Source organism: Heterodontus francisci, chromosome 1 (assembly GCF_036365525.1).
Source record: "Heterodontus francisci isolate sHetFra1 chromosome 1, sHetFra1.hap1, whole genome shotgun sequence".
In the NCBI taxonomy this organism is placed as follows: domain Eukaryota; kingdom Metazoa; phylum Chordata; class Chondrichthyes; order Heterodontiformes; family Heterodontidae; genus Heterodontus; species Heterodontus francisci.
In genome coordinates, this window is record NC_090371.1 from 205,153,702 (window position 1) to 205,225,790 (window position 72,089).

The 72,089-nt window shown below is 45.0% G+C and overlaps 1 protein-coding gene across 2 annotated transcripts; it reads right to left on the reverse strand.

Annotated features, from left to right (window-relative positions):
• Window positions 1-25,402: 25,402 nt before the first annotated feature.
• On the reverse strand, window positions 25,403-47,201 carry LOC137374491 (toll-like receptor 2). Of its 2 annotated transcripts, XM_068040684.1 has the most exons (4): window positions 47,113-47,201; window positions 46,788-46,890; window positions 43,271-43,386; window positions 25,403-28,685 (listed from the first exon to the last, which is right to left on the reverse strand). In XM_068040684.1, exon 4 carries the CDS (start codon window positions 28,673-28,675, stop codon window positions 26,312-26,314), a length of 2,364 nt encoding a protein of 787 aa, XP_067896785.1. In that variant the 5' UTR covers window positions 28,676-28,685; window positions 43,271-43,386; window positions 46,788-46,890; window positions 47,113-47,201; the 3' UTR covers window positions 25,403-26,311. The 2 variants fall into 2 exon arrangements, with proteins under 2 accessions (XP_067896785.1, XP_067896776.1); XM_068040675.1 differs by lacking the exon at window positions 43,271-43,386.
• Window positions 47,202-72,089: the final 24,888 nt, after the last annotated feature.

The window sequence follows — 72,089 nt, forward strand, 5'->3', positions numbered from 1 at the left end:
CTAAACCAGATCACACAAACCACACTGAACTGTGGTAATGTTTGACATCCCCACTAATCTTTCACTTCTTGGTCTGAACTTTTCAGTTGTCTAAAGATGAAATTCCAGTTACTTTGGATTTCACTTCCATTTTGTACATTGTGTTTATTTCAAGCATTCAGTGGTCTCCGGGTTTTCTTTCCAGGCAAACATGGGACTAATTTGGGGGAAAATAAACTTGACTATAGAATTGTTTCCAAATTAGAAGAAAAAAGCAAAGGCCAGGAATCTCCTCGCAATTGCTCCCACTCTGTCACCAAAATTGAGCTGCAAGTGTGGTGGAAACTCCATTTACACTGACTTTCTGTGAAGTTACAGTGACAGAGCAGAAGAAAATCGAGGGCGATTTTGCTTTATTGTTTTCCTGGGCAGGTGTGCTCATCCTCACCTCTCATGACAATATTCGGGCCTCCCTTCTGCTGACTGCAGTTTCTCACTAGCCCCTGCCATGATTGCTGACCTCCCCTCCCAACCCCTGATGGATTCCCACTCTCTTCCTCCCTCCTGCAATCACGACTGACCTCCCACAAGCTCAAATCTGCAACCTGCCCCCCCCAACCCCATCCCACCTCCTGATTGTGTCCCCAAGGGTCCCTGGCAGTGACCTCCTGAAGCTGGTCTTGCTACAGTCTGTCATCCTTTAAATTGGAAAATGAATCGGGGTACTGTCTTCATCAGTGGAAAACAGAAAAAGAATGACTTTAAGAAACACCATGCATTGATATGCCACATTTTACAACCTTACAACATTAGGGCGACACAGTGGTGCAGCGGTTAGCACCGCAGCCTCACAGCTCCAGCGACCCGGGTTCAATTCTGGGTACTGCCTGTGTGGAGTCTGCAAGTTCTCCCTGTGTCTGCGTGGGTTTTCTCCGGGTGCTCCGGTTTCCTCCCACATGCCGAAAGACTTGCAGGTTGATAGGTAAATTGGCCATTATAAATTGCCCCTAGTATAGGTAGGTGATAGGGACAGGTGGGGATGTGGTAGGAATATGGAATTAGTGTAGGATTAGTATAAATAGGTGGTTGATGGTCGGCACAGACTCGATGGGCCAAAGGGCCTGTTTCAGTGCTGTATCTCTAACTAACTAATCTTAAAGTGCTTCACAGGCAAGAAATGCTTTAAATCTGTTGCAATGTGGGAAATATGGCAATCAATTTGCATACAGCAAGGTCAGACTAACTACAATGAGGTGAATGATCACATGATGTTTTTGAGTGGTGATGGCTGAGTAAAGAACATTGGCCAGGACACCAGGAGCATCATCGAATCTTATACCAGAGATTAAGACTATTCAGCCCATAGTGCCTGTGTTGGCTCTTTGAAAGAGTTAGGTACTCCTCTGTTCTTCCCCAAAGCCCTGCAGTCTATTCTTTGTTAAGTAGATATACAATCCTCTTTCAAAAATTACTTTTGAATCTGTTTCCACCTCCCTTCAGGCTGTACATTCCAGAATTTCCCTGTTCATGTACAAACTGTGGCAAAAAACCTTTTACATCCACTTGAAAAGGCAGGTGCAAGTATGATTTACGATGTCATAGAAATAATGAATATGCTTTAAATAGTGGCTTTCATGACCTTGGGATGGCTTAAAATGCTTTACAGCCAATGAAGTGACTAGTTTGAGAAAGTGTAGTCACTGTTGTAAAGTAGGAAACACAGCTGCCAAGTTGTTCATAGCAACATCCCACATTAGCACTCCCTCAATACTGCACTGAAATGTCAGCCTAGATTTTGTACTCAGGTCTCTGAAATGTAGCTTGAATGTGTGAGTGCTACCTCTGAGTCAGTCTTGACACTAATTCCACAACAATAGGAGGTATCAACCCTGGCTTAGTTGGCAGCACTCACTCCTCTGAGTCAGAAGGTTGTGGTTTAAAGTCCCACTCCAGTCTTGAATACAAAATCAAGGCCAACACTCCAGTGCAGTACTGAATGAGTGCTCCACTGTCGGAGCCATCTTCCAGTTGAGACATAAAACCGAGGCCCTGTCTACCCTCTCAGGGGGATGTAAAGATTCCATTACATTATTTTGAAGGAGAGCAGGCGTGATCTCCTCAGTGTTCTGCCCATTATCAATTCCTCAACATCATCTCGCAAACAGATTATCTGATCACTTACCTCATTGTTGTCTAGGAGACCTTGCTCTGTGCAAATTGGCTGTCCTGTTTCCTTTATGACCAGATTGACGACACTTCAAAAGTATTTCATTGATTGTAAAATGCTTTGGAGCATCCTGCAATGGAACTTAATTAATGTCAGCACAGAAAAAGTATTGGAGAAACTCAAGGGACTAGAATCCAACAAATCCAGAGAACAGCAGAATTTCAAAGAGCAGCCGGGGAGAGAGCAGAGACAGAGGGTGGAGTTTAAGAGAATGGCAGGGGAGAGAGCAGAGACAGAGTGGTGGAGTTTAAGAGAATGGCAGGGGAGAGAGCAGAGACAGAGTGGTGGAGTTTAAGAGAATGGCAGGGGAGGGAGCAGAGACAGAGTGGTGGAGTTTAAGAGAGTGGCAGGGGAGGGAGCAGAGACAGAGTGGGGCTGGTGAAGGTTAGTCTGTGGGTTCTGAACTAACCAACTGCATTGTAAAGAAAATCATGTGGGAAGCAGGAAATTGATTGGTTAGTGAGTAACTTTTTCTCCTTATTTTAACTTTTTTACCTTTTTCTCTCTCGAAACTTGGGTTTTCATTAGTAGTAGCAAGATTTATTCATTGTAGCAAGATTTATTATCTAATATATAGAGGAATGGCAGTTCTACTCTGACCTCGGGACTGCACATCCTGTGCTATGACGGAATTCCAGGATTCTTCCCGTATCCTGGATAACCATATGTGCAGGGAGTGTCATCAGTTGCAGCAGCTCGAGCTCCAGGTTTCAGAACTTGAGCAGCAGCTGGCGTCACTGTGGCGCATCCAAGAGGTTGAGAGCTTTGTGGATACCATGTTTGTAGATGTGATCACCCCACAGCTTAAGAGTATGCAGGAAGAGAGGGAATGGGTGGCCACCAGGCAGCCAAGAACAGTTAGTGCAGGAGACTCCTGAGTGCGTCTCACTCTCCAACCGGTATTCAGTTCTGATTACTGAGGAAAGTGATGGTTAATCTGGGGAGTGCAGCCAGAGCCAAGGCCATGGCACCTTGGGTGGGTCAGCTGTACAGGGGGGAACAAGGAAGATTTGAAGAGCGATAGTAATAGGAGATTTAATGGACAGGAGAACAGACAGACATTTCTGTGCCCGCAGACATAAATTCAGGATGGTGCGTTACCTCTCTGGTTCCAGGGTCAAGGATGTCACTGAATGGCTGCAAAGCACCCTGATAGGGCAGGGTGAACAGCAGCAGTCGTGATATCAATGACATAGATAGGAAGAGGGATATGGTCCTGCAGAAAGAGTTTAGTGAGCTAGGTAAGAAATTAGCAAGCAGAATCTCAAAAATAATAATCTCTGGATTATGCCCAGTACCACGTGCAAGTGAGTATAGAAATAGGAGGATAGTGTAATTGAATGCAAGGCTGGAAGGATGGTGCAGGAGGGAGGGCCTTAGATTCCTGGGGCACTAGGACCAGTTCTGGAGAAGGTGAGACCTGTACAGGCTAGATGGGTTGCACCTGAACAGAGCCGGGACAAATTTCCTTGCGGGGCGATTTGCTAGTGCTACTGGGGAGGGTTTAAACGAACATGGCAGGGGTGTGGGAAGCAGAAGATAATACAAGAGAGGAACACCAAGGTACACAAAGAGCTGGAAGTGACAGATAGCACGAGAGTAGGAAATAGTAAAGTATGAGTTGGGGTCCAAGTGAGATTTTAGACAGTCCTAGAGAAGGGAGTAGTTCTGTATTAGATGGGAGTGGACTGAGAAGGACTATGAGGAATGCAAAGACGGGATTACAATGCATTTGTGTAAATGCACAAAGTGTGGTGAATAAGATTGGTGAATAAATAGCAGTATGGGAATATGATGTAGTGACAATAATGGAAACATGGCTAAAATATGGCGAGGACCGGGCGCTTAACATACAAAGATCTAAAGGGTTCAGAAAAGATAGAGAAGAAAAAAGGGAGTGGCAGACGTTATTAGGGAAGACATTACATTGCTGGAAAGGGAGGATGTCCTTGAAGGGGCAAGGACAGAATCCATTTGGTTTAAGTTGAGGAACATAAAAGGAATGACCACCTTACTAGGGATATTTGATCAGCCTCCAAATAGTGATAGAGAGATAGAGGAGCAAATCTGCGGGGAAATCACAGAGATGTGCAAGAACTACAGAGTGATGATATTGGGGGATTTTAATTACCCAAATATCGATTGGGATAATTTTAGAGTAAAGGGAAAGGAGGGGAGGAATTTCTGAAATGTGTTCAGGAGAACTTTCTCTATCAGTATGTCCTCAGCCCAACTAGAAAAGAGGCATTTCTGGATCTGGTGCTGGGAAATGAGGTGGGCCAATGGAACAAGTACCTGTGGGGGAACACTTGGGTAAGAGTGATCATCGTATCATAAGGTTTAGACTAGCAATGCAGAAAAGCAAGGAACAAAATAAGGTAAAATGTCTAGTTTGGAACAGGGCTGATGAGAAGGGAACCAAAAACTGGCGGAATGGCAGTCAACATAAAAGGAAACTCAAAGGTCTTCTAACGGCATGTGAATAGTAAGAAGTGAAATAGGGCCTACTAGGGACAACGAGGATAATATATGCTGAGAGGGGCAGTGCAAGGCTAATATAATGAATGAGTATTTTGTATCAGTGTTCACTAAAGAGATGCAATATGACAAAATATCAGTAGAAGCAGAGCACATATAGGCAATGGATAGGAAAAAAATTGAGAAGGGGGTGGTATTAAAAATGCTGGCTATGCTTAGGGTAGAGAAGTCACCTGGTCAGGATGGCTTGCAACCCAGGTTGCGAAAGGAAGTGGGGATGGAGATAATGCAAGGGCTTGCCATAATCTTCCAATCTTCCCTGGATACAGGGGAGGTGCCAGGGGATTGGAGAGTGGCAAATGCGACACCTTTATTCAAGAAAGGGTGTAAGGACAGTCCTAGCAGCCACAGGCCAGTTAGTTCAACATCAGTGATGGATAAGGTTTTAGAAACACTGGGCAGAATTTTACACCATCCAATGAGCGGGGGTGGGTGGGGTGGGGGGGGGGTGGTGGTAGGTGGCGTAAAATGGAGCAGGAGGCACTGGGAGACCTTCCCAACCCACTCTTGTCTCCACTGCCACTTTACGCAGGGCAGCGGCAGAGAAAAACGGCCCAGCCGCCCCAGGCCAATCAAGGCCCTTGAGTGGCCACTTAAGGGCCTTCGCCTGCCTCCACGTGAATTTTACGAATTGGCTACTCCAACCACCCCCAAGACCCAACACGCCCCCCCTTCCCCCCAAATGACCACCCTTGCCTTGCCAGGGCCTGACCGATTACCCCCGGCAAGGCAACCAAAACCTACCTTCCTTCCCGGCTCCCGGGCATCTTGTCCTCACACTGGGCTGCAGTCCCAGCAGTGGCTACCGCTCCCAGTTGCGCTGCTGGGACTAAGAGCTGCTGGCCCGCTGATAGGCCGGCAGCTCTATGAGGCGGGAGTGCCTACCTCAAGCAGGTGGAAGTCCCGCCTCACACCAATTGAAGCCCGGGGACTTGCAAAATGCGGGTCGGATTCCCAGGCGAGGCAGAAGCGGGTCAGTGGCCAGCTCCCATCTGCCTAGGGTAAAATTCCAGCCAATAGTCAGGGAATAATCAACAAACACTTGGAGAGGTTCGAGTTAATTGAGGATAACCAGCACAGATTTGTAAAAGGCAGATTGTGTTTGACTAATCTAATTGAATTTTTTATGAATTAACAGGGAAGGGTGATAAAGGGAATATGGTAGATATTGTTTATATGGATTTTAAGAAAGCATTTGATAAGGTACCACAATTTTTGTTAACAAAATTGAGGCTCATGGAATAGGAGAGTAAGTAGCCAATTGGATAAAAAATTGGCTTAAGGACAGAAAAAAGCGTCATTGCAAATAGTTGTTTTTCAGACTGGAGAATGGGAGACAGTGGTGTTCCCCAAGGGACAGTGCTGGGACCACTGCTTTTTTTGATTATATACAGACGACTTGGATCTTGAAATTCAGAGTAAAATCTCAAAATTTTCCAATGACACCAAATTGGAGGTGCAGCAAACAGTGAGGATGATATGAACCGCCTGCAACAGGACATAGATAGGCTAGAAGAATGGGCAGACAGGTGGCAGATGGAATTTAATACTGACAAGTGTGAGCTGATGCATTTTGGCAGAAGGAATAGGGAGAGGCAATATATACTTAATAGCATAGTTCTAAAGAATGTGCAGGAACAGAGGGACCTCGGGGTGCATGTGCATAGATCTTTGAAGGTGGCAGGACATATTGAGAGTAGTTAGTAAAACATATGGGATCTTGGGATTCATAAATAGAGGCATTGAGTATAAAAGCAGGGAAGATATGCTGAACCTTTATAAAGCTCTAGTGAGGCCCCAACTGGAGTATTACATCCAGTTCTGGTCGCCACACTTCAGGAAGGATGTGAAGGCCCTTGAGAAGGTGCAGAGAAGATTTACCAGAATGGTTCCAGGGATGGAGGATTTTAGTTACAAGGTTAGATTGGAAAAGCTGTGTTTGTTCTCCTTAGAACAAAGTAAATTGAGGAGAGACTTAATTGAAGTGTACAAGATTATGATAGGCTTAGATAAGTTAGACAAGGAAAAACAGTTCCCATTAACAAATGGTACAAGAACTAAGGGACACAGTTTGAAAGTTTTGGGCAAAAGGTGCAGGGGAATATGAAGAAGCACATTTTTACACAGCGGGTGATAATGACCTGGAACTCGCTGCCCACAAGGGTGATGGAAGGAAGACAATCAATGATTTCAAAAGGAAGTTGGATGGCCACCTGAGGGAAATAGGCTTTCAGGGCTATGGGGATCGAGTGGGGAGTGGGCCTGACTGGATGGCTCCGTGGAGAGCTGGCATGGACTTAATGAGCTGAATGGCTTCCTTTCTGTGCTGCAAATGACTCTATGACTCCTCAGTACTTTCAGACACTTTCCAATAGAATAAGTTTCAAAAATGTAACTTATCTGCAATCGGGGTGCCTAGCCCTTTAAAGAATGCCACTGCAGGGCCCATCTCGTTAATTCACAAATTTTTTTTCAAGCGTGTAGGTGTTGCCAGGACCTGCATTATCCAAATTTGGAATCCTGGCTTCACATTAGCTGGTTGGGCTGTGTGATGTCAGGATAACGCCAATTCAGTGTGCTTGGGCGCACTCAAAGAACACTGCTGCATGCATCCATATTCCTGGAGAATGCCATACGTGCCATGTAGCAGCAGTCAGCAGCACAGCCTGCTCCCAGGGAAAGCCAGGTCAGCTTTTGTAGCACCACTAGAAGCAGCACTACTTGATTGATTGTCTTGGCCTGTATGCTCCGAAATAGCAATGGTCAATTGAATTTCTTCCCTTCTGATACTTCTCAGAACCCTGAGTACCATTCTGTATACAATGTTCCATGTTGATGTGGGTGCAAAGTTGTAATCTGAAGTTCAGAAGAAAATGGGGGCACTGCTGATTACAGGTAGTGCAATATGGCTGATGTAAATGAGGCTGCCTTGTTTAATATGAATGATTCATACTGGAACTGTTGCCCTCTGCTGATAACTTTTATTTCATTCAAGTCACTGTAATATTACTTGATCCTTTGGTGTGTGATCTATTGTAAAACTCACAGGATTACAAGTAATATCCAAAATAATAGTGTGTTTTATTATACTTTAACTGGAACTATTATATATGTATATATATTTTAAAAAGTTACTGCATGAGCTATATCTAAACACATCTAGCACTGTTGGGCTCCACCCATAACTGACTGGTCATATGTGACACAACCTTACTTCCTCCAGTGATCTTCACTTACAGGGCTTTAAGGTGGCCGCTCTTAAGGTCGTCCCACCACAGTCACTAGATGGAGTTTTTTGCAGTAACAAATGATCTACATCATGGATGCATAACCTACTCTGCAAAGCATGGCTCCTGTCAGCAATAAAAATCTGCATTGATGGCAGTCAGAGTCCAGAATATCCTGCATCCTTAGCTAAAAGGTAGAAAGACAACGTATAGGGATAGAATTATAGTAGGAAGATTTCAAATAAAGGAATAAGGGGATCTTGTCAGATTTTCATAAAGTAGAAGTATAACAGGAAACATGATGATCTTTGTATAAGGAACATATTTTAAAAATTCGTACAATGGAGAGTGGAAGTAAAACAAACTTTAACCTCTTTGTTCCTCTCAGTCTGCTGAACTTCCCTCTTTGTTTTATTATTAACACTGTAGATTCCTGCTTGAAGGTACAAATGTGACCACAGCGGGACTCTACTGGATGAACTAATTGTTCTCAAAATAGCATTTTGCTACCAGATGGGTATATGCTGCATCCGCTGCAGCTGCATCAGATCCATCCTCTCACTGTACTGCCCTACCAACAGCACTGTAGTCAGCAAGTTTACCTTCCACTCCAACCAACCAGATTAAGGGTGTAGTTGTGTAACAGTTAATGAGGGACTGAAATGAAAGTACTCTACAGAACTCTGGAGATCTTCCATGTAATATTTGCCACCCTCCTTCTGATGTGCTTGACAATGACGATGAAAAGTGTATTTAATATTAAGGACAGGGGCCAATGTGCAATTCGTTCTGAACTTCATTATTTTTGAAAAACATATTAAGGTCTATGATGAATTAACATCCTAAATCTGGATCACAACATAGAATCATAGAATGGTTACAGCACAGACAAGGTCATTCAGCCCGTTATGTCTGTGCTGACTCTTTGCAAGAGCAATACACCGAGTCCCACTCCCCCACCATTTCCCATAGCCCTGCAATTTTTTCTCTTCTGTTAATTATCCAATTCCCTTTTGAAAACCATGATTGTATCTGCCTCCACCACACTCTCAGACAGTGCATTTCAGATCCTGACCACTTGCAAAGTAAAGAAGATTTTCCTCAGGTCGCCATTGCTTCTTTTGTCAATTACCTTATATCAGCGTGCTCTGGTTCTTGACCCTTTTGTCAATGGAGAACAGTTTCTCTCTATCCACTCTGTTCAGACCCCACATAATTTTGAACACTTTCTATCAAATCTCCTCTTAATCTTCTCTTCTCAGAGAGAATTGCCCCAGCTTCTCCAATCTATCTACATGACAGAAGTTCCTCATCCCTGGAACCATTCTTGTAAAACTTTTCTACACCCTCTCTAATAGGTTCACAACCATCCTAATGTTTGGTGCCCAGAACTGGACACAATACTCCAGTTGAGGCCGAACCAGTGTTTTATACAGGTTCCTTTCTTGCTTTTGTACTCTATGCCTCTATTTATAAAGCCCAGGATCCCGTATGCATTATTAACTGCTTTCACAACCTGGCCTGCTATGTTCATGGGGCGATGGTGGTATAGTGGTAATGTTACTGGACTAGTAATCCAGTAGCTTAGGCAAATGTCCTGGGGACATGGGTTCAAATCCCACCATAGCAGCAGGTGGGATTTAAATTTATCTAATATACAAGTCTGGAATTGAAAGCTAGTGCCATAAAACTATCATCAATTGTTGTAAAAACCCATCTGGTTCACTAATGTCCTTTAGGGAAGGAAATCTGCTGTCCTTACCTGGTTTGGACTACATGTGATTCCTGACCCACAACAAAGTGGTTGACTCTAAATTGGCCTCTGAAATAGCCGAGCAAGCCACTCAGTTCAAGGGCAGTTAGGGATGGGTGACAAATGCTGGCCTTGCCAGTGATGCCCACATCCTATGAAAGAATAAAAAAGATTTGTCCCAGGTCCCTCTGCTCCTGCACTCCCTTTAAAATTGTACCCTTTATTGCCTCTCTTCATTTCTCCTACCAAAATGAATCATTTTACACTTCTCTGCATTAAATTTCATCTGCCACGTGTCTGCTCATTCCACCAGCCTCTCTATGTCCTCTTGAAGTTTATGCTTCTCATAGTTCATGATACTTCCAAGTTTTGTGTCATCCTCAAATTTTGAAATTGTGCCTTGTACACCCAAGTCAAGGTCATGAATATAGATCAAAAAAAACAGTGGTCCTAATACCAGCCCTTGGGGAACCCCACTGTATACCTTCCTCCAGTCCGAAAAACAACCATTTACCACTACTCTCTGTTTCCTGTCACTCAGCCAACTTCGTATCCTTGCTGCCACTGTCCCTTTTATTCCATGGGGTTTAACTTTGTTGACAAGGCTGTTATGTGACACTTTATCAAATGCTTTTTGGAAGTCCATGTGCACCACATCAAGTGCATTACCCTCATCAAACCTTTCTGTTATCTCATCAAAAATCTCAAGCAAGTTAGTTAATCATGATTTGCCTTTAACAAATCCGTGCTGGCTTTCCTTAATTAATCGACATATGTCCAAGTGACATAAGTGTGAGTCAGTTACTAAAGGTGATTCTACCAGTTGCTTGGTTGTACAGAACTTGAGTATTGCTGAAAAAAGAGACATGCTGCTGAAGTTTTTGTCTTGCACTGATCAGGATAGACACAAGAATGCCAAATTTCAAAGGGAGCAGCAATTTATACTGCGTGGGAAGAGGGTGCTAATTGGTTGGTAAGTCAACTTTGATTGGCCGAGGCATTGCCATGGATTATGCCAAAAGGCATTTGATAAAGTGCCGCATAACAGCCTTGTCAGCAAAGTTAAAGCCCATGGAATAAAAGGGACAGTGGCATCATGGATACAAAGTTGGCTGAGTGACAGGAAACAGAGTGGTGATGAACAGTTGTTTTTCGGACTGGAGGAAGGGCTGGTATTAGGACCACTGCTTTTCTTGATCTGTCTAATGACCTAGACTTGGGTATACAAGGCAATTTCAAAATTTGTAGATGGCACAAAACTTGGAAGTATTGTGAACTATGAGAAGGATAGTGACAAAGTTTATATTGTCCCTCATGCTTTGTTTACTTCAAAAGCGGCACAAAGCCTGGACATGTTCCTTTTGCCTGCAGACGACAGGTCCCTGCGTATGAATATATATAGCTTCTAGCTAGCTTAAGTAAGCCACAATGTGAGTCCAACTCCATTGCAATGCCTCGACCAATCAGAGTCAACTTGCCAACCAATCATCACCCTTTTCTCATGCAGTATAAATGGTTGTTCCCTTTGAAATTTGGCATTCTTGTGATGAGTGCAAGATAAACATTTTTGACAGCATACCTCTTTTTTCAGCAATAGTCAAAGATCATTCCATCTTCGCTGCCTCCGGAAAATACTTGGCATCAGGTGGCAGGACTGTATCTCCAACACAGAAGTCCTCGAGGCGGCCAACATCCCCAGCTTATACACACTACTGAGTCAGCGGCACTTGAGATGGCTTGGCCATGTGAGCCGCATGGAAGATGGCAGGATCCCCAAAGACACATTGTACAGCAAGCTCGCCACTGGTATCAGACCCATCGGCTGTCCATGTCTCCGCTTTAAAGACGTCTGCAAACGCGACATGAAGTCCTGTGACATTGATCACAAGTCGTGGGAGTCAGTTGCCAGTGATCGCCAGAGTTGGTGGGCAGCCATAAAGGAGGGGCTAAAGAGTGGCGAGTCGAAGAGACTTAGCAGTTGGCAGAAAAAAAGACAGAAGCGCAAGGGGAGAGCCAACTGTGTAACAGCCCCGACAAACAATTTTTTTCTGCAGCACCTGTGGAAGAGTCTGTCACTCTAGAATTGGCCTTTATAGCCACTCCAGGCGCTGCTCCACAAACCACTGACCACCTCCAGGCGCTTACCCATTGTCTCCTGAGACAAGGAGGCCAAAGAAGAGTCAAAGATTATTCTGCAATAAGACTCCAGTATACACTTAATACCTGAATTAAATCTAAATAGTATTATTCAAAAAAGGAGGCTAAAATTCTCATTTTAACAAAATTTAGTGGAAAGGTCAATGTGAGTATTAAACAAGAAATGCCAATTAATACTTTTTATTTATTTATTTAGAGATACAGCACTGAAACAGGCCCTTCGGCCCACCGAGTCTGTGCTGACCAACAACCACCCATCCATACTAATCCTACATTAACCCCATATTCTCTACCGCATCCTCACCATTCTCCTACCACCTACCTACACTAGGGAAATTTATAATAGTCAATTTACCTATCAACCTGCAAGTCTTTGGAGGTGGGAGGAAACCGGAGCACCTGGCGGAAACCCACGCAGTTACAAGGAGAACTTGCAAACTCCGCACAGGCAGTACCCAGAATTGAACCCAGGTCCCTGGAGCTGTGAGGCTGCGGTGCTAACCACTGCACCACTGTGCCGCCCTCATGCAGGTTTTCTCCCAAAATTAGCAGAGACACAAATTTTTCCCCTAAATGTATTGATTTTTTTAAATTTCCATCACCAGGAAAGAAATTTAATTTCCATAATATAACAAATATCAGAGAGTAATTTTGAAATGTTATCTGGTATCAGGTTTCAGAGCTGCAGGATTTATGGTTGGGAGAATGGCTTGGGGTTTTAACTCTGTGGGATGTATGGTTTTTATTTGAACAGGTTCCCGATTGGAAGCCTGCCTGATTGACAGATTTGGCTACCAGTTGGGCAGGGAATGTGCCAACAAAGGCTGTAGCCCAGGAGCAGCTACGTTTAGTGCATGTGGAGATAGGTAGAGCGTGATTGGGAGGGTCAGGGGAGTCTCGTAAGTGGGGTGGAAGATCCAATGGGTGAGGGTGGGGGGCGATGGGCCGGAGAGAAATCGGAAGGGGGCCAAAGATGGTGTCCGTGATCATGGGGGTATGCAGGTACAGCAAGTGATTAAGAAAGCAAATGCAATATTGTTGTTTATTGCAAAAGGAATGGAATGTAAAAGTAGAGAAGTTTTGCTACAGTTGTACAGGGCGTTGGTGAGACCACATCTAGAGTATCGTGTATAGTTTTGGACTCCTTACTTCAGAAAGGATATAATTGCATTGGAAGCAGTTCAGGGAAGGTGCACTCAACTGATTCCTGAGATGAAAGGGTTATCTTATGAGGAAAGGTTGGACAGGTTAGGTTTGTATTCACTGGAGTTTAGAAGAATGAGGTGATCTTATTGAAACATATAAGATCCTGAGGGGACTTCACAGGGTAAATATTGAAAGGATATTTCCCCTTGTGGGAGAGACTAAACCAGTTTAAATATAAGGAATCTCCCATTTAAGACAGAGATGAGGAGTTTTTTCTCTCAGAGGGTCATGAGTCTGTGGAACTCTCTTCCCTGGAGAGTGGTGGAGGTAGGGTCATTGAATGTTCTTAAGGCAGTGCTGGACAGATTCTTGATAAACAAGGGAGTCAAAGGGTATCGGGGGTAGGCAGGAAAGTGGAGTTGTGTCCACAAACAGATCAGCTATGATCTTATAGAATGGCAGACTAGGCTCGAGCGGCCTAATAGCCTACTCCTGCTCCTAATTCATATGTTCCAATGTACATATGTATGAGACAGTCTGTGGCTAAGTTTCAGATTGTTAACATTTTAACTTTCATCCCAATGGTAATCCACCCAGATTTGGGTTAAAGTTATTGCCTGTTTGTTCATCAGAATGTCTGTGCTGGGAACTTTTAACTGCTGCTTTGAAGCATTGGGATCATTTGGCCCAGCTTGCGGCATGTCCCGTTAGACTTTTTTCTGTTCTCTGCTCAAAAATATCTTGCTTTGTCAGGTACTTGGAGTGCGAGCTGAAAACAGAGCAGGGAATGGGCCATCTGGGAGCTTTGTGAATGATGGGACTCCTTAACCAATGAGATTTGAGGATTGAAAGAGAAATAGAGGAGTGACTGAGAAGGAAATAGGATGAATTAGAGTAAAATTAGGAACAGAAAGATAAATAACGATGGGGAAAGATCGATTGGGTTAAGAGAGAGGGAGCAAAACAGACTGAAAGGAAAAGTAAGAAGAGAATTGGTTATCTGCTAAAATTGTGTCAAACATCAGGTAAAACCCTGCACTTCAGCATCATGGAAACACATTGGGCTGGATTTTACCACCCTTGATGTTGGGCTCCGTGGCTGAGGTGGGGGGCCGAAAGATGGGGCCAGCAGAGGTCCGCCATGGAGGCTGACGCCAGGAGGGCCCGGCCCAATCCTCTCAGCGGTGGCAAGGCTCCACGGCTGCCCCCTGGATTTCAATACTTAAATTAATGACATGCATAAATTTAAATGGACTTACCTTCAATCTTCCATACCCGCCGCAATCCTCAGTGTGGCTGCCGCCACTCCCGTGCCTTCAATTCCCCGTCCAGGGAAAGCCAGCATGACACTGGTGGGGAGGGGGGAGGAGTCAAGATTTTCAGTGCCGGGTGGGGGGATGGTGACAAATAAACAGAATGGGTGTAGGGGATGGTGGGAAGGGATGAACTTCAAACTTTGTGCAGTCTGGGGTAAAGGTCAGATATAAAAGGTAAGTGTTTTGGGGATGAAAGGGCAAATAGTTAATGGAATTGTTATTGGGGGGTGGGAAAGTGATGTTAGAAATTTATTTAATAGATTTTGGGGCGATGTCTCTTTAACGATTCAAACTGACCAGCACGGCTGGCTGTCCTTTAAAAATGGCACCAGTGCCTGGCAGCTGACACCATTGTCGGGGACGGACAACCCACCCCCTCCAGGAGACTGGGGGTGCCGGGCTGCCCTGGCTATTCAAATGAGCCGCCGCACATGAGATCTTTGGGATGCAGGCTGCCATTTTCTGAGCTCGGCACCGTCTCTTAAAATCCAGCCCGCTGTCTGGAGAGGGGAGCTGTCATTGTGGTGAGCTTGACCAATCAGAATAACCTCTCTTGGCCAATAGCGGAAAGCAAGTCCAACCCCAATGACAAGCACCTCCAACAGGGTATGTCATGGCAAAGGGCAAGCAGCATCCAATCATATTCTGGATGGAGGGCAGGGCTGGATCTGGTGAGTTTTGTTGTACGAGTCAATATTCTCACCAATCATGCTGATGAAGTCAAAGAACCATTTGCAACTGCTCAAGAGAAACCTAGAAGTTGCACTAAGATGTGTTGTGTTGATAAATTCATGCCAGAATTCCAAATGTAGGTGAAAGAGAAAGACTGTGGTGAATGTTTGTTCTGTAAATATGCACATGCATTTACCTCATTATGTATAATATGTTTCCTACTAAAATTAATGCAAGTTGATAAAACAGTGTCGCCATTGCCATGTCTGTGTCTGGTCAATAATTTCTGTTCGACAGCACTGCTTTAGAACTGCTCAAAGCCACGGTGAAGAAACCGGAATCTGGAGGATCTTTCTGAACACAGCTTCCACACACACATACGCACTGGGAAAAAATGGGCTGGATTTTATTGTATTGACCGGGGTCCTGGTGGCAGCTTAGAAGGTGGGGGAGACCACGTCTCAACCTGGTGTTGGACACCAAGTGCAATTCCACAGTGGGCTGCCAATTAACTGCCTGCCATCGGGGATGCCATCCCGAGCCATCCAGAGCTACCAGCCAATTGTTCTGCAGTCTCCGCAGTGCCACTGGGAGCAGTGCTGCAGGAGGCCCTGCAGAGTAGAAGATTGATGACGACCCCAGGAGAGGTACGTGAGGTGGAGGTCACTGGGGCCATTCAGGCAGGCCCCAGCAACGGGGTCGGGGAGGTTGTTAGTGAGGGTGGGGGTGGGGAGGCGTCCTCCAGCGGGGGTGCAGGTGGGGGTGGTCATTGCCACTGGAAGTGACCTCCGGGGTCTCTGGATTGCGTCCAAAGGAGGGATTCCCCCAGTTACCCCATTAGGAGGCTGCCAGATTTTACTGCCAGCATCTCTCCATGGCAGGGACCCCTCCACCTACAACAACATTATGTTGGAGGTAGGAAGAGACCTTAGGAGGCCAACAAATGGACTAATTGGAAGGCATCAGGAAAGCGATGGGAACAGCGCCATCCCCCCAACTCCTGCAACCACCCCCCACCCCCTGCCTTCCCATGCAATTCGATGGGTCCCCCGCTTCCATGCCCTTCCCTAGGGGGCCTATAAAATTCAGCTCAATGTTACTAATGATGGATTTAAATAATGACTCTATTAGCTTTTTTAATTTGTTCATGGGATGTGAATGTCGCTGGTAAGGCCAGTGTTTTGCCCATCCCTAATTGCCCTTGAGAAGGTGGTGGTGAGCCGCCTTCTTGAACTGCTGCAGTCCACATGCTGTAGGTACATCAACAGTGCTGTTAGGAAGTGAGTTCCAGGATTTTGATCAAGCGACAGTGAATGAACAGCGATATAGCTCCAAGTCAGGATGGTGTGTGGCTTGGAGGGAAACTTGCAGCTGGTGGTGTTCCCATGCGTATGCTGTCCTTGTCCTTCTAGGTGGAAGAGGTCACGGGTTTGGAAGGTGCTTTTGAAGGAGTCTTGGTGAATTGCTGCGGTGCATCTTGTAGATGGTACACTCTGCTACCACTGTGCACTGGTGGTGGAGGGAGTGAATGTTTAAGGTGGTGGATGGGATGCCAGTTAAGAGGGCTGCTTTGTCCTGGATGGTGGCGAGCTTCTTCAGTGTTGTCGGAGCTGCACTCATCCAGACAAGTGGAGAGTATTCTATCACACTCCTGACTTGTGCCTTGTAGATGGTGGACAGGCTTGGGGAGTCAAGAGAACATACAAACATAAGAAACAGGGGCAGGAGTAGACCATATGGCCCATCAAGCCTGCTCTGCCATACAATACGATCATGGCTGATCTTGGGCTTCAATTCCACTTTCCTGCCCGATCCCCATATCCCTTGATTCCCTGAAAGACTGAAAATCTGAAATGCAAACAAGAAATGCTGGAAATATTCAGCAGGTCTGGCAGCATCTGTGGAGAGAGAAGCAGAGTTAACATTTCAGGTCAATGACCCTTTATCAGGACTTCTTCATCTGCTTCTCTTTCCACAGATACGGCCAGACCTGCTGAGTATTTCCAGCATTTCTTGTTTGTGTTTCAGATTTCCAGCACCTGTAGTACTTTGCTTTTATTTAAGACTAAAAATCTGTCTATCCCAACCTTAAATATATTCAACAATGGAGCATCTACTACCCTCTGGGTAGAAAATTCCAAAGAGTCACAAACCTTTGAGTGAAGAAATTTCTCCTCATCTCAGTCCTCAATCATTGGGCCCTTATCCTGAGACTGTGCCCCACATGTTCGAGGTTCCCCAGCCAGGAGAAACAACATCTCACTATTTGTCAAGCCCCCTCATAATCACCTCTCATTCTTCTAAACTCCAGAGAGTATAGACCCAATTTACTCAGCCTCTCATCATAGCACAAGCCTCTCATACCAGAGACCGCTCTAATGAATCTTTGCTGTACCGCTTCCAATGCAAGTATATCCTTCCTTAAATATGGAGCCCAAAACTTCACACAGTACTCCAGGTGTGGTCTCACCAAACCCCTATATAATTGTCGCAAGACTTTATTATTCTTGTACTCCAATCCCTTCGCAATAAAAGCCAACATTCCATTTGCCTTCCTGGTAGTTTCATGGTCACCATTACTAAGACTAGCTTTCAATTCCACATTTTTATAAATTAATTGAATATAAATTCCACCAGCTGCCACTGTGGGATTTGAAACTGTATCCCTAGCGTATTACCCTGGGTCTCTGGATTGCAACCTCAGCGACATTACCACGATGCCACCATCTCCCGCTACCATTACCATGAAGCCAGGGGGCCAACCCTGGTTCAATGAGTAGTGTAGGAGAGCATGCCAGGAGCAGCACCAGGCATATGTAAAAATGAGGTATCAACTTGCTGAAGCTACAACACAGGACTACATGTATGCTAAACAATGGAAGAAGTAAGTTACAGACAGAGCTAAGAGATCCCACAACCAACAGATCAGATAAAAGCTCTGCACTCCTGTCACATTCAATTGTGAATGAATCGAGGAGGCTCCACAAACATCCCCATCCCCAATGATAGAGGAGCCCAGCATGTCAGTGCAAAAGACAAGGCTGAAACATTTGCAACCAACTTCAGTCAGAAGTGTTGAGTGGATGATCCATCACACTCTCCTCCTGAAGTCCCCAGCATCACAGATTCCAGTTTAGTTTAGTTTAGTTTAGAGATACAGCACTGAAACAAGCCCTTCGGCCCACCGAGTCTGTGCCGACCATCAATCACCCATTTATACTAATCCTACACTAATCCCATATTCCTACCACATCCCCACCTGTCCCTATATTTCCCTACCACCTACCTATACTAGGGGCAATTTATAATGGCCAATTAACCTATCAACCTGCAAGTCTTTGGCTTGTGGGAGGAAACCGGAGCACCCGGAGGAAACCCACGCTTCAGCCAATTCAATGCACTCCACATGAAATCATGAAACTGGTTCGGGCACTGGATACAGCAACAGCTATGAGGCCTGACAACATCCCGGCTGTATTACTGAAGAATTGTGCTTCAGAACTAACCATGCCCAAAGCCAAATTGTTCCAGTATGCAACACAGCATCCACTCAACAATGTGGAAAATTGCTCAGGTACATCCTGTTCAGAAAAAGCAGAACAAATCCAATCCGGCCAATTACCGCCCCATCATTCTACTCTCAATCATCAGCAATGTGATGGGAGGTGTATTTGACTGTGCTATCATGCAGCACTTACTCAGCAGTAACCTGCTCACCAATGCTAAGTTTGGGTTCTGCCACTCAGCTCCAGAACACATGACAGCCTTGGCCCAATTATGGCCAAAAAAGCTGAATTCTAGAGGTAAGGTTAGAATGACTGCCCTTGACATCAAGGCAGCATTTCACCAAGGAACCCTAGCAAAACTGAAGTCAATGGGAATCATGGGCAAAAATGGTTGGAGTCATACCTAGCACAAAGGAAGATGAGTGTCGTTGTTGCAGTCGGATAATTTCCACCCCAGGATATTGCTGCAGGAGTTCATCACTGTACTGCCACAGTCATAGAGTCATAGACTTATACAGCACAGAAACAGGCCCTTCGGCCCATCGTGTCTGTGCCGGCCATCAAGCACCTATCTATTCAAATCCCATTTTCCAGCACTTGGCCCGTAGCCTTGTATGCTATGGCGGTTCAAGTGCTCATCTAAATACTTCTTAAATGTTGTGAGGGTTCCTGCCTCTACCACCCCTTCAGGCAGTGTGTTCCTGATTCCAACCACCCTCTGGGTGAAAAAAATATTCCTCAAATCCCCTCTAAACCGCCTGCCCCTTACCTTAAATCTATGCCCCCTGGTTATTGACCGCTAAGGGAAAACTTTTCTTCCTATCTATCCTATCAATGCCCCTCATAATTTTGTAGACCTCAATCATCTCCCCCCTCAGCCTTCTCTGCTCTAAGGAAAACAACCCTAGCCTACCCAGTCTCTCTTCATAGCTGAAATACTCTAGCCCAGGCAACATCCTGGTGAATCTCCTCTGCACCCTCACATCCTTCCTATAGTGCCGTGAACAGAACTGTACACAGTAATCCAGCTGTGGCCTAACTAGCGTTTTATACAGCTCCATCATAACCTCCCTGCTCTTATATTCTATGCTTCAGCTAAGAAAGGCAAGTATCCCATATGCCTTCCTAACCAACTTATCTACCTGTACTGTTGCCTTCAGTGATCTATGGACAAGTACACCAAGGTCCCTCTGACCCTCTGTACTTCCCAGGGTCCTACCATCCATTGTATATTCCCTAGCCCAAAATGTATCACCTCACACTTCTCAGGATTAAATTCCATTTGCCACTGCTCCGCCCATCTTACCAGCCCATCTATATCATCCTGTAACCTAAGGTTTTCCTCCTCACTATTTACGACACCACCAATTTTCATGTCATCAATGGTGTCCAACCATCTTCAGATGCTTCATCAATGACCTTCCCTCCATCATCAGGTCAGAAGTGGGGATGTTTGCTGATGTTTGCACTGTGTTCACTGCCATTCACAATTCCTCAGATACTGAAGCAGCCTGTGTCCAATCACAGAATCACAGAATTGTTACAATGCAGAAGGAGGCCATTCGGTCCATCGTGTCCGCACTGGCTCTCTGAAAGAGCAATTCACTCAGTTCCATTCCCCTGCCTTCTCCCCATAACCCTGCACATTCTTCCTTTTCATATAACTGTCTAATTCCCTTTTGAATGCTTCAATTGAACCTGCCTCCACCACATTCTCAGGCAGCGCATTCCAGACCTGAACTACACGCTACGTGAAAAAGTATTTCCGCATGTCACTTTTGCTTCTCTTACCAAATACTTTAAATCTGTGCCCTCTCGTTCTCGATCCTTCCACGATGGGAACAGTTTCTCTCTATCTACCCTGTCCAGACCCCGCATGATTTTGAATACCTCTATCAAATCACCTTTCAGCCTTCTCTCCAAGGAAAACAATCCTAATTTCTCCAATCTATCTTCATAACAGAAATTCCTCATCCCTGGAACCATTCTCGTGAATCTTTTCTGTACTCTCTCCAGTGCCCTTACGTCTTTCCTAAAGTGCGGTGCCCAGAATTGGACGCAATACTCCAGCTGAGGCTGAACTAGTGTTTTATACAAGTTCAATGTAACCTCCTTGCTCTTGTACTCTATGCCCCTATTAATAAATCCCAGGATACTGTGTGCTTTATTAACCGCTCTCTCCTGCCACCTTCAATGACTTATGCACATAAACACCCAGGTCCCTCTGCTCCTGCACCCCCTTTACAATTGTACCTTTTATTCTATATTGTCTCTCCATGTTCTTCCTACCAAAATTAATCACTTCACATTCATCTGCCACCTGTCTGCCCATTCCACCAACTTGTCTATGTCCTTTTGAAGTTCTACACTATCCTCCTCGCAGTTCACAATGCTTCCAAGTTTCATATCATCTGCAAACTTTGAGATTGTGTCCTGTACATTAAGGTCTACGTCATTAATATATATCAGGAAAATAAAGGGTCCCAACAGTGATTCCTGGGAGCTCCACTACAAAGCTTCTCCAAGCCTGAAAAACATCCATTAACCACTACACTTTGTTTCCTGTCACTCAGCCAATTTTGTATCCATGTTGCTACCGTCCCTTTTATTCCATGAGCTACAAGTTTGCTCACAAGTCTGATGTGTGGCACTGTATCAAATGCCTTTTGAAAGTTCATGTACACCACATCAATAGCATTGCCCTCATCAACCCTCTCTGTTACCTCCTCAAAAAACTCCAGCAAGTCAGTTAAACATGATTTTCCCTCAAGAAATCCAGGCTGGCTTTCCTTAATTAACCTGCATTTGTCCATGTGGCCATTGATTTTGTCCTGAATTATTTTTTCTCGAAGTTTTCCCACCACCAAAGTTAAACACTGGCCTGTAGTTGCTGGGCTTATCTTTACACCCTTTTTTGAACAAGGGTGTAACGTTTGTAATTCTCCAGTCCTCTGGCACCACCCCTGAGTCTAAGGAAGGCTGAAAAATTATGGCCAGTGCTTCTGCGATTTTCACCCCCACTTCCTTCAATATCCTTGGATGCATCTCATCTTGTCCTGGTGTTTTATTCACTTTAAGTACAGACAGCCTATCTAATACTTCCTCTTTTATCAATTTTAAACCCCTCTAGTGTCTGACTTACCTCTCTTTCAACATTGCCTGGGTTGCATCTTCTTCCTTGGTAAATACAGATGCAAAGTATTCATTTAATACCTCAGCTATGCCCTCTGCCTCCATGTGTAAATCCCCTTTCTGGTCCCTAATTATCCCCACTCCTCCTTTTACCACCCTTTTACTATTTATATACCTATAGAAAACGTTGGGATTTTCTTTAATGCTAGCTGCCAGTCTCTTTTCATGCTCTCTCTTTGCATCTTTTATTTGCATTTTCACTTCCCTTTTGGACCTTATATATTCAGCCTGGTTCTCAATAGTATTTTCTACCTGGCATCTGTCATAAGCACATTTTTTCTTCTTTATCTTAGTCTCTACCTCCTTTGTCATCCAGGGAGCTCTGGATTTGTTTACCCTGCTTTCCCCCTTCGAGGGAAGATACCTTGACTATGCAGCTCTTCTTTGAAGGTAGCCCATTGTTCATCTACTGGTTTTCCTGCCAGCTTTTGACTCCCATTTATTCGCCCAGCTCCATTCTTACCCTATTGAAGTTAGCCTTCCCCCAGTTAATTATTCTTACCCTGGATTTCTCTTTGTTCATTTTCATAGTCAGCCTAAATCTTATGACACAATGATCACTATTCCCTAAATGCTCTCCTACTGATACTTTATCCACTTGGCTCACCTCATTCCCAAGAACCAGGTCTAGCAGTGCCTCCTTTCTCATTGGACTAGCAAAATACTCTCGGAACTCTTGCCCCTCACTGCCCTTTACACTACTATTATCCCAGTCTATGTTTGGATAATTAAGGCTCCCATTATAACTACCCTATAATTTTTGCACCTCTCTGAAAATCCCTTGCAAATTTGTCCCTCCACATCCTTCCCACTAGCTGGTGGCCTATAGACAACACTGAGCAATGTAACCACACCTTTTTTGTTCCTTAGCTCTAGCCAAATTGATTCTGTCCTTGACCCCTCTGGGACACCCTTTTTCTCCAGCACTGCAATGCTCTCCTTCATCAATACCGTCACCCCTCCCCTTTTTTCCCTTTCCTATCTTTCCTGAACACTTTGTATCCCGGAATATTTAACATCCAGTCCTGCCCATCTTTGAGCCAGGTTTCTGTTATAGCCAGAGCTTCATATTTCCACATGGCAATCGGTGCCTGTACCTCATCAGTCTTATTAACCACACTCCATGCACTCACATACATGCACATTAACCCTGATTCAGACTTTATTACTTTCTCCCTTACTCTAACTCACCTAATAACTTACTATTCCCTACTCTCGTGCTATCTATCTCCCCAGTATTCTGTGCACCTTGGTGTTCCTCTCTGATACTTGCTCCTGCTTCCCACACCCCTGACAAGTTACCAGTTTTACTTCCCTCCAACCTGAGCTCCTCTCAGGTTCCCATTCCCCTGACAATTTAGTTTAAACCTTCCCCAACAGCACTAGCAAATCTCCCTGCGAGGATACTCATGACAGTCCTGCTAAGATGCAACCCATCCATCTTGTACAGGTCACATCTGCCCCAGAACTGGTACCAATGTCTCAGAAATCAGATGCCCTCCCTCCTACACCAGTTCTCCAGCAACATGTTCAATCACTCAATTCTGCTATTCCTGTGCTCACTTGCATGTAGGACTGGGAGTAATCCTAAGATTACTGCTTTTGAGGTCCTGCTTTTTAATCTCCTTCCTAGCTCTCTAAAATCTGCTTTGAGGACCTCATCCCCCTTCTTACCTATGTCATTGGTACCAATGTGGACCACGACCTCTGGCTGTTTACCCTCCCCCAGAAGAATATCCTGCAGCCGTTCCATGACATCCTTGACCCTGGCACCAGGGGGGCAACACACCATCCTGGAGTCATGTTTACTGCTGCAGAAACGCCTATCTGTTCCCCTAACCAATGAATCCCCTATCACGACCTTTCTTCCTCCCCACTACTTGTGCAGCTGAGCCACCTGTGGTACCACAAATTTGGCTCTGGCTGCACTCCTTTGAGGAACCATCACCCTCACCAGTTATCCAAAATGGAAAACCAACAAGCATGTGAAATCATATCAGGGGACTCCTGCACTAGCTGCCTGGTTCTCTTAGACTGCTCAGCAGTCACCCATTCCCTATCAGCCTGCATGCTCCTAACCTGCGGTGTGACCACCTCCGTTAACATGCTATCCACGTAGCCCTCCACCTCGCGAATGCACAACGGTGACTCCAGCCGCCGCTCGAGTTCCGAAACCTGGAGCTCAAGATTCTGCAGCCGGTGACACTTCCTGCAGATGTATTTGTCTAGGACATACGGTGCGTCCATGACTTCCCACATGCCACAGGCTGAATATTCCACTCGGCAGAGCTGCCCTGCCATACCTTAACATTACAAACTATTTATTATAAGTAGAATAGCTTACCAGGTACTCACCAAACAGCTCTTTCCACTGCACCGAAGCAAGAACCAAATACTGGAGGGTTAAAAAAGTAGGGAAAAAAGGTAGAAAAATGGAGCACCTCCACTCCCCTTCACCGAACTCTCCACTCACCAAACTCGAGTCTCCACACTCAGCTTACAATCTGCACACCGTTTGCAGGCTGCACCCAGATCTCTGTATTTATACCTTTTGAAGCTGAAACTGCAGTAACCAGATTTAACTGGTCAGTTACTTAACTAATCAGCTACTCTGCAGTAGAACCTGTTAATCCCTGCTTGAGACTGTAAGAAACTTACTTTACTTTCTTAACCCTAATTTATCTAGAGGTTAAATCCCAGTTAAATGCTAACTGCAGACCAAACGTTTATAAAGATAACAACACTTAAAATCCCCACTCACCAAACTCGAATCTCCAGACTCAGTTTTCAATCTGCACACCGTTTTGATCAACATCTGGACAAGATTCAGGCTTGGGTTGATAAATGGCAGGTAATGATCCTGCCACACAAATGTCAGGTAATGACCATCTCCAACAAGAGAGAATCCAACCATCTCCCCTTGACATTAAATGGCATTACCATTGCTGAATCCTCCACCATCAACATCCCAGAGGGTTACCATTGACTAGAAGCATAACTGGACCAGCTATATACGTACCGTGGCTACAATAGCAGGTTAGAGGTTCGAAATCTTACAGCGAGTAACTCACCTCCTTTCTCCCCAAAGCCTGTCCACCATCTATAAGGCACAAGTCAAGAATGTGAATGAATTCTCCCCACTTGCCCGGATGAGTGCAGCTCTAACAACACTCAAAAAGCTCGACACCATACAAGACAAAGCAGCCCACTTGATTGGCACGCCGACCACAACCTTAAACAGTCAGTCCTTCCACCACCAGCGCACGGTGGCAGCCGTGTGTACCATCTGCAAGATGCACGGCTTCCTTCAACAGCAAACCTCCTTCAACAGCACCTCCCAAACCCACGACCTCTACCACCGAGAAGAACAAGGGCGGCAAACACATGGAAAAACCACCACTTGCAAGTTCCCCTCCAAGTCATACACCATCCTGACTTTGAATTATATCGCTGCTCCTGTACTGTCGCTAGGTCAAAAACCTAGAACACTCTCCATAAAGTACTGTAGGCGTACCTATACCATATGGACTGCAGCAATTCAAGAAGGCAGCTCACCACCACCTTTCCAAGGGCAATTAGGGATGGGCAATAAATTCTTTCCTTTCCAGCAATATTCACATCCCATGAACAAAGAAAGAAAAATTATCATTTAATATCTTGTATACTTCTATAAGATCTGCACCCAGATATCTTTGTTCAAGTCCATTTTCATTTATTTTAATTATATATCATTGTTGCACTTCACAAATATTATATATAAGAGTACTTATAAAAGACAGAATGTAACCATTTTTACTTCCAAAGAGTCACCAATTAAGTTGTTTCCTCAATACATTCTGTGACTGAAGGTTTGATGGCTTAATGTTAAACTTTTTGAACTTCCATGCTAAGCAGTAACCAGCGATTGTTCTGAAAATGTTAATACGAGTGAGATTTGTATAAGCAATATTAACGAAGCTACTAACAAGACACTGTGGTGCTGAAAGAGGAACTTTCTTTTCCATGGATGACTAACTAACAAGAAGAGCATTTCAGTGACATCAAAAGGCCAGAATTTCACTTGGTTATAACCATGTGTCAATGGTTTGTGTTCAATGCCCTTAAACGATAATTATGTTATTAATCTCCATTAGGTCAACTGCAAAACCCAACTAGTTGATACAGCTGCAAATGTTCACTGGCTTGATTCATCCATGAAGAAAGGCCAGTTTCGTACATGTTCATAGTTTGCCAGTCCTGGTGGAAATATACACCAGAACAGTCAGGATCATATGGAGAGGAGCAGCTTTTTGAAAAAACATACATAAAGCAAATGGTACATATGTGAGAAATATATGAAAAATTGTGTTCTTTTCAACAGCTTACAACTGTATCCCAATGTTCATTCATTGTTCTTGCTGTATTTTACTTTATTTTTGTTCTGCATCCAGTAAAAATAGTCTAGTTATTGGGAAACAGGATTTCTAACATGACCCACTTTCCTTTAATTTTTTGCTGTATATGTCACATAATTCCAAAAAAAAGTATTTTCTCTATTTTAAAGGGCCTAATTTAGAAGTATATTAGTCAGTTTTCTATAATGTGAATCTCATTTTCATTTAGTCTTTTAAAGCTACTTTTAAGGAAAGCCAGAAGTTCTGTTGTTCCACTTCATCCTGAGGCCATTCCAAATAGGTTTTTGTATTCATCAGTTTTCTAAGCTTGCAGAATCTCTGAGGAATGGTCTCCTTTGGGATCGTCTCCAACAGAACAAGTATGGCTGTATCATTGTTTTCATCAAATAGACGGAAATGAGTATAGTCAAGCTCGTACTTGCACCACTCACTTTGAACAAAATTTTGAGACAAAACAAATAGGGTTTTCCTACTTTTCTCAATGGACTCAATAATGTTGTCAATTATCCACTTCCCTGGGATGAAATCACGCTTATGAAGGCAGAGTGTCAGTGGTGGATGAGTACTTTCTAACTCTCTTACCAAGAAGGTTTCCACCCACTCTGAGTCCATTTCACTATAAGAAACAAATGCATCATAACAAATATCATTATTCCTCACTTTCTTTGGTTTCCTCTTTGCCTGCAGCCATGCCCATGTCATTTGGATATACCAGATCCCATGATACTTGTAGCACATCGTCCCAACAATGGCTACTGCCAAAGACATGCCAATACACAGTAAGGCCAGAGACAAAGTTGTGTGACAGTCAAAAAAAGAGCGCTTAGTATTTTGTACCAACATTCCCCTGAGAATTAAAGGCGAATCACATACATAGTTTTCTGCTCGATCCAACAATTGCACTGTTATCTGATGATTCATATAAAACAGGAATTCACATGAACAAATGTAATTATTTTTTCCAGCCTCTAAAAATTCAAGCTTCTTAAACACCTTGATTTCTTCACCTGTGAGTGAGGTGAGTTTATTGCTGCTGATCTTCAGAATTTCCATCTTTGGTAAGTAACCATTACCTGGTAAACGTCTAAACTGATTATTGGACACATTTAGTTCTTTGAGAGAAATCAGATTAACAGTAAAACTTTGGATGGCATTGTTACTTAAATCCAATACTTCAACATTTGGAGGGACGCATTCTGAAATACTTTTTATATCACAGCTCGAAAGGTTTAGAAATGTTAGATTTGCAGACCATTTGCATGAAATGCTTGTGCCACGGAAGCTATTCTGGCTCAAATCTAAATATGTAAGAGTAGACAGTGGAAAGAATTTTTGGCTTGTTGTACCTAGGGATCTCAAAATATTCTTTCTCAAAATAAGATAACGCAAAGATGGCCAAGCTCCTGGACAAACAGTTTCTTGCATACTTCTGTCATTGAGCAAATTGTCTGTTAAATCAAGGTATTCTACATTTTTAAACGATTTAGATACAATACAGGGCATCAGAAACATATTTAGTTTTGTAAGTATAGCTGTTTTAATGGGTTCAAGTAGAGGGCAAATACCTGAAAGATCATAAAATAAATAAAATTTTTTAATGGATATATTATTTAATGTTAATGATTGAAATAAGTTGTTTTTTATGTTTATCCTGTGCCAATTCCCAGTTCCTGAAAGGACACAGTTTTGCACTACTAGTTCAGATAATTTTGTGTTTTTCATACAATTTATAAAACTAACTACAATACTGTCAGTAAGAGAAGTATTTCTGAAGGTGAATTTTCTCAGTGATGAATTGTCTCCTACTGTAAATATTGTACTGTTACTTGTGCCAGTAAATGTTAAGTCTCTCAGCTCTAAGTGGGTCATGGATCCTGATAAATCTACAAGAATCTGCCGAGCTTGTCCTGATTTATTCAGAAATGTATGATGCAAACTCAAGACAACATGACTTATATTTCTGAAAGAACTGAAACTTCCTTTTCGATACTCACTTAAATTATTAGCTGTTAAAATAAATTCATCCAGATGTGTAATTCCTACAAAGTCATCTTCCTTTAGAAGTTGTAGGAAACAATTGCCAAATTTTAACCATCTGAGACTTGTCAGATTTGAGAAAATGCTCCCTGATCCTAGATTCAAGTAGCTATTCCCTAAAATATTGAGATATTGTAATTTGGAAAGATGTTTAAACCAATTTGGTGACAGTTCAGCCAAAAGATTATCAGACAAGTCAAGGTACTCGAGGTCTGTGTTGTGCTGGAATGCCTGGTCAGCAATAAACTGGATTTGATTTGATTGCAATAGAAGTCTTTTAAGTTTCACATAGGTTATGAAATCAGTGTCCTTAATCTGTGAGATGTTGTTGTGGGAAAGATCAAACCCGTATACGTTTTCCAATACGTGTGGAATATTCCCTAACTTCACCGAAGAGCAGTTGCAGAAGTTGTCCACGTTGCATTTTTGACAAGCACTGTCTGGGGGAACGTCCCCTTCTAAGAAAGCTGTACGTACAGAAATAAACATGACCAGCAGGATCCACAGAGTGGGAGCTCTCATTGTTCTCATTCTGAGGTGTCTGAAATGAAAAATAATACCAGCATTAGTACAATGCAGCATTTTTTGTCTATTGTTCCCTTAGAAATATATCTAGATGGAATTGCTTGAGCTTTTCTTGAACTCGACAGGATGTTATTATACCTCTTTTGATCCAGAAGGTTGTCAATAATGAGGAACTAAATGCCCCTTCTGAAAGGGGCACCATTAATATACTGTAACAAAAAACCAAAAACTTTAAAGGAAACTTAGATACTCAGACTAAAGTGACATTCCCAAGGGTAATGATGCAATTTAGTTCTCCAGTTGCCCTGGTTATGGAAGGCCTGAAGTGTACCAGCAGACATTGCGTGCTCCCTCTCCAGGGACACCTGGGTGCAGATACAGTCACAGAAGGGAGGCAGGCAGTCAGGCTGCCTGGACATGTTGATGGCCATCTTGACCAAACCCAGGAATAGTCCCACGAGGAGGTCTGCCAATCTGCCTGCTCCCCTCTGCACCAGGTGCCCAAAGATCAGGAGCACGGGACTGAAGTGCAGCCAGAAATTGAGGACCAGCCCCCTCAATAATGAAAGAGGAGCTACAACCTCTCGCACTCCATATATAGATGTGACACACAGACTCGCCGCCCAGGCTACAGAAATTACAGGCTGCTCGGGAGCCCGTAAATCGAATTAAGACGCTATTGCACGGGCCACCGCATGCAACACACTATGTGCCAAATCTCTGATGAACAAAGGGAAGACTCCCAGGGACCCTCGCCTCCTCCGGATGGAATGCCACAGCGTGAGGATGTTGTTATAGCTTTCATACATAAAAAACACTACTTAAACAGTGTCTTTTCTCTATTATTGTGCTTTCGATGTCCTCAACATTCAAGTCAAGGTGTGACATGCCCTTTGAGGATGAGCAAGATATAATGGTGAAGTTGTTATCATGTGCAGTGCCCAAGTCCACACTGCTGAATTGGTGGTCTCAGTTGGATATTACTGAGAGGAGGCCCAGCAAATATTGCAAGGCTGGATTGTATCTATTTTAATGCAAGGAATCTTACAAGTGAGGCAGATGAACTGAGGGCATTAATTAGCGCATGGGAATATGATTTTATTGCTATCACAGAGACATGGTTGAGGGAAGGGCAGGACTGGCAGCTCAATATTCCAGGGTATAGAATCTTCAGGCGTGACGGGGGAGGGGGGCGTGTGTAAAAGAGGAGGTGGCATTATACTATTGATCAAGGAGTCAATTACTGCAGTAAGGAGGGATGATATCTTAGAAGGTTCTTCAAATGAGGCCATATGGGTAGAACATAAAAAGAAAAAGGGGGGCAATCACTTTGCTGGGTGTGTACTACAGGCCTCCAAACAGTCAGGAAGAGATAGAGGAGCAGATATGTAGGAAAATCTCAGACAGGTGTAAAAATAATAGGGTAATAATATTAGGGGATTTCAACTTCCCCAATATTAACTGGGATAATCTTAGTGCAAAAGGCTTAAAGGAGGCAGAATTCTTAAAGTGCATCCAGGAGAGCTTTTTGAGCCAGCACGTAGAAAGTCCTACAAGAGAAGTGGGGGGTGGGGGGTAATGGATCTAATCTTAGGGAATGAAGCCGGACAAGTGGTATAAGTGTCAGTGGGGGAACATTTCAGGGATAGTGACCATAACTCTGCAAGATTTAAGGTAGTTATGGAAAAGCACAAAGATGGACCGGAAATAAAGATTCTGAATTGGGGGAAGGCCGATTTCAATATGATAAAACAGGATCTGGCCAAAGTGGAGTGGGGAGCAGCTACTTGTAGGAAAGTCTACATCAGACCAGTGGGAGTCATTCAAAAAGGAAATAGTGAGAGTTCAGGGCCAACATGTTCCCGTAAAGCTGAAGGCTAGCACCAACAAGCCCAGGGAACCCTGGATGTCAAGGGATATAGAGGATTGGATAAGGAAAAAAAGGAGGCTTATGGCAGATTCAGAGGGCTGAAAACAACAGAGGCCCGACAGGATGATAGAACGTGTAAGGGGGGTACTTAAAAAAGTAATTAGGAGAGAGAAGAGGGGGCATGAAAAAACACTGGCAGACAAGATAAAGGAAAATCCCAAGGCATTTTGTAAGTACATTAAGGGCAAGAGGATAACCATGGAAAAAGTAGGGCCCATTAGGGGCCAAAGTGGCAATCTGTGTGTGGAGCCAGAGGACATAGATGAGGCTTTGAATGATTACTTTTCATCTGTGTTCACTATGGAGAAGGACGATGTAGGTATAGAGATCAGGGAGGAGCATTGTGATATACGTGAACAAATTAGCATTGAAAGGGAGGAGGTATTCGTGGTTTTAGCGGTCTTAAAAGTGGATAAATCCCCAGGCCCAGATGAAATGTATCCCAGGCTGCTATGTGAGCCAAGGGAGGAGATTGCAGGGGCTGTCGCAAATTTTCAAATCCTCTCTGGCCACAGGAGAGGTGCTGGAGGACAGCGAATGTGGTACCATTATTCAAGAAGCGTAGTAGGGATAAACCAGGTAGTTACAGGTCAGTGAGTTTAACATCAGTGATAGGGAAACAATTGGAAAAAATTCTGAGGGACAGGATTAATCTCCACTTGGAGAGGCAGTGATTAATCAGGGATAGTATGGCTTTGTTAGGGGGAGATGGTGTCTGACAAATTTGACTGAATTTTGTGAGGATGTGACTAGGTGCGTAGATGAGAGTAAAGCAGTTGATGTAGTCTACATGGACGTCAGTAAGGCTTTTGATAAGGTCCCGCATGGGAGATTGGTCAAGAAGGTAAAAACCCATGGGATCCAGGGAAATTTGGCAAATTGGATCCAAAATTGCCTTGGTGGCAGGAGGCAGAGGGTGATGGTCGAGGGTTGTTTGTGCAAATGGAAGCCTGTGACCAGTGGTCTACCATAGGGATCGGTGCTGGGACCTTAGCTGTTTGTAGTGTACATTAATGATTTAGACATGAATATAGGAGGTATGATCAGTAAGCTTGCAGATGACACGAAAATTTGGTGGTGTCGTAAATAGTGAGGAGGAAAGCCTTAGATTACAGTACAATATAGATGGGCTGGTAAGATGGGCAAAGCAGTGGCAGATTGAATTTAATCCTGAGAAGTGTGAGGTGATGCATTTTGGGAGGACTAACAAGGCAAGGGAATATACAATGGATGGTAGGACCCTGGAAGTACAGAGGGTCAGAGGGACCTTGGTATACTTGTCCATAGATCACTGAAAGCAGCAGCACATGTAGATAAGGTAGTTAGGAAGGCATATGGGATACTTGCCTTTATTAGCCAAGGCACAGAATGGAAGAGTAGGGAGGTTATATTGGAGCTGTGTAAAACACTAGTTAGGCCACAGCTGGAGTAATGTATGCAGTTCTGGTCATGGCACTATAGGAAGGATGTGATTGCACTGGAGAGGTGCAGAGGAGATTCACCAGGATGTTGCCTGGGCTGGAGCATTTCAGCCATGAAGTAAGACTGGATAGGCTAGGGTTGTATTCCTTAGAGCAGAGAAAGCTGAGAGAGGACCTGATTGAGGTCTACAAAATTATGAGGGGCATAGATAGGGTAGATAAGAAGAAACCTTTTCCCTTAGTGGAGGTGTCAATAAACAGGGGGCATAGATTTAAGGTAAGGGGCAGGAAATTTAGAGGGGATTTGAGGAAAAAATCTTTTCACCCAGTGTGGTTGGGGAATCTGGAACACACTGTCTGAAGGGGTGGTAGAGGCAGAAACCCTCACAACATTTAAGAAATATTTAGATGAGCACTTGAAATGCCATAGCATACAAGGCTACGGGCCAAGTGCTGGAAAATGGGATTAGAATAGATAGGTGCTTGATGGCCAGCGCAGACAGGATGAGCTGAAGGGCCTTTTTCTGTGCTCTATAACTCCATGACTCTATGAGCACCTTCTACAGCAGGAAGTGGGGGAAGGGGAAGCTCAAAAGGAGTCAGCACTGCATTTTATGGCAGCGAGCCTGGAACATATTTCCTGCTTGTGCAGTTTGTACGTTGCCTAGGAAGACCTGGGTGGTGTGGAGGAAAGGGAGAAAGGAGGTGACAAAATGATAAGGAAAAAATAAATTTCATCAGAATAAAAGACCTGTGACATCCAAACTTGAATGATTAATAGTAATCATGTATTTTCAAAGAATGGAAGAAAGGGCAGTACTGCTTACTAAATATTCCTGGATACAAGGTGTCCATGGAAGATAGGAAAGGACAGAAAGCAGGAGGGATGGCAGTACTGATTGAGGAGAACATTGCAGTGCTGGAGAGAGAGGATGTCCCAGAGGGGTCAAGGACAGAATTTGTTTGGCCAGGGCAAAGGAAAATAAAAGATGCAAGTACATTGTTTGTTATAGCCTATAAGCCACCAACCAATGGGAACAAATTTGCAAAGAAATTACAGAGATGTGCAAGAATTATAAAGTAGTTATAATAAGGAACTTTAATTATCTGAACATAGACTGGAATAGTAGTAGTGTAAAGGGCAGTGAAGGGCAAGATCCTAGAGTGTATCCAGGAAAATTTTCTACAGCAGTATGTTTCCAGTCCAATGAAAGGGGAAGCACTGCTGAACCTGGTTCTTGAAGAATGAGGTGGACCAAGTGGATTAAAGTGTCAGCAGGGGAACATTTAGGGAACAGTGATCACTGTATCATAAGGTTTAGTGGCTATGGAAAAGGACAAGGAACAATCCAAAGTAAGAATAATAAACTAGGGGAAAGCCAAATTCAATGGGGTTAAGAGTAGATCTGGGCCATATAAATTGGAATCAAAGGTTGGCAGGTAAAATGGTAAATGAACAATGGGCTGCCTTTAAAGAAAAGATGGTTCGGGGACAGTCAAGGTATATTCCTTCAAAGGGGAAAGGTCAAACAAATCCAGACTACCTGGATGACAAAAGAGATAGAGATTAAGATGAAGAAGAAAAGGTATGTTTATAACAGATGTCAGGTGGCGAATAGAACCCGAGAACCAGGAAGACTATAGAAGGTTCAGAGGGGTAGTAATAAAGCAAACAGAGGGTATGAAAGGAGACTGGCAGCTAACATTAAAGGGGATCCAAAAGTCTTTTATAGGCTTATAAATAGTAAAACGGTGGCAAAAGGAGGTTCGGGGCAAATTAGGGACCAAGAAGGGAATGGACACAAGGGGCATAGCTAAAGTATTAAATGAATAGGGTGGCACAGTGGCGCAGTGGTTAGCACCACAGCCTTACACCTCCAGTGACCTGAGTTCAGTTCTGGGTACTGCCTGTGCGGAGTTTGCAAGTTCTCCCTGTGACCGCATGGGTTTCCGCCAAGTGCTCTGGTTTCCTCCCACAGCCAAAGGCTTGCAGGTTGATAGGTAAATTGGCCATTGTAAATTGCCCCAAGTATGGGTAGGTGGTAGGAGAATTGAGGGAAGGTGGGGATGTGGTAGGGAATATGGGATTAATGTAGGATTCGTATAAATGAGTGGTTAATGCTTAGCACAGACTCAGTGGGCTGAAGGGCCTGTTTCAGTGCTGTATCTCTCTATGACTCTATAATACTTTGCACCTGGTTTTACCAAGGAAGAAGATGCTGCACAGGTCTAGTGAAAAAGGAGGCAATTCAAACACTTGAAGGGTTTAAAATTGATAAGGAGGAGGTATTGGATAGGCTAGATGTACTTAAATTGATAAAGCACCAGGACTGGATGAAATGCATCCAAGGATACTGAAGGAAGTGAGAGTGGAAATTGCAGAGACACAGGCCATAATGTTCCAGTCCACCTTAGATTTAGGGGTGCTGCCAGAGGACTGGAGAATTGTGAATGTTACACCTTGTTCAAAAAAGGGTGTAAAGACAAGCCCAGCAACTACCGGCCAGTCAGTTTAACATCGGTAGTGGGGCAGTTTCTTGAAACGATAACTTGGGATAAAATTAATAGTCACTTGGGTGAATGTGGGTTAATGAAGGAAAGCCGGCATGGATTTGTTAATGGTAAATCATGGTTAACTAACTTGCTACAGATTTTTAATGAGGTAACGGAGAAGGTTGATGTGATGAACATGGACTTCTAAAATGCATTTGATACAGTGCCGCACAACAGACTTATGAGCAAAGTTATAGCTCATGGAATAAAAGGGACAGTAGCAACATGGATACAAAATTGGTGTGAGACAGGCAATAGGGAGCCATGGTTAATGGATGTTTTTTGGACTGGAAGAATGTTTGTTGAGGAGTTCACCAAGAGTCAGTGTTGGTTCCCTTGCTGTTCCTGATATATATTAATGACCTAGACCTTGGTGTACAGGGCACAATTTCAAAGTTTATGGATGATACAAAACTTGGAAACATTGTGAACTGCGAGGAGGATAGTGTAGAACTTCAAAAGGACAGAGGCAGGTTGGTGAAATGGGCAGACAAGTGGTCGATGAAATTTAATGGAGAGAAGTATGAAGTGATTCATTTTGGTAGGAAGAATATGGAGAGACAATATAAAGTAAAGGGTATAATTCTAAAGGGGGTGCAGGAGCAGAGGGAGCTGGATGTATATGTGCATAAGTCATTGAAGGTGGCAGGATAGGTTGAGAGAGTGATTAATAAAGCATACAGTATCCTGGGCTTTATTAATAGGCACATAGAATACAAGAGCAAGGAAGTTATGTTAAACTTGCATAAAACACTGGTTCGGAGTGTTATGTCCAGTCCTGAGAGTGCAAAAATGATTCACGAGAATGGTTCCAGGAATGAGGAACTTCAGTTATGAAGATAGGTTGGAGAAGTTGGGTTTGTTTTCCTTGGAGAAGAGAAGGCCAAGAGAATATTTAATAGAGGTATTCAAAATCATGAGGGGACTGGATAGTGTAAATATGGAAAAACTGTTCCCACTGTTGGAAGGATCGATAATGACCGGGCACAAATTTAAGGTAATTAGCAAAAGAAGCAATGGAGACATAAGGAAAACCATTTTCACGCAGTGAGTGGTTAGAATCTGGGATACTCTGCCTGAGAATATGACAGATGCAGGTTCAATCGAGGCATTTAAGAGGGCCACAATGGCGGCCGCAGGCCACACTGTGGAGGGGACCCCCCTCTGCAATGATCGCCTGGAAGCTGTGGCCACAGTATGTTTTGTATCATTTATAAGTCTTCGGAAGGTAGCTCCATCTTCCGGCACCCCCACAGTCCCCCACCTACAGCAGCAGCACCCACCTCTCCCAGGGGGGCTGCCAGCCTCCCAGAGCCTCAGGCACTCCCACTGGCATTCCCAGTTCCTTCAGGGTCCCACCACAGCCACTTCCGGGTTCCCGACCCAGAATTCAGCCCGGTGTCAGGGTTGGGACCCAGAAACTAAAATTCAGCCCATTATTTCCAGGGTTTCCCTGGCTCTACCTCTGAAGTTAAGATAGATGAGGGGGGAGAACCTTAGCAGAAATTCAACCTCAATATTACAGACAATAACAACAGCAGTGCTGTGAACAATGTGAAAATATAGCAGCATGCTCAATTACTCGAACCACAACACCAAAGTGAAATCACATCTCCCTCAAGTAGCAAGTAAAGAAATTGACTTTTCATTTTGCACTTGATTTTTTTTACATAGTTGAAATGTTTATAGAGGCAGGCACAATGATTGACATAATTACATTGCATGACTGGTAATGCCATTGGATTCACACACTGCTTGTCCAACATCCAGTCCTCCATGAGCCATACTTTTCTCCAGTTTAACATTGAGAAGACAAAAGCCATCGTCTTCAGCCCTTGCTGCAAACTCTGTTCCCTACCTATCAATTCTATCCCCTTCTCATGTCACTCTCAGGTTGAACCAGTCTGTTCGCAACCATGACATGCTACATGACCTTGAGCTGAGCTTCCGACCCCATGTCCTCTCCATCCCCAAGATCACCTACATCCACCTCCATCTCCAACCATGCCTCAGCCCTTATGTTGTTGAAACCCTCACCCATGCTTTTGTTATTTCCAGACTTTGACTATGCCAATGCTGTCCTGGTTGGCCTCCCATCTTCCACCCTCCATAAATGTCAGATCACCACAACTATGCTTTCATATCCTAACTTGCATGTCATCCCATTCACCCATCACCTCTGTGCTTGCTGACCTACATTGGTCCCAGACCCAAATGCGTTTATCTTAAAATTCTCATCCTCGTGTGCAAATCCCTCCATGGCCTCCCTCCTCCTGATCTCTGCAATGTCCTCCAGCCCTACTGCCCTCCAAAATTCAGCACTCCTTTATCTCTGACTTATTGTCCATACCACTTTTTCTTTCCACAGAGGCCAGGAGGCCTCCAGACAAGTTCTTAGAAAGCAGTGGAGCAGATGTTGACCACCACTTGGAAGAAGCATTGAGAGTAGTAAGGGCACAGAATTTTCTCTGGGTGGGCAACTTCAATGTCCATTACCAAGAGTGGCTTGGTAGCACCAGTAATGACCAAGCTGGCCAAGTCCTGAAGGACATATCTGCCAGACCTTCCCTCTATCATAAGATCAGAAGTGGGGATATTCACTGATGACTGCAGTGCTCAGCACCATTTGCAACTCCTTAGATACTGAAGCAGTGTGTGCCTGCCTGCAGCAAGACCTGGACAACATTCAGGCTTAGGTTGATAAGTGGCAAGTAACATTCCCATCACACAAGTGCCAGACAATGACTATCTCCAACAAGGAAAAATCTAACCACCTCCCCTTGACATTCAATGGCATTACCATCACTGAAATTCCCACTATCAACATCCTGGGGGTTATCATTGACCAGAAACTTAACTGGACCAGCCACATAAATACTGCGGCTACAAGAATAGGTCAGAGGCTGGGAATCCTGCAGTGAGTAATTCACCTCCTGAATTCACAAAGCCTGTCCATCATCTACAAGGCACAAGTCAGGAGTGTGATGAAATAATCTCCACTTTCCTAAATGATTGCGGCTCCAAAAACACACAAGAAGCTCAACGGCATCCAGGACAAAGCAGCCTACTTGGTCGGCACCCCATCCACCATCTTAAACATTCACTCCCTCCACCACCAACAACGCACAGTGGCAGCAGTGTGTACCATATACAAGATGCACTGCAGCAACTCACCAAGGCTCCTTCGACAGCATCTTCCAAACCCACAACCTCCGCCACCTAGAAGGACATGGGCAGCAGATGCATGGGAACACGGCCATCAGCAAGTTCTCCTCCAAGCCACACACCATCCTGACTTGGAACTATATCACCGTTACTTCACTGTCACTGGGTCAAAATTCTGGAACTCCATCCCTAACAGCACTGTGGGTGTACCTGCACCACATGGACTGCAGCGGTTCAAGAAGGTGGCTCACCACCACCTTCTCAAGGGAAGTTAGGGATGGGCAATAAATGCTGGTCTTGCCAGTGACACTCACATGCCAAGGATAAATAAAAAAAGACAGTCAGGACTCTGATCCCAAGGTCCTGGATACAGTGCTGGAAAATGTTCAATGACCTCACACATAGTCAAGGGCAATGAATGCATCTTTAAATGCCATATCTAACCAACTGCACCATCAACCTCACACACTGCTCAATGCACCACACCCCCATCACCCACCCATCAACAATCTCTAGCAATCAGGATTCATGTCCAACATTAAAATGATTCATCTCATCTTAACACACTTATCCCTGCTGCAAGCCTCACACCCACATCTCAAGAGCTTCCACATACTTCCAGCAATTCAGCTATGACAGGCACTTCACCCAAACACATGACAACAACACACTCCCTTTCTCTTGCAGGACAAAGTAGCCCATAACAGCAGGCCATGAACCGGTGGGGGGCAGTCACGGCTGCAAGTCCTCACTCCCTTGGAGGAGACAGTGCTCGGCATTATTGGTGTGACATCATTGAGGCCATCACCAGAGCCATAGCTGAAACCATCCAGGATCATGTAAGTTCCTGCCTTATGCACCTTCTCAAATCCCATTTAACCTTCATCCTGCAATCTGGTATGATGTACAAACTGCAGATGGTGTAACCGTGAACCACTTGCTTTCCATCAACATCCCCTATCCCCACCCCAACCCTTCCGCAATGCATTTGTGCTTTCAGATACTCAAGAAGTGCCACCTGACCAGTCAGTGGTGCCTGAGGATAAAGGCCTAGAGGAAGAGCAGACCTTGAAGAAGAATCACCGTCACTTGATCTGACACTCGCAGCCACCGCCTCAGATTTCATACTGAGGACTTTAGAGGGAAGTATAGAGGCAGGATCAGCAAGAGGTGAGTCACCGAGCATGAATGGGTACAACCAGGCCAGAGGGAAAGGATAGGGTGTGTGCCAGCGCCCCAGAGGGCGAGGTCACGGATGAGTTTTACTGCAGAGGACTCAGATGAGGATTACAATGGGGCAGTGTACAGTAAATGACTGGTGGGCTCACACACAGAGGCTGGCATTTTACAGGAAACCAGGGAGTGTGCTAGGAAGTCGCGGCAGGCGTAATATCAGGTGGGATGGGGGTTTCATGCCCGTCGCCCTCCCGCTGCCACTGGCATTTTACCAGCAGCAAGAAAGGTGGCGGACAGCCCTCCCACCCTTAGGCCAGTTGAGGCCATTAAGTGGCCTTTTCCGGCCACCACTGGTATTTTCCCAGTAGCAGGTGGGCACTTTGCCATGTGGTGAGGTCACCAGGTATACCCTGGCAGCTTCCTTGCAGGCTCGGTGAGGTGGGCCTTCCTGGTCGGGCACTGAGCTGCAGCACCCTCCCCGGCCCCCCCCCCGTCCCCCCACTGAAAGAGCCCCCCTTGCCCTCACGACTGAACACCTCCCCACCACATCCCTTGGCAGGGCCTGTCTGATTGGCCCTGATGATCCCGACCCGACTTACTTTTGTTCCGGGGCTTCCTCCATCGCTGCTCCTGGCCTGCTGCAGTCCCAGGAACGGCCACCGCTCCAAGTGGCACTACTGGGATTGATTGAAGAGCTGCCGGCCATCCGATTTGCTGGCAACTCTGGCGGGCAGGACCTCATCCCTTAAAGGGATGAAAGCCCTGACAGCAGGCAATTAATTGCCTGAGGTACATAAACTACAGTTGGGGCTTCCATGACTGGCTGAGGCAGGATTATCCCTGACTTTCTGGTCAGTGGCTAGGGCCACTGCAGCCCATAAAAACCCAGCCAGAAATGCTAGTTGCATTGGCAGGCCTGCCAGAAAGTCAATTGTCACTGTCAAAGAGCATGGAGGAGTCCAGCTCCAATTTGACACAGAGTTTCTCGCAGTACTTGGAGCCTATCCTTTCAAACGTGGTAGGGTTGGCCATGACAGCACTTGAGGGCCCATCCATGATGCACATCTGATGGCTGATGTCTCAACTTCCACTACAGCACAAGCAGAAACCACCAAAGGTCTCAGTGCTGCAGTGGATGCTCAGACTGAGGTCATGAAATCTTAGCTTAGTGCCATGCAGGCTCAGACTGCGACCATCATGGCTGCAGATACCAGTACTCAAAGGGGCTTGCAGTGTCTCACAGCAGTCCAGCAATCTGTCCTCCAGCAGATTACTCAGATTGCTGAGGTGCCACCCTGGGTGAGTAGCAGTTTCTCCGTGGAGCACCAACCTGCTGTCCTCTCTCAGGATGACAGCAATTGTCCTCCCACAACTGCCACTCCACCAGTGACCCCACAGTTGCCTGTCAGCCAGTCAGTCCAGCCTGCTGTTACTCATGCCAAGGTGATACAGTCCAAAGCCGGGCCCTCAAAACTCAGAGCTGCACGAGGGCATCCTGCAAGACCATCTGCAATCTCACCATGAAAGTCAGCAGCCATCCACCAGCCATGCTGCAGCCACTGGGGTAGCGCTGTGTAACAGCACTAGGACAGGCTGCAAGACAGGCTCTTAAGGAAATGCACAAGGGTGAACAGTTGAGTTTTGTTCAATAAAGCTGATATGGAATGTTTGTTTTGTTGTGTCTTTTATTTCAGGATTTTGGCCAAGAGGACACTGTGATGCTCTGTGACTCTGTAAGGTGGGAAAGTGAGGACAGGACGTCCAGAGCACTGATGTGCCAAATGCCTCCTCCTTTCCTCCCCCTTAGGTGCACATCGAAGCCCTGGTGGCAAGGTGTGGAGGAGGCAACAGACCACCACGAATCAGGACACACACTCCGGCAAGTATGGGAAGGCTCTCCCAAGTGTTCCAAGCAGTGGAACTGTTGTTTCAGGATGCTAATGGTCTGCTCCAAGACATTCCTAGTTGTAGCTTGGTTCTCATTGTAGCAGCGCTGTCCGCATGTGGTTGGGTGGTGCAGGAGAACCATTAGTCATGTGCACAGCAGATAGCCCTTGTCGCAGAGCAGTCACCCTCTGGATCAACATGATGGATCGAAGATGGCTGGAACTGCAGACTGGCGTGGTAGGAAAGCATCATGGCTGCTGCCAGGATAATGGGCATTCACCAACATGATTCTCTGGAGGTCATTGCATACCAACTGCTTGTACAGGGCGTGGAACCCTTTGCGATTCCGGTACATCTTCCTATTGATATGCAGCACCAACAAAGCCATTTGTGCAGTCGATGGCTCCCTGCACTATTGGAAAAACCATTATCCTGGCAAAGCCACATGCTCACTTCTCCTGCTTAGAGAGAAGACAATGACGTCCCCTCTCCTTGTGTTCAGGGCCTGTGTGACCTCCCAGATATAGCGATGGACGGTGAACTGCAATGTGTTGCCAATATCACTGGCTTCAACCTGGAAGGATCAACTGGTGTAGAAATTGAGGGCCACCGTCACCTTGACGGGCACAGGCAGCACCATCCTCATCCTGCTCGGTAGCAGCAGATCCAATTCGAGGAGGTGGTACAGTTTAATCACCACCTCCTTGGTTAAGCATAGCCACCACAGACACTGTTCCTGGCTGAAGTGTAGGTAGGAGAAGTGCTCTCCAAAGACCCTAGATAGGTAAGGCCTCCTACTGAGACCTCTGTTCCCCCTCCTCTGAAAACAGCTTCACCTTTCTGCTGCCTCTGCTCCATCTCCACATTGTGCTATAGCCCAAGTGGAACTGCAACTATAGCCCCCATGACTGGGCATAAGTGTTGCCCTCAGAGGCTTTTCAAAACCACACCATTCCTTCCAAAGGTCCAACACCTCTCCCTTCTGACTGAAACAACTCCTGTCAGCTCTCCAACAACACAGTACTTCCACTAACTGTGCAACAGCAAAATGAAAGTCAAAAGCACATTGAATGGCGATCCTTTTAAGTAATGCTGGTCAGGGCTCCATCATGCAGTTGAACTCATGTTTAAGAAAGTGGGTTAACAGGAGCAGTGAGGTCCAAAGTGGCAGGTTGGGCACCAAATCAATGTTAGATGCCGACTGACATCACGATCTGCCGACGCTGCATGCTTCCAATGCATGAATAAGACGTCCATGCTATTGTCCTTCAAAACATGATGATCGGCACCGACTGCATTAGACGTCAATAGGAGCAGATTCCCCCGCCATTTTTCTTGTTACCTGGCTACCGACGGTGAATTTTGCAGCCTTAATGTGCTTTACCAATTAAATAACAATAACAAATATAAAATTACACCCTTCTGCATACCCTTGGTGAATTATAAAGCTTTTCTTTTCCTGTCATAACAACAGAAAATGCTGGAAATACTTAGCAGGTCTGGCAGCATCTGTGGAGAGAGAAACAGAGTTAACATTTCAGGTCGATGACCTTTCATCCGAACTGGGAAAAGTTAGAAATGTAACATGTTGTAAGCAAGTATAGAGACAGGGAATAGTGGGAAGGTACATGGCAGGAAGAGAGGAAAGAACAAAAGGGAAGGTCTGTGATAGGGGATTAAGGAGATTAAGTAACAAAAGAGATGATGGTGCAAGGCCAGAGCAGATGGTAATGGGACAAGTAAAGAAACGAAAGATAGGTCTAGAGGTGGTATAAATGGGGAAAGCAGAATCATCCCCAACAGCTACTGTCCAAAATTGGGGGCAGAGGTTATGATCTCAAGTTATTGAATGCAAGATTAAGTCTAGAAAGCTGTAGCTGGGGTTGGGGGGGGGTGGGCAATGGAAGAGATATGTTTATGCTCTGAGAAGTGAGCACACTTTTCTCTCCGTTATTACCATCTTCCCCCGCCTTGGTCAGTGGTTCAACAGTGCTGCCTCTCTGCGGGAAGTGACCTTGGGCTCAGTGAAGCCTTGAAATCTACTGTTAGCATGTGGTAGCCAGTAAACATGTCAACATTCAGAGCCTGCAAGGCCATGATATGGGCCTGAGAAGCTCATTAGTGCTCCATGATTCAATTTGCCTTGGGGCAGCCAGAGTTTCAATGGAACATTGTATGATTGAAAAGCTCTGCAACATCACGATATAAATGTTCTTTGCCATTGTAGATCGTGTCCCTGGCAGGACTGCCAGTACCTTGTACAGTTGCTGCTGACCTCTAGCAATTTCATTTTAATTGATGGACCCCCAGGTTCAGCATCTCTGTGCAGCTGAACAGAGGTTGGAGAGGAATGCGCCCTCTGATGTGGACTCGCCACAGCTTTCCCTGTCACCCTTGGGCTCACTTGTACCGTGCCAATCATCAAGTGACGTCCCATCTGCCTAACAGGCCCTATCAATGCATTGGTACCTGCGCTAGTGATTGCAACGCAAGTGTCCTGTGATGGTGCACCTTCAGTAGGAATGAGTTTCACTGAGGAGTCCTCATCATCCCTGGGATGGGACTCATTTTCCTTGCATGCTGTCCTGGGAGGAGAGAATAGACAGACATGATTTAGACATGGAACTTTACAAATGTTGAAATACACATGATTAAAGCGATTAAATATTTGGTCAACTGAAGTCAACTCAAGTTGACTTTATCTTGTAGGAGATATGTGTCTGAGAGATTAATGCTACCACCTTGCTCCCATGCACAACCAACCTCACCTCCTCTGATGCATCGGGTGGCTGAAATATTCCTAATCTCCAGAGCCTCATTCTCTGCCAGGTAAAGTTCAATAATTTTTCAGAGAGGTGGGGGCGTGGAGTCTGCCTCTGATTTTTATACTCTGGCATTCTGTGCTCTCTGTTCCTGCAAGGCTGACATGATAGAACCTTTGATTGGCTGTAAGGCGTATGTGCACCCAATGGATGGAGTTCATTCGGTGAGGCTGACAATCAGGCAGTGCATCGTGTGGACTGGCACTAGCACACATTTGATGAGTATGTTGACTGTATCATTTGAGGACACGTGCTGAGAATCGCAGAACTGAATGAGGTGATACCGGGTTACAGGAAGGTTGGGGTGAGTGACAGTGAAGAATGGAGTAGTGAGAGGTGAGAATGTGAGGGGAGTGGGGATGAGAGGATGTGCATTTAAACAAAACAATGGAAAAATGAAGTGTGTGTGCGGAGTGATGTGAATGGAGTACAATTGACAAGTCAGAGTGAAAAGGGGTGCAATACAGGATGTAGGTGCATCTCAAACTTACCTCACCTTCACTGACCAGGCTATGCCTTTGAAGCATCTGCAGCATTAGTGGCACCTCATGGTGGCACTCCTGCAGCTCACCTCCTGTGCTACCTCCATCCATGTCTTCTTTGTTGTGGCAGCAGGTTTCTTTTCTACACTGCTGGGAAACAAGATCTCCCTCTGGTCTTTACTGCAACCAGCAAAACACTGAGGGTTATTTCAGTGCACCTGGGTGCAGCCTTGGCTCTCTTGGCAGCCATCCCGACACTCGCCTTTCAATCTATAATCTTATGAGCTCCAAACCTCCCCCTCTTTTTCATCTCTGAACTGAGCCTTTAAATAGTCGAGGGGAAATTACATCATGCCTGCTCAAGCGCAGTGGTGTTGCAAAACGCAGAAGTAAAAGGTAATCAGACATCCCATTATAATCAACCCTTCTTATCCATCCTATAATGTTACATGTTGGTTCCCAAGTCCCTCACCATTCAGATCCCACCTCTGCATTAATATCAGGACCATCAAGTCTGTGGGACCGATTTTGGCTTGTTGCGGTGATTGCACCACCCACCCGATCACAGCAGCAGTACCCCTGAACCTTGGATGATCAGGGATCATTAGCCTGCATCCAGCAAGGAACAAGGGCCAAAGATATACTGAAGCAGCTCATTAGTCAGGCAGGGTGGGAAATCGCCCCATGCCTATACTAAGTCAGCTGGCCGTAAGGATCTAAAGAAGGAGTTATTCCAGGTGGGTTCTGCGCTCCTGACCCCACAAAAAATATAGGAAAAAAAGTGAACCATTGCTGGAGCAATCTAGCTGGTTAGGCTGCTCCGTGCCAAAGACCAATGGACAAGGCATGTGGAAGGCATGCCTTGCCCATTCGTACACAAAAATCGCATCAGGTTCCTACAATGGGCATGTGACTGCTATTTAATTACTTAAATAAGGCTCCCGCATGTTTCAGTTGGAAGTGCTCGTTGCAAACTTCAAGATCTGCTCAAAAATTGAGTCAGGCATGCATCGGACAGCCAGTTGGCAGGACCCGCTCTTAATTCATTTTCATTTACCTATTGACCCATTTTCCCACATAAACAAGGCAACAATCATGCAGAAATTGGTTCACGTCAATGTTATCCTCCATGAGCCATCAAATCTAATCCTATCTCCTGATCGATCCCCATAGCCTTTAATATTCTTCCTTTTCAAGCAACTAATTCCCTTTTAGAAGTATTTATGAAGTATGCTTCAACAATGGTATGTGGCTGAAAGTCTATTTAAAGTTATTTTTCAAACCTCTGTACTGATTCTATTTGTAATGACCTTAGATTAATGGCCTCTCATAAATGTCTTATTGAACAGTGGTAACAATCTATCACTAAATAGTATACAATAAGCTTTCTTATTCTTGAAGACCTCTTCATATCAATCCTTAACCTTTGCAACTCCAGTAATAATCATTAATTTCTCAAGTCTTTCTTTTTAGGCACAGATTATGTGGTCAAGAGTTAAACGATAGCATCAAAGAAAGCTGTCCATAAATATCTAATGACCTCTGTGTTGAGGATTTCAACTTTCCTGACGTTAATTTGAATCTGGCGCCAGGTTAAGGGGATCTCCAGATGTCCAGAAACAATGATATCATCAAACAGGGTAAGCCGCCAATCACATTGAAGAATTCTCGCAGATAACAAACTCGGAAGTTAAAAGCACTGAGTCTCCTTTTTATTGATATGATTTTACAGAGTGTTAAATAAAGATCGGGGCAAACATATGGGATTAAAATAGAAGCTAAAATAAATGAAAATTATCTACAAAAACATTAAAAATATGCAGAATTGTTCATCATAATGGAGAAATTTGGCATTCCACAATTATAAAATTAGTTTTTCAGGGCTAGAGACGTTGTTCAGCAGTAATTATGAGCTTAGTACACTGTCAAAAACCTTCATTCAGCAAGGTGTGATCTTTTCACAGATTTTTACAGCAAGACTCAGCGTAAAAGTGGAAGTTTTCATTATTACAGTGATTTTTAATTGATTTCAGTCTGGGGGACTTCAACAGCATACCCAATGGGGAAGCATAGAATCACTGACAGCAACTTCTGGGTTTCCACATTTAACTGTGCCCAAGCAGATTCTGGAACTTGCTGTCAGTTTCAGTGGAGTAATGAACATGAACTATGACAGTTTGGCAATTATAACTATCACAAAATCCAGGTCATAATTCTAATCGCTCATTCCTGGTAACAATTTGAATAATTCAAAATTTAAAGCAGACTAGGAAGTATGGGTCTGTGTTTAGCAATGAGGTTTAAAAAAAGCCAGGAAAATAAACAATTCTCTAATTATTAATTATAAAAATACACAAACTTTTATAAGAGCAGTACAGTGGACGATTTATGTATAAACCTCAAGAATAATCTCTATTTTGCATACTCCTAGTAGACAGCACTGAATTACCATATGTTTCTGAAGCTGAAAATTTAAATATTACCACATACTCAGTGGACTTGTGCTGTTATAAAACAGAACTAAAAGTTGGCTAGAAAACCTTTGACCGCTCGCCCATAGATTTCCTGCTTTTTCACTGGGCAGCCTTGATATTTACTTTTCACAGTAAAAGTACTCTTACAAAACTCCACCTGAAATATTTCTAAATTAAAGTGACTAAAGCATTCAGAATAAATGTTTACCCTTTGGTGAATGTTCGGATGATTCTATTTCTTCTTCACAGAAGTATCCTGCAATAGTTCTCGATGGAAGGAATCCAAGGTCTGATTCTCCAGTTATACAATTCTACAATTCAAAAACGAAAATGAAAACCAGGCAGACTTTTTACCGCAAATAATCAAATCTCTGGGAGTGTGATTAGCACAATATTGGATTCAGCCCAGACTTTCATATCTTACCAAACTCAGATAAAAATAAACAGGATATGGAACATGGACAGGTTTATAGAAGTTATATTGAACTAAATCTGTTGAGGTAATTTCAATTAGCACAAATGTTCTCACTTACCAACACTCGAGAAACAGAGGCACTAAAACTGTGTTGAATCTGCATTTCATCTAGGAACAAAATAAACTGTCGGAAAGTATGAAAATTACATCATGAGCAAGAGGAATGACAAGCAGATGGCATTGTGCAATATATGTGTGAGCATTGGAAAATGTCCATCTTTCAAATTATGCACCAGTTTTGTTCAATGAAACATTTTATATATTTTTTTTACTATAGACTGTTGCAAAGCAAAAGTTAGAAACTGTCCGGGACAAAAATCATAATTTTTCAAAGAAAATCATCAAACTTTGTTGAGATATTGATTTTGTTATATAGATGCTGTAGGAAAGCCCCAGGTAGCTGAAAGTATCCGTCACTTCTACTGATTTCCATCAGATGAGGCTCATTGTTGTAGTGTGAGCCATGCCTCAGTTGGCTGCATTCTCCCCTGTGGGCTCAAGTCCCACAGCAAACACTTCAGCACAAAATCTATGCTCACACACTAGTGCTGCTCTGTCGGAGATGTTGTCTTTCAGATGAAATGTTAGACTGAGGCCTGCCTGTCCTCTTAGGTGGTGAAAGATCCCATGCCAATATTTTAAAGAAGAGCAGGGGAGTTCTCTTTGGTGTTGTGACAAATATTTACCCTTCAACCAACATCGTGAAATAGATTATCTGTCATTATCACATTGTTGGTTGTGGAACCTGGCTGTGTCCATATTGGCTGCCATGTTCCCGACATTGCAATAGTGACTATACTTTAAAAGTGCTTCATTGGCTGTGAAGTGCTTTGGGATGTCCTGAGATTGTGAAAGGTGCTATATAAATGCAAGTTCTCTCTTTTTTTTCCTTTAGTACTGGAGGGGAGGGGGTGCGGGGGCTGGATTTCAGGTTGTTTTAGTGTCTGGAACAGCCTATCCCAAAACTTCAGTTTACATTTCTCCCATTTGATTTCCCAAGTAAATGATAGTGTGGTAGTCTTCTCTGCCAACTGGTAGTAATCTTTCACTTTTTTGGCTAGAATACTCACCCTTTGAACAGGTTCAAGAAAGTGTGAGCAGTTCGCTTCACCAGATTACTGCTAGTTGGTGACACTTTAAATGATCTCCATTGTTTCCTCCTTAGGATTTACAGTAAATATATAAAAAGTTTAAAAAAAGGATCAATTAGTAATACTGCCGTACCACAAATTTCGTTACTGTGCAGCTCTCAGTAACCAGAAAATCAGAGAGAGTCACTCAGGCTGCTCTGATTCACCTCCTAGAGCCCCATTCATAGCCACATTAAGAATTCATGGGGTCTTGGTCAAGAAGAGCATTCGGGACCACTCCGCATTCCTGTGTTAAACTATTACCCAATCCATCCATTAAAACACAGACTCTGCCTTTTCAGCTTCTGACAGTATTTTCAAATTCTACATATGTTTTGATCCAGTGGTTGTGTGTAGTTTTCCTGTGTTATGGTGAGTTTTGCCAGAGGCACCATATTTGCATGGGCATATCTCCATTCCCCTCTCTTTGTCCCTGAACAGCAAATGCGAGGCTATTTCGAGACGTGAGTTATTCCCTACACACTTGGCTCATGACTCCTCTTGGATACACATGCTCAGTGACCGAACTGTGCTACAATCAGATTCACGGGTCATCTGGAACTCCTATTGAACATTGACCATTGGAGTTCTCAAACAATGACTTTACTGCCTGGACAGGCCTAGTGGCTTCCTCTGTTACAACCCAGTGTGATAGTGGTTTGCTGTATGATGCATTATTTTGCTCTCTAAGGGGTGGGGCAGGGGCGTGGGGGGAGGCAGTGGTAGAGTGCAACATGTGAACCCAACAAACGATGAGGACCTACAGTAAGATGAGGAAGACAACACTAATGACATAGAGGCTGAAGAAGAAGCAGGAAGGTTCCAACAGAAACCAGCAGTAGAGTTCTTTGGCAGCAGCTTTTCGAAGGAAACGTCAGCTGAATAATTTCCTCCCCCTGTCTTAATGGCCATGTCTGACATCCATCTCAGTCTTGGAACCCTCCAATAAACTACACCTGTACTAAGACCAACATTGATATACATGCCACTTGACAGTGTAGTATGTTAATCTGTTAATTGTGTATCAATGTTTAATTATATGCAGGTGGAGCGTGTTAATTGGGGTCTTACTTGAGCACTTATAAGCAGACACTCACTGAGACTGGTGAAGTGTTTGAGTGAGGAGCTACATGTTTGTAATCCTTTCATTCTGCACAGTAAATGTGAAACTGAGTAAAGATAGGCTCCAGCATTATCCTTCCATAACAAGCTTTCTGGAGTTTAACAGTGTTACTAACAACAACAGGAACACTCTGCACAGTGGGACTATTCAAAAAAATCAGCACAGGCATGATGGGCTGAATGGCCTACTCCTGCACTGTATGATTCTTTGATTCTAAAAAGAAGTGAAAAAGCCTAATGGAATGTTAACCATTATCTCCAGGGGCTGGAAAACAAAAATGAGAAATTGATGCATCAGTTGTATACAGCTTTGCTCAAACCTCATCTGGAGTATTGAATGTAGTTTTGTCACCAAACGTCAGGAGGGGTTCGTCACAGGTTCACCAAAATAATATAAGGGCATAAAGGGATAACTTGCAAGAACAGATTGCTTAAGTTTGGTTTCCATTCTTGGAACATGAGCTTAGGTTGGGATTGTAGGGCTGGAGGAGGTTACAGGAACAAGGAGGGGAAAGAATATCAAGGAGTTTAAACATCGAAATATAAGAACGAGAGTAGATCATTTAGCTCCTCAAGCCTGTTACACCAATCAATGAGATCATGGCTGATCTGTATCTTAACCCCATCCACCATCCTTTTATACTTTTATACTCCATGTTCTTTTATACCCTTGTCTAGCAAAAATCCATTGATCTCAGATTTAAAATTATTAATTGAGGTAGCATCTATTGCTTTTTGAGGGAGAGAGTTCCACACTTTACCACTTTGCATGAAGAAATGTTTCCTACCTTCTCTCCTGAATGGCCTGGCTCTGATATTAAAATTATGTTCCCCTGACTCTTTCAACACTAGAGTACGTTTCTCTCTATCAACCTTATCAATTCATTCAAAATCCTAAACATTTCAATCAAATCACCCCTTAGCCTTCTGTATTCATGGAACACAAGCCTAGTTTATGTAATCGCTCCTTCTAATCTAACCCTTAGATACCTAGTAACATTCTGGTGAATCTGCACTCCTCTCATTCAGAGATCAATATCGTCTTTCTAAAGGTATGGCACCCAGAAATGTATAGAATATGCCAGATGTGGGCTAATCAGGACTTTGTAAAGCTTTTATATTCTCGCCCTCTAGTTACAAAGGTTAACATTCCATGATCCTTTTTGATTATTTTTTCCCTGACTACTACATTTTAATGATCTGTGGGCATGGACCCTTAAATCTTTTTGGACCTACACTGTTCCTAGCTTTTCACCATTCAAATAATACCTGGATTAATTCTCATTTGATACAAAATGGATGACCTCACAATTACATGCATTGAAATCCATCCACCACAGTTTAGCCCATTTACTTAATCTATCAATGTCTCTTTGCAATTTTATGCTTCTGTCTACACTACTTCCTTATCACCAATCTTCATATCATCAGAAAACTTGGCTATATAGCTCCTTATTGTGCTGTTTAAATCATTATTAAATATAGAGAACAGCCAAATCCCCATTACAGATCCTTGTGGAACGCCACTCATCACTTCCTTCTAATTGGAGTACATTCAGCACTATTCCTGCTCTCTGCCTTCTACCACCTAACCAGTTTCTTATTCAGATCAATAATTTGCCTTCAATTCTTTGAGCTTTATTTGAGTTACTATTTTGTTACTTCCTCAAACATTTTTATTAGGTTCGTTAGATATGATCTACCCTTTACTAATCTATGTTGACTCTCTCTAATCAGCTTAAATTTCTCTTTGTGCTAAGTCACTCTATCCATAATTCCCCCACAGCAGATGCTAGACTAACAGGTCTATAATTTCTTGGTTTCTCTTTCTCACCTTTCTTATATAATGGAGTTACATTTGCAATTTTCCAATATAAAGGGACAATTCATGAAAGAGAGAGCTTTGGAGGATTATGCCTAAAGTATCTGCAACTTCGTCACCTCCTTCCTTTAAATCCCTGGGGTGGAAACAACTAGGTCATGGAGATTTATCAGTCTTTAATGCCATTATTTTTTCAAATACTGTTTTCTTGCTCGCATTAACTTTCATCAGATATATTACATTTTCCTCTAATGTGAAGACTGACACAAAGTAATTATTCAATGAGTTTGCCATTTCTTTATTTCATTCAACATTATCCCATCTGTTTTAAAGGGCCCACATTACCCTTGACTACCCTTTTCTTTCTAATATAATTGTAAAAGCGTTGTTTTAATCTTGACATCCCTCACAAATTTCTTTTTGTATTCCCTTTTTGCAGCTCTTACTATTTTTTTGTCTTCTTTTGCTGTTTTCTATATGTTTGTGTTTCATTTCCTTTCATTTTGTTATATCTCATCTCTTTTGTTGACCATGGCTGTTTTATTTGGTAGTGGAGCTTTGACTCCTCAGGGGTATATACTGGTCCTGTGTTAAGCTAAAAAAAAAATTGAACACCTCCTGCTTTTCATCTTTAGTTTTACTTGATAATAGTTTTGACCAGTTTGCTGTTTCCAGTTTTTGTTTCATCCCATTAAAAGTAGCCTTACCAAAATCTAGAATCACAGTAACAGCATTAAGTTTCTCCTTTTGAAACCTAACATTAAATTCAATCACATTATGATCCTTATTAGATAAATGTACCCTGACTGTTAGATTATTAACCAAGTCTGGCTCATTACTAAATCTAGTATGGCTGACCCTCTTGATTGGCATCGGGAGATTATTAACCAATGTAGGGCACATAGCGAGCAATGATAGTGGTGCAGACTTGGTGCAGGATAGGATACTGATAGCAGTTTTGGATACGTTGGGCGGCACAGTGGCGCAGTGGTTAGCACCGCAGCCTCACAGCTCCAGGGACCCGGGTTCGATTCTGGGTACTGCCTGTGCGGAGTTTGCAAGTTCTCCCTGTGTCTGCGTGGGTTTCCTCCAGGTGCTCCGGTTTCCTCCCACATGCCAAAGACCTGCAGGTTGATAGGTTAATTGGCCATTATAAATTGCCTCTAGTATAGGTAGGTGGTAAGGAAATATATAGGGACAGGTGGGGATGTGGTAGGAATATGGGATTAGTGTAGGATTAGTATAAATGGGTGGTTGATGGTCGGCACAGACTCGCTGGGCCGAAGGGCCTGTTTCAGTGCTGTATCTCTAAACTAAACTAAACTATATGCAGGGTGGATGATGTGAGGTTGATCAGGAGATTATTGGAGCAGTCGAGTCTGGAAGAAACAAATGCATGGATGAGGAATTCAGTCGAAGATGGGCTGATGGAGGGTTAGAGGTGGGTAATGTTACAGAGGCAGTTTTTGTGGCAAAGAGAATTTGGGTACTCTAAAGCTCAGTTTAGGTAAAATAGGCTAGTCATGGGTGCAAACAGTCTGGTTCAGCCTGAAACAATAGGCAGGGAGGAGGATAGAACTGGAGGCAAGTGTATGGTGTTTGTGGCAGGGGCCAATGAGGATGTCTTTGCTCATCCCAATATTTATTGGCAAGAACTTGTAGCTCCTCCAAGATATCAATTAAGCATTCTGACAACACAATGGCAGCGGAAGAGTTGAAACCAGGTGAAGAGATAGACCTAGATGGCATCAGCATACATGTGGAAGGTGAGTCCGTGTATTCAGATGATGTTGAGCAGCTTGTAGATAAGGAAGATGTGGGGACCAAGAATAAATAATGATGTGAGGGCAGGAGGAGAGGCCTTCACTGGAGATGTTCTAGCTATGATCAGAACCAAGTGAGGGCTGTCTCACTGAGCTGAGTTCATTTGGAGGGTAAGATTAGCAAAGACAGCAGAGTACATAATTCAAAGCACGAAAGGCAAGGGTAGCTGAGATGGAGATTCAAAACCATGCAAAGACATTTTGATTGCAAAGCAAGTGGAAAACTCTTTACCACAGACTTATGTGTCTGTGTTGAAATCTGTCAAGTAAAGGTAAAATATTTGACAGCACATACAAATACCAATTGTCTCTGAAGGGTTACAAAGGCTTCGGTCATTGTCCATTTAAATGGCTGGGTCATTGTGAATTTAAAATGAAAAGACAGCCAGTGCTGAAATCACTGCAAAGGTCCAAAAACAACTGATTAAGAATGAAATGAGTAAACTTTAAAAATCCTTGATTAAGGGCTGCTACCATTAGAAATTGTTGGGAAGGACAAGACACGTCTGTGCAAGACACTGATAAGAGCACCTACACATGCCATTGTCTGGATCAAGTGAGCTGAAAGAATGGGCTATGGGTGAAGGATCACACCTGGATTATAGCCTCTAAGGTAGTTGAGTTACATACCAAACAGCCAACTGTCCATTATTAATACCTAGCAAAGGTGGGTGATTGGACAAAATGGATCTTCCCTAACTTTTACATAGCCTCAGTTGGCAGCTACAACATAAAAAGAAGACATTACGGCAGGGCTGGCACTGCAGTCAGAGGAGCCTAAGAAGCTTTGCCTAGAGGAAGGACATCCAAGAACAAGAAGAAACGTCAGGTGGCACAAGGGAACTGATAAAAGTTTCTATAATTCACCTGCCTTGATGTGGAGATCTTTGGGTTTAAAGGTCATATGTGTTACTTGATGCTGTCTTTATACTTGTGCCATGTAAAACAGTAAAATTGATTAACACACAGAGTAGTATGACTTTCTTTGACTTCTGACTGTCCAGGTTCACAAATCACTGGAGCATCACTGTCCCTACATCTCACATTTGAAGGAAGTTAAAGAATCCTTGCTTTGATTGATAAACTTATTTCCATTATGGATGGCTGCTATTGCTTTCCTATATCCCAGCTTCTAACTTTAAAGCATCCAGTGATATATCTCAGGGTCTAAGCTCCCAGTTCACTGGTTCTACTCATATCACTGTACTATAATAGCATTTATGGAGGTGGCATGTCAAGATTCTGGAAGCCATATGAATCCCAGAGAATGACTGCCCAGATGCCAGTGAAGGTTTAATATCAGGAGAGATAGTGAAGTGTTATGTTTGTCCTTTTTTGTATCAAGGGAGAGAGCAGGACTTAAATACTACATTACCTCATAATGGTCCTATAAAGGTACACTCCAGTTTGCAGTGAGCAAGGGATTACTTGTGGAAGTGCTGTTTGGTTGTATGAGGAATATACCAGAGTCAAACCTTAAAAGATAAAAATAGCATCTTGAAAGTGAGCTTTGTTTGTTGTCTTTGTGCTGCAAGCATGTTTAGCAATTCAATTCAGAGATGCAGCCTTTCTTTCTCATCAGTTTATTTCTGACAAGCTCTTCATCTTCAATATTTGTGATGGTTTAGTTCCTTTTCAGATTTTAAGCGTTCTTAGTTATATATAAGAGCGAAGACCAAAGTACGGAAAGTCTTCATCAGTCGCTTTGCTGACGATGCTGCATTAACATCTCACACTGAAGACTGTCTGCAGAATCTCATCGACAGGTTTGCGGCTGCCTGCAACGAATTTGGCCTAACCATCAGCCTCAAGAAAACGAACATCATGGGACAGGACGTCAGTAATGCTCCATCCATCAATCTCGGCGACCACGCTCTGGAAGTGGTCCAAGAGTTCACCTACCTAGGCTCAACTATCACCAGTAACCTGTCTCGCGATGCAGAAATCAACAAGTGCATGGGAAAGGCTTCCACTGCTATGTCCAGACTGGCCAAGAGAGTGTGGGAAAACGGCGCACTGACAAGGAACGCAAAAGTCCGAGTGTATCAAGCCTGTGTCCTCAGTACCTTGCTCTACAGCAGCGAGGCCTGGACAACGTATGTCAGCCAAGAGCGACGTCTCAATTCATTCCATCTTCGCTGCCTCCGGAGAATCCTTGGCATCAGGTGGCAGGACCGTATCTCCAACACAGAAGTCCTCGAGGCGGCCAACATCCCCAGCTTATACACACTACTGAGTCAGTGGCGCTTGAGTTGGCTTGGCCATGTGAGCCGCATGGAAGATGGCAGGATCCCCAAGGTCACATTGTACAGCGAGCTCGCCACTGGTATCAGACCCACCGGCCGTCCATGTCTCCGCTTTAAAGACGTCTGCAAACGCGACATGAAGTCCTGTGACATTGATCACAAGTCGTGGGAGTCAGTTGCCAGTGATCACCAGAGCTGGCGGTCAGCCACAAAGGCGGGGCTAAAGTGTGGCGAGTCGAAGAGATTTAGCTGTTGGCAGGACAAAAGACAGAAATGCAAGGGGAGAGCCAACTGTGTAACAGCCCCGACAAACAATTTTATCTGCAGCACCTGTGGAAGAGTCTGTCACTCTAGAATTGGCCTTTAAAGCCACTCCAGGCGCTGCTCCACAAACCACTGACCACCTCCAGGCGCTTACCCATTGTCTCTCGAGACAAGGAGGCCAAAGAAGAAGAAGAAGAAGTTATATATGTTTGATCAAGTTAATTTCTTACTTCTGAACCTGATGGCAGTTACTATGTTTCTGAGCAATATGGAGTGGCCTACTATGTTTGGAGAAATGTCTTTCTGAAATGTGTTGGTTGGGTTCTGATATTACTGCACAACACATACTCCTCCCCTTCCTTCCTTTTTGAGAGATGTAGTTTAGTTTTGCTTCTTTATCTCCCTTGTGGCCCACCTTGCTTCTTCAGGCGGTGCGTGGAGAATGATCAAAGGTGAGATCGAATGGCCAAGTGGAAGGAAGCGGCAAGGCCTGGAGCTAGCGGCTGAGGGGGGAGGGGTGGTGGAGGGCAGGGAGCTAGAGGCTGGCGGGAGGGGTGAGGAGCTAGCGGCTGGAGGGGGAGGCGGGGAGCTAGCGGTTGGAGGGAGAGGCGGGGAGCTAGCGGTTGGAGGGAGAGGCGGGGAGCTAGTGGCTGGAGGGGGGGCAGGAGCTAGTGTCTGGAGGGAGGTTGGGAGCTAGTGGCTGGAGGGGGAGGCAGGGAGCTAGCGGTTGGAGGGAGAGGCGGGGAGCTAGTGGCTGGAGGGGGGTTGGGAGCTAGTGGCTGGAGGGGGTGCAGTGAGCTGGTGTCTGGAGGGAGGTCGGGAAGCCAGTGGCTGGAGGGGGGGCGGGAAGCTAGTGGCTGGAGGGGGAGGCAGGGAGCTAGCGGTTGGAGGGAGAGGCGGGGAGCTAGCGGCTGGAGGGGGGGTGGGGAGCTAGTGGCTGGAGGGGGGGCAGTGAGTTAGTGTCTGGAGGGAGGTTGGGAGCTAGTGTCTGGAGGAGGGGGCGGGGAGCTAGCGGCTGGAGGAGGGGGCGGGGAGCTAGTGTCTGGAGGGAGGTTGGGAGCTAGTGGCTGGAGGGGGGGCGGGAAGCTAGCGGCTGGAGGAGGGGGCGGGGAGCTAGTGTCTGGAGGGGGGGGCGGGGAGCTAGTGTCTGGAGGGGGGAAGTTAGCAGCTGGAGGGGGGGGGGGCTGCGGGGAGCGAGTGAGCGACCAGAGAGCAGGGTGGTGCGAGTGGGGAACCATCGGCCAGGGAAGTGGGAGGGGGTGGTTGGGGGGGGAGCAGTGAGGTCTGGAGCAAGCGGCTGAGAGGAGGAAGTGGCTGGTGGGGAGAAGGGGGAGAAAGTGAGTTGCCGAGGGGGGAGAGCGACCAGTGGCGCAGGTGCTGCAGCCGTTCAAGAAGGCAGCTCACCACCACCTTCTCAAGGGCAATTAGGGATGGGCAATAAATGCTGGCCCAGCCAGCGATGCCCACATCCCGTGAATGAATAAAAAAAAAGCTAGTAGCTGCGTTTGGCTAAAACCATTCCTGGTCAGTCATATAAACGAATCACAATAACGAATTGGCAGCACATTTTATACTCTGCCCGATTTTCTTTTCCATCGATCGGGGTGCCAATTCACTATCTTCCAATGGAAATTCAATCATAAAATTCCTTTAGTATTTATTAGGATTACTGGAATATTAAATGGATCTGAGGATTACAGTTAGTATCCTGCAACTACATAGCATATTACTGGGCTTCCATCGAACTTAATGTAAGGTTAGTTTGCTAGAACGATCTAGCCATAAGCATTTCCTGTGATAAATTGAGCAGCGCCATCTTTAATCCTGGCAGCTGCCTGAACGTCGCAGACACTGATGTACCAGTTGAAGAGCCTGCATTTGCACATGTACAAGTACTGCACCGCCTAGTGGTTGCATTGTCAGCAAACACAGCCCTGCAGAAAGGCATTTCTCCAAACATAGTAGGCCACTCTACTGACAGCACAGCAGGTGCTGGCACCCTTTCTAAAGGGCCGCCAGCCCTGCATTTAATCTTGCTGTCAGCAGGCATAGGAGAGGAGGAGGTCATTGAGGCTGCAGAGGGATGGCAGAAAGTAGAACCCGGGCAGCCCCATGCTTCACTGTTGCCTCCCTCCAGGTGCTTCTACAGGCTGCCAGGGACAGAAGGCATATTCTGTTTCCGAGGGACAGGAGTAGCTGACCTGAGAACCTCACCAAACAGACCTGGCTGCAGATAGCAGAGGAGGTCAGCAGCTGTGGGGTAATGCCAAGGACATGGATCCAGTGCCGCAAGTGGCTCAATGCCCTCATCCGGGCAGCAAAAATGAGTACCTCTTAATGCATCACCTCTTGGACCTTGCATCTGGTGAAGTAAGAGGATGCGTTGGGTGGAGAGGGATTAACCCTCCAGACGTGGGCAAAGGGTCAGGGGTGCATACAAACTGACTGCGCATGGCAAAGTGGCCCTGAAAGGAAGCCGCTTGTCAATGCAGACCTTCATGAGATCCCTGGAAAGAGGTCGCATGCAGGAGGCATCTCTGTGTCCCCATCAGTGGCGGCTGGATGACTACCAGCCTATGTCTTGGGATTGTTCTTACTGGAAGACCAACAGCTTCCTTCCCTCTGTCTGCAGGAGAAGATAGCACACAATCAGCGAGAGCAGCCCACCAATGGTGAGCAGCCCATTCTCCATGTCTTAACCCTGATGGAAGAGGAGGCCATGGAGCTGGCTGGACCTCAGGACGATCGAAGCATTGCAGACAGAGAGGTGGGGTACCTTCCCAAGACAGTGAGTAAGGTCGCCATGGGGCACAAGGCTGCAACTGCAGTGATGGAGCCATGCTACTCATCAGGCATCCGATTCCCACGGGGATCTCCAAAGTAGGTGTGTATGCTTTGTTGGGAGGGGAGGCCATTGACCCATAATTTCTCAGTTCTCTCATGCAGGTCATGTGGTGCCTACTCAAGGAGCCTCTGAGACTGGAAGGGTGCATGCCACCTCTGAGGGGCCGGACAGAGCCTCTGAGGTCCAGTATCACCTCATACCCCTCCACCCTCCACCAGCGCAGATAATCGCATATCGGTGGGTTTGTGCTAGAGTCTAGATCTAGGCACACAACCTGGTGAGTACAACACACACATGCCCATGCAGCTGACAGAGGCTGTGACAGCCCAGTCCACTGATAGTCAGAGGACTGTGGGAGGCCACGCCCATGCTGAGCCCCATGTTCATAACTTGCCTCTGTTGTCAACAGCATCACGGGAAATGCTGCAGCAGCAATGACAGGTACAACAACATCTGGCAGAGATGCCAGAGGCTATGGGCTGGATTTTATGGGACCCCTGAGGGCAGGGCCAGAGGCAGAGTGGCACATAGAATTGCAATGGGAGGCATGGGGAAAGAGTGCAAGTGATTTTGCCAGGGGCAGGATAGGCCGCCAATGGCATTCCTGCCCAGAGGCCAGTTGAGGCCCTTAAGTGGCCTATTAACGGCCACTTAAGGGCCTCCCCCCACAACTGGGATTTAACCAGTTGGAGGGGAGGGGGGTGGGGGTGTTTCCACAATGCAAGGAGGGCACCTTGTAGTACAAGGCACCCACCCTGTGGGCTTGGTGGAGGGTTTCCTCCTCCCTGGGCAATCTGTGGCCCATGAAGTACCCCCACCGGCAAAACCTCCACCTCCATGGACCCCCTCCCCCTAGACATCACCCTGACCCTCCCACCCACTTGCTGGGGCCTTCTGGACTGGCCCCAGCGCATATAGTCGCTGGTCCTCCGGAAAAGGGCATTGGTGACCTCGTTAGTGTACCGATGGACCACTGACTGTGAGATTCCGCACATGTCCCAAGTGAATCTCTGGAATAATCCACTGGTGTACGGGTTCAGCACCACAATGAACTTCAGCGCCACTGGCATTGGATTTCCACCAAGCCCCCAGGGCAGAGACTGTCCTGCATCATAGTCACAGGTCAGTGACGGCCTCCCTTGAGAGGTGGAGTCTTCGTTGGCACTGCCTCTCAGACATCTATATGTAGTTGAGCCTCGACCTGTAGGCCCTCTCTGGAGGGTACCTCCTTCTGCATGGGGCAGCTCCCTCTCTTTCTCCTTTGCAGCCTTCTCCAGTATCTGGAGGCCGCTGCTGACCCTCCTGACAGGTTGTTGCGGTGCCTGGCCCTCCCTCCCACTCTGCCGCACCTCCTCTTCAAAGAGGTTCCTGAAACCTGGATGAATGAGGCCCATGATAGGTGGCCTTTCCCTAAATGCTAGTCCTTTCCTGATACGGCCCCTCTCCTTCCCCATACTTGTCACCTCTAATGAGGTGGCACTTGCTCATTGCCCCTCCCTTGCAATGGCACCACTACCATAGTCCTGGGACCCTTGACCTCACTTCTCTGACAATGCTTGATGCCTTTCCTTCGCCATCAGGCCTAGCAGTCGATGGTTGCTTTCCCGATAGCCTCACCTTGCAGCCAGCTATGATCTCCCATATCCGGACACTCTGCCTCTGAAGCTCTGTGAAACCCACACACCATTTATAAAGTTCAAACCCGACCATAAAATTGCTTTCAATTGCTCTCTTAACTATCTTAATTACCTGCCTACTGCATCGCCAGCAGAATTCTGCCCTCCATTTTTGCCACCATCAGTAAAATCAGGATGAGACATCCCGTCCCAATTTTATGTCCCCCACACTTTTAATCCCATCCCAAGGTCCACATAAAATTACATCGCGAGTGGCACTATGGAGATGAAATTCATGCCTTCGCTTTTAACTAAAAGGGGAAAACTTCACCTTTATTTGGATGTCACTTCCTGCTTCTGTATGTGAGGGACTTACATTTTGTCTTAACATTGAAATCATGAACCGCTTTAGTAGGACTACAGTTCTCTTACAATATTAACTTTCCCATCAACATATGCAAAGCTTCCTTGTTTTTACAGAAGGAGAAATTAAATGCTGTGTTTCTGAGTTTTTATGTTAGAACCACCATGTATTCAGTCTCAATAGCCACTCTGATAAGCAAATGTAGAAAATACCATTGACTTGTAGAGCAACCCAAAGGGAGATTTCCATAGCTGTGCATTAAGACAAAAACAATAAGAATAGCATACTTTTACAATTGTACAGCTCGCACTATCCATTGGATCTACAGGTAAAACTGCCATGAGGGCTTTAAGTGATGCTCGAAGTCATTTTGCCCAATTGTGATGTTTTGCCATTTAACCCATATGCTTGCAAGAATCCATCTATGTCATTGTCTGATTTACAATTTGGTATCAAACTGGATATTATATTATTTGTTCCTTTCATATGTGAACTATTGTAAGATTCACAGGACTCCAAGTAATATCCAAAGAATACATGGGTTTTTATTATAACTTAACTAGAACATATATACACAGCTACTGCAGGAGCCACAACAATCCACATCTTTCTCTGTCAGGCTACACCCACAACTCCCTGGTCACATGCGGCGTGACATTACTTCCTCTGGTGACCTTCACTGATGGTCCCCTCTTAAGGTGGTCCCACAACAGGTTTAACAAAATTCTTCCACAGTAATATATGGCAAGATGAATTGGTACCTCACATCCCAGACTCACAGACAATACTAAGCCTTTCTCTGCCAGTTCAAGGGCAAATCAATGCCCTTAATTTTCCTTTTCCTCCACCTAAAATTTGCATAGAGGCTCTATGTGTTGCTGCTGTTTCTCATTTTCCTTCCTCTCAAATCTATCCTGGCATTTTTTTTCATCAACCTCACCTTCTTCTCTCACCATCTTGCAATGTTCATTTACAGTCTCCAGTTTTAGCACTTCTAACTAATGTGTCGTCTCCTTATCTTTTTTCCTCTTCAGCCAAGCAGATTAACTCTTTCTGAGCCCCGATAGTCATTTTGAAGATCTGTTGTTTATTCCTTTTCAACTTACTTCCAGTTTAAAACGTTTGAATAGTCTTTCAAGTCTGATAGATACACAGGGTAGTGTTGTGCTGTATTCTTAAGTCTTCAGAAAATGATAACCGCAGGCTTTATATTCAGATTCAATGCAAACACTATTTATTGCCTTACTTATCTACGTTGTATGGTCTGAGGTCCAGGTCTTTTCCTCACTGGTGTATATATGTGTTCTCTGTAAACCATAAGAACAGAACATAAGAACTAGGAGCAGGAGTAGACAATTCAGCCCCTCGAACCTGCTCCGCCATTCAATATGATCATGGTTGATCTCAGCCTCAACTCCACTTTCCTGCCTGTGTTTCTCATACCTAATGATGCAGCCCCTCCTAGTAATATTGATATGTTTTATGATTTGATATGATTATTATGTAGTTCTATTTTTAATTATTTTCTAAGTTAAATTTCAGTTATGAGGTCTGAGAAATATTTAATTTACATCATACACACAAACATTGTATTTTCCTAAAGAAAGAATTTGCATTTATATAGTGCCTATCATGACCTCAGTCCTGTTGAAAGGTAGTCAAACGCAACAGGCATTTTGTACAGAAATAAACCCCAATTTCTAATTTGGGGCATGTAATGGACAAGCAGGTGGGTGATAAAATGTCCTGACATTAGAAGGATAAGGGCCCTTGAAATTTGAACTCTGAAGTCTTATCTACATGTTTCCGGTAGGTGGCTGCTGCCAGGACCTAAAGGAATGATCCCTGGTAGTCTGGTAAATTGATCATGGGGGAGCACTCCAGCTCCACCTGATCTCATAAGGAAAGGACTTCACTCCCCACTAGATGGAATTGATGCCACAATCACACCATTCATGTCTACAGTCAGGTCCAATGATGTCACTGCAGCCTGACCTGTATATTTAAAGACAGAATCCTTCAGGGTCCTGCAGAGGTGACTCAGAGGTGAAATTAACTGCCCACCTACCCAGTTTTCACCGGTCTGGTAGGGTTAAAACCACCCCTCACATCTCAAATTTTTTCATCCTCTACTGGTCCCTCAGTCTCAAAACTGAATGTAAACAAGTAGACAACTAATTTTTTGTAATGTCTAAACCATCAGGTGATTTCAGGAGGATAATGAACATCTCAAGATTAACAGCCTTCATACAATTGGTCTAAGGGAGAGCCCATAGCTACTCATTTTGAGCTTGATGCTCAATATCTGCAATTCAATTTTCATCTCCCTTTCACTTTCTGGAATGGACACAAACTCTTGGTAGGGAGCAGGAGCAGGTCATCCACACGCCATTATCACAATGAGGAATCCGCAAAACCCCTAAAAATCACCTTGCAAACTGTAAAAATTACATCTCAATTATATTAACTCTTTTTGGACTGTTTCATAGAATGATACAGCACAGAAGGAAGTCATTCAACCATCTGTTGCCCCATTCTGTTTTTGTTTTCTATCTCTTAATAACACCAGCTCTCTGTAGCTTTCTGCTTCAGTGTATTTCATCCTGAAAATAATTGTCTGACAGTGTGGTATTTATCACCTTCTGGAGTTGATTGGAAAGAGTGGTGGGCATTCTATGTGGTCTATTGGAATTATACTACATAAAACATTAATGGTTAGTCCTGTAGTACATTATCCCATTCACAACGTGCATATGGCTGCAGGTTTTAGTACATTGGAGGCTTAGGGCTGGATTTTCCTATGTTATACTGCCCAAAATTAGTCAGTGTAGCAGCAAAACGACTGGGAAAATCAGGAGCAAGGCCTACCATCACATTTTCCAAACTGAACACAATTTTGCTTTCCCACTAATGGTCATCAGACAGCCCTTCCCTTACCTGCCCCAGGTAAAGTTCAGCAGGGAAACAGGGCCTGCCAAGCTGCCACATTTCCCTGTTTACTGCCAGAATGGTGGGCTGATAGTGGGCCAACCAATGATACCCCAGAGACTAAGTCTGTCACGGACAAAGAGGGCCTAAGTAATGGGATTCTCTACCTCCATGTAGGCCCCATCCTTCTTCTCCTTCTTTGGCCTCCTTATCTCGAAAGACAATGATGTAGGCCCCATAAACTGCACTTTTTAGGCCAAGGATGTTCTCACTAATTATTCATTTTCTAGGCAGATGGTTAGCCCATGCTGCCTCAGACAAGTTATCAATAATTAATCTTAAGGTACATTATCCCAAGCACGGTGTGCTCAAGTCATATAGTAGACCACTGTACTGAGTTCAGGACAATCAATTCATACTGTGAATGCACCCACTAGCATTGAAGCAAAGGTACCATTTATGGGCTTCTCTATCCTAGTGTGAAGGCAGCATCCTTCAGATTGACTGAAGCTGGTCAGTATCCTAGCTATGCCTCTACTGTTATCTGCAAGAGGATGGCCATCTTAAAGTCTGAAATGTGGAAGCCATCCTGTACTCTTCAACAACCAACTAACAGGAACAAAGCATTGAGTTTTGCTGGCCCAATGAATCTTTTCCATCAATCCTTAAGTGTTTATACTGAAGAAATTTAGCTGGTCATATCGCAAGTTTTTCTTAACCTGACCAGAAGGCAATGAACATAATTTTCCAGTGTTTTATTCAAGTTGACTCCCTTCACCATTGGGAATGATACCAGCATACTGAATGACAAAAGCACCAAGAAGGAAGTGTTGTCATTGGTGGTGAAAAACCGTATTGCACAATCCAAATAATAAATCTAGTCACAGAAATGACTGTTATACTCAAGCTGTGTAAATAAGTCTATCTACATTATAAAAGGTTAAATCTAGCTGCATTTTCTGTCCCACACTCAAACTTCTGTGTCACACTTCCAAAAAAATAAACGAGGCGATCATTTGACACAGGAACCTCAATGATATGATTAATCAATTTAGATAAACAATTTTTAAAAACAAGAGTCTTGGTTATGGCCCACAGCCTGAATTCTGGTCTCACCCAATGCAGTTAGGTTTTGCAGTCTAAAATTGCCATGCAATGAGTTGCATCACTGTTACTACATTGGAAAGAAATTAATGCCCACTGGTGGTCAGGGGAGGTAGCTACACATGGGTGTCCTAGGTCAACTCAGTTGGACACCTATTGGAGGAGTCATTGCTGCAAATCCTGTATAAAATGTGTAATTAACTGGAATGCAGCCTGCATCAGACTGGGAAACAACCTCAACAATTCTTTATCCATTTCTGGGGATAGGCTGTCACCAATATCTAGTATAAGCTCATTGATTCACATGACTACCTTGATTACACTTCCTTCCACCTTTCTCCATCTTCGTTGCATCTGTTATGATGATGCCATCTTCCACTCTAGTGTTACTGAGTTCCTTTTCCATCAATCAAGGAGTCCTCTCCACTGTGGTTGACAAAGCCCTCAATCGTGTCTGTCTCATTTTCCACATTTCTACCCTCAGCCCCTTGTCCTCCCTCCCGGAACTATTGCAGAGACTTCCTTCTCCTCACCTTCCACCCCAGTAGCCTCCACATTCAAACGATCAGCCTAGCTACTTCTTCCACCTCAACGCCAGTGCCAAATATAACTTGCCCACCCTGTGCCCTCCGCCACACCCTCGTCCACTCAGTTATTGTCCAAAAAAGTTTCAATGAAGAGTGCAGGAGGGCATGTCAGGAGCCGCACCAGGCATACCTCAAAATGAGGTGTCAACCTGGTGAAGCTACAACCTAGGACTACTTGCATGCCAAACAGTGTAAGCAGCATGCGATAGACAGAGCAAAGCGATCACACAACCAAAAGATCAGATCTAAGCTCTGCAGTCCTGCCACATCCAATCGTGAATGGTGGTGGGCAATAAAACAACTAACTAGAGGAGGTGGCTCCACAAATATCCCCATCCTCAATGATGGGGAAGCCCAGCACAACAGTGCAAAAGATAAGGCTGAAGCATTTGCATCCATCTTCAGCCAGAAGTGCCGAGTGGATGATCCATCTCGGCCTCCTCCTGAAGTCCCCAGCATCACAGATGCCAGTCTTCAGCCAATTTGATTCATTCTGCATTATATCAAGAAACGACTGAAGGCACTGGATACTGCAAAGGCTATGGGCCCTGACAATATTCCGACAATAGTACTGAAGACCTGTGCTCCAGAACTTGCCGCGCCCCTCACTAAGCTGTTCCAGTACAGCTACAACACTGGCATCTACCTGGTAATGTGAAAAATTGCCCAGGTATGTCCTGTACACAAAAAGCAGGACAAATCCAACCCGACCACTTACCACCCCATCAGTCTACTCTTAATCATCAGAAAAGTGATGGAAGGTGTCGCCGACTGTGCTATCAAGCGGCACTTGCTTAGCAATAAACTGCTCAGTGACATTCAGGGTTATGCCAGGGCCACTCTACTTCTGACCTCATTACAGCCTTGGATTCAAACATGGACAAAAGAGCTGAACTCAAGAGGTGAGGTGAGAATGACTGCCTTTGACATCAAGGCAGCATTTGACTGAGTATGGCATCAAGGAAGGAGCCCTAGCAAAACTGGAGTCAATGGAAATCAGGGGAGTCATACCTAGCACAAAGGAAGATGGGTGTGGTTGTTGGAGGTCAATCATCTCATCCTATGACATCACTGCAGGAGTTCCTCAGGGTAGTGTCCGAGACCCAACCATCTTCAGGTCAGAAGTGGGGATGTTCGCTGATGATTGCACCATGTTCAGCACCATTCGTGACTCCTCAGATACTGAAGCAGTTTGTGTAGAAATGCAGCAAGACCTGGACAATATCCAATCCTGGGCTGATGAGTGGCAAGTAACATTTGCACCACTCAAGTGCCAGGCAATGACCATCTCCAACAAGAGAGAATCTGCCCATCTCCCCTTGACATTCAATGGCATTACCATCGCTGAATCCCCCATTATCAACATCCTGGGGGTTACCTTTCCTTTGGCCTCCTTGTCTCGAGAGACAATGAGTAAGTGCCTGGAGGTGGTCAGTGGTTTGTGAAGCAGCGCCTGGAGTGGCTATAAAGGCCAATTCTCGAGTGACAGACTCTTCCACAGGTGCTGCAGATAAAACTGGTTGTCGGAGCTGTTACACAGTTGACTCTCCCCTTGCGCTTCTGTCTTTTTTCCTGCCAACTGCTAAGTCTCTTTGACTTGCCACTCTTTAGCCCCGCCTTTATGGTTGCCCGCCAGCTCTGGCGATCGCTGGCAACTGATTCCCACGACTTGTGATCAATGTCACAGGACTTCATGTCGCGTTTGCAGACGTCTTAAAGCAGAGACATGGATGGCCGGTGGGTCTGATACCAGTGACTAGTTCGCTGTACAATGTGTCCTTGGGGATCCTGCCATCTTCCATGCGGCTCACATGGCCAAGCCATCTCAGGCGCTGCTGGCTTAGTAGGATGTATATGCTGGGAATGTTGGCTGCCTCGAGGACTACTGTGATGGAGATACGGTCCTGCCACCTGATGCCAAGGATTCTCTGGAGGCAGCGAAGATGGAATGAATTGAGACGTCACTCCTGGCTGACGTACGTTGTCCAGGCCTCGCTGCCATAGAGCAACGTACTGACGACACAGGCTTGATACACTTGGACTTTTGTGTTCCGTGTCAGTGTGCCATTTTCCCGCACTCTCTTGGCCAGTCTGGACATAGCAGAGGAAGCCTTTCCCATGCGCTTGTTTAATTCTGCATCGAGAGACAGGTTACTGGTGATAGTTGAGCCTAGGTAGGTGAACTCTTGAACCACTTTCAGAGCGTGGTCGCCGATATTGATGGATGGGGCATATCTGACGTCCTGTCCCATGATGTTCATTTTCTTGAGGCTGATGGTTAGGCCAAATTCATTGCATGCAGCTGCAAACCTGTCGATGAGACTCTGCAGACACTCTTCAGTGTGAGATGTTAATGCAGCATCGTCAGCAAAGAGGAGTTCCCTGATGAGGACTTTTCGTACTTTGGTCTTCACTCTTAGCCGGGCAAGGTTGAACAACCTGCCACCAGATCGTGTGTGGAGGAAAATACCTTCTTCTGAAGACTTGAACGCATGTGAGAGCAGCAGTGAGAAGAAGATCCCAAACAGTGTAGGTGCAAGAACACAGCCCTTTTTCACGCCACTCAGGATTGGAAAGGGGTCTGATGAGGCGCTGCTATGCTGAATTGTGCCTTTCATATTGTCATGGAATGAAGTGATGATACTTAGTAGCTTTGGTGGGCATCCAATCTTTTCTAGTAGTCTGAAGAGACCACGTCTGCTGACGAGGTCAAAGGCTTTGGTGAGATCTATGAAGGCAACGTAGAGGGGCATCTGTTGTTCACGGCATTTCTCCTGTAGCTGGCGAAGGGAGAACAGCATGTCAATGGTGGATCTCTTTGCTCGAAAGCCACACTGTGTCTCAGGGTAGACATGCTCGGCCATCTTCTGGAGCCTGTTTAAGGCGACACAAGCGAAGACTTTCCCCACTATGCTGAGCAGGGAGATTCCACGGTAGTTGTTGCAGTCACCGCGGTCACCCTTGTTCTTATAGAGGGTGATGATATTGGCATCGTGCATGTCCTGTGGTACTGCACCCTTGTACCAGCAGAGGCAAAGCAGTTCATGCAGTGCTGAAAGTATAGCAGGCTTGGCACCCTTGATGATTTCAGGGGTAATGCCGTCCTTCCCAGGGGCTTTTCCGCTGGCGAGAGAATCAATGGCATCACTGAGTTCCGATTTTGTTGGCTGTATGTCCAGCTCATCCATGACTGGCAGAGACAGGGCTGCATTGAGGGCGGTCTCAGTGACAACATTCTCCCTGGAGTACAGTTCGAGGTAGTGCTCCACCCAGCGGTCCATTTGCTTGCGTTGTTCAGTGATTGTGTCCCCTGATTTAGATTTGAAGGGGGCAATCTTCTTGATGGTTGGCCCAAAAGCTCTCGTAATGCCATCATACATTCCTCTGATATTTCCTGTGTCAGAGGCCAGGGATCCTGAAGAACCAAGACAGCACGGAGTGGGCTTTGCCATCAGAAACTCTTTGCTTAGCATGATAGAGCCACCCTCAAATGGCTCGGAACGCATACTGTCCATCCGACTGTTCACTGCTTCTGGTCTAGTACACCTACTCAGCATCTATGCTCCAACACCCTGCTCCCCACCTGAAGCTAAAGACCAGTTCTACAAGGAACTCCATAATATCATTAGTAGCATCCCCAACACCAAACACCTATTCCTGCTGGGGGACTTTAATGCCAGGGTTGGGGCCGACCATGACTCATGGCCCTCCTGCCTAGGGCGCTATGGCATTGGAAGGATGAATGAGAATGGAAAGAGACTGCTTGAGTTGTGTACCTATCATAACCTCAGCATCACCAACTCATTCTTTCACACTAAACCCTGTCACCAGGTTTCTTGGAGACACCCAAGATCACATCATTGGCACCAGCTGGACCTCATCGTCACAAGGCGAGCCTCTTTAAACTGCGTTCAAATCACATGCAGCTTCCACAGTGCGGACTGCAACACCGACCACTCCCTGGTGTGCGGCAAGGTTAGCCCCAAACCAAAGAAGCTGCATCACTCCAAGCAGAAGGGCCACCCGCGCATCAACACTAGCTGAATTTCTCATCCACAGCTGTTACGTAAGTTTCTAAATTCACTTGAAAAAGCCCTCCAAAACACTCCCACAGGGGATGCAGGGACCAAGTGGACCCACATCAGAGATGCCATCTATGACTCAGCAATGACCAGCTATGGCAATCGTGTGAAGCGGAATGCAGACTGGTTTCAATCTCACATTGAAGAGCTGGAACCTGTCATAGCCACTAAGCGCATCACACTGCTGAACTACAAGAAAGCCCCCAGCGAGTTAACATCCATGGCACTTAAAGCTGCCAGAGGCGTGGCACAAAGAACAGCCAGGCGCTGCGTAAATGACTACTGGCAACACCTATGCAGTCGTATTCAGCTGGGGGTTACCATTGACCAGAAAATGAACTGGAGTAGCCATATAAATACTGTGGCTACAAGATCAGGTCTGAGGCTAAGAATCCTGCAGCGAGTAACTCACCTGCTGACTCCCCAAAGCCTGTCCACCATCTACAAGGCACAAGGCAGGAGTGTGATGGAATACTCTCCACTTGCCTGGATGGGTGCAGCTCCAACAACACTCAAGAAGCTCGACACCATCCAGGACAAAGCAGCCCGCTTGACTGGCACCCCATCCACAAACATTCACTCCCTCCACCATTGATGCACAGTGGCAGCAGTGTGTACCATCTACAAGATGCACTGCAGCAACGCACCAAGGCACCTTAGACAGCACCTTCTAAACCCGTGACCGCTACCACCTAGAAGGACAAGGGCAGCAGATGCATGGGAACACCACCACCTGCAAGTTCCCCTTCAAGTCACACACCATCCTGACTTGGAACTATATCGCCATTCCTTCACTGTCACTGGGTCAAAATCCTGGAACTCCCTTCCTAACAGCACTGTGGGTGTATCTGCACCACATGGATGATACTGGAGACAATCTTTATTCAGTCTTATATTTATTTGCAGATTGAAACATTACAAGCATGTCTATTTATATGTGTTCAAGTAAAACACCAATTAATGCCCTCTACCTGCAAATAATTAAACATAATTGATATATAATTGACACACTCTCCCAATACCTGCTCACCTTCCCCCAACACCTTCCTATGCAATGCAAACACAGGAGATGGAACATTTGCCCTTTCAGCTCCTCCCTTTGCACTGCCCAGGACCCAAACACTCTTTCCAGATGAAATAGTGTAATTATAATTCTTTCAATTTAGTGTTCACAGTATTCACAGTTCACAATGCAGTCGCCTCCACATTGGTGAAACCAAACACAAATTGGTTGATCACTTTGCAGAACACCTCTGTTCAGTCTGCAAGCATAACCCTGAGCTTCTGGTCACACGTCAATTTAATTCTTTGCCCCACTCCGCCTCCTATACTGTTCTAATGAAGCTCAATGCTTAACCTTTACCATCTTCTAGCATCAATATTGAGTTAAATAATTTCAGATCATAACCTTACACACCATTCCTCTACATCAACATGTTCATTCCCATACATCTTCTACTTTAGCTCTCCCATGCCACTTGGCACATGGTATTAGGAAAGAGTAGGTTGGCTCGTATTTGCTTTGAAATCGTGTATAAGAATAGAATGTGCACTGACAGAGGACTCTGTTACTCAGTTGTTTCAAGTTTAAGGTAACCTCTTTTAGTCTGCAATGCCCATTGTCCCATCTGCTGTTACATACTCAGTAATGCCAAACCCACAATCTCATAAATCAGGAGACAAACTCTTAAAAATCAAGCAATTCATATACAAATAATGACTTGCTATCTTTTCAAACACAAACCAATATAAATTGACAATTGGTTTATAAATCTCATTGGTGGCTTATTTAATTTCTAACAGGTCAAATGAAGCTGCACTTAGTCCTGCAGTTTACCTATGGTAATAAAAGCAGACCTGGGCTTAATTTTATGTTGGGCGGACGGAACTGGCCACCGACGTAAAAGTTGGTGGCGAACCCGCTTCCGCCTAGCCTGGGGATCTGTCCCGTATTGTACGGGTTCCCGGGCTTTAATTGTTCTGAGGCGGGACTTCCATCCGCTTGAGGGAGCAGTGTCCACTGCTGGGACTGCAGCCCAGCTGAGGACATGGAGCCAGGAGTGCAGGTAAGTTTGGTTTGTCTCGCCGGTGTAATTGGTCGGGCCCCGACGAGGCAAGGGTGGTCATTTGGGGGCAAGGGGGGGGGGCGTGTCTTGGGTCCTGGTGGTGGTTGGGGAAGCAGGAGCGGTCAATTGTCAGGGTCCCCAGGCCGGGGCACTGAGAGGCCACCAACTTTCACCGGCGACATTTCCTGGCTCCTGGACGCCTGCTTGCCATGGAGGCGGGCGAAGGCCCTTAAGTGGCAACTTAAGGGCCTTGATTGGCCTGGGGTGGGCGGCCTGTTTTATTACCTCCCCCTTCCCCTGCTCTGCATAAAGTGGGGCAGAGGCGGGAGTGGGTCAGGAAGGCCTCCCAGAGCCACTTTACGCCACCCCACCATCCCCCTGGCCACCATTCGACTCGCTGGGGTGGCGTAAAATTCCAGCCCCAGAGTGTGTTCTCCATGCACCCCTGTCCCCATTTAATTTTCTTCCTGTTTCCATTGCAAATTAAGACTGATTAACATTCCCATACAGAAGGAAATCGAGCTTCATACTTCTATATTTGTTAGCTCTGTAACCCTGGCCACCAGAAAGTGAACTGTGTGCATTGGCTCCCGAGGTTAACATTGCTAAAACTGTCTCCCTTATCCTGTTAACCAGTTTGTAGACTCAGATTTTCATGGACCCATAATTCTATTGCTGGAATACAGTTAGATTTTACAATGTAAACACAGGAAGCCAAGGTACTGATGTCACTCTCCTATCACAAGATCTGTAACAGCACCAATTATAAAAGCATGGTTAGTTGTAAATGGAGACCCTGATGACAGCATCAAAATTCAGAACAAATAAAAACAGTAAATGCTGGAAACACTCAGCAGTTCAGGCAGCATCTGCAGAGAGAGAAACAGAGTGAATGCATCAGATTGATAACCTTTCATCAGAACTGGGAAAAATGCATTATAGAGTGGGATACAGGTGAGTTTAAATGACAAAGGGTTGGTGGTACAAGGCCAAAGTGGTAATGGGACAAGTAAAGAAACAGATGTGTCTGTAGGAG

Bases quoted from the DNA above. Each gene is read 5' to 3' on its own strand.
- LOC137374491 (XM_068040675.1), bottom strand. From the start codon at position 28,675: ATGAGAACAATGAGAGCTCCCACTCTGTGGATCCTGCTGGTCATGTTT.